Source organism: Xenopus laevis, chromosome 9_10L (genome assembly GCF_017654675.1).
Source record: "Xenopus laevis strain J_2021 chromosome 9_10L, Xenopus_laevis_v10.1, whole genome shotgun sequence".
Classification (NCBI taxonomy): domain Eukaryota; kingdom Metazoa; phylum Chordata; class Amphibia; order Anura; family Pipidae; genus Xenopus; species Xenopus laevis.
Window position 1 is genome coordinate 31,667,140 of NC_054387.1, and position 72,089 is coordinate 31,739,228.

The window sequence follows — 72,089 nt, forward strand, 5'->3', positions numbered from 1 at the left end:
TGATCAGATGGAGGGGACCTGGACCACTCAGGAGAATCTGGTTGGTGTGGTCCTTATGTTGACAAGATAAGTTTAGTTCTCCTTTAACATGTCTGTTTGCTTAGCCTCGTCTACTCTTTTGTCACCTTTTGTTCAAAGGAGTCACAATATTGAGTAACAGAAATCACCCAACAATTCTTAATGTACTTTAATGATCATTAAAAGTGAGGTTCCTTTTGTTTGATTTGGTTATATAGGTATAGGTTATATGGCAGTTCCCACTCTTACTAAGAGCATCAAATATATAGTGAGCAAAGGCCTTGGAATGCAATAAAACACTTTAGTCTTTATTATATATTCTGAAGATTTTTAATAGAATTGAGCCTGCTTAGTACAAAACTATAAATATGAATTAATAATTTTTCTTCAAGTAAAAATACAATACAGATATTAAAAACTGAAATATACACATATATACAAGGAAGCCTGTAAATATTTTCCACGCTGCCCGGCCTGCTTTGTCAGTCTGTGAAGCCTGATGCTGGGGAGGAAACCATCTGCAACACAGAAATGAGATTTATATGATGATAAGTGAGGGGTTTTACCCATAAGGAGTCAGTAATCCCTTGATTATACCTACCTGTCAGCTGCTTTGATATATATCCCCAGCCACCGAGTGCTGCTATGAAAGACCTGTGCATAGAGAACAATATTTATAACAATAAATCCCTTCCCATAGAGGCTTTTTCTTGGATAATGGGAAACTGCACACAGCTCCTGTATGTTAGATACAGCTTTGAAATGGGGAGAGATTAGTGCAGCTGTATAAACATATCAGATTGGCACTCACTGCTGCATTTTATATATGGCTCACAAGAAAGGGAGCGTTTATGCAGAGTATGCTGCAAGTAGTGGAAAATAAATCATATTTTTGCAAGTATTTGATAAGGCTGTATCTAAGACTTCACACTGGCATAAAGGGACAGGCCAGTCCCCAAATTATAAAACAAAGGGGTAGGAAGCCTTACTAGTTAATCAGAGCTGGTACGTGAAGAACAGGATAAGAATTTACCTGTGTGTATGCTGTGATGCCTATATTAATATGTTTGAATCGAGAATTTTAAAAATTGCCAGACATGGGCCCAAATAGGGATGCACAATACTTCATACGCACAGTGCAGTTTTTTCCCTGAATTTCGGTGTAATAGTTGGAGACCCCAAAATATACCAAATTTGCTAAACCAAACCAAAGACTGACTCACCAGTAGGGGCAAATTTGACCCGTTTCGTTTTGCCAAAAATCTGCCACCAGCGAAATGTCGCAGACGCACATTAATGTCTGTGGGCGTCAAAAAAATTTGGACGTGCGGCAATTTTTTTTACGCGTGACGCCATATAAGATTATGGGCGTCATTTCCGAGGCAAAACGAGGTGAAAAATTTGCCCATACTCACCAGTATACCAGGATAAATCCCAGTGGACCCCACCACCCTGCACTTATTGGAGAGGGATATAGCAGCTGGTGGTCTGCGGTGCATGAGTAGTCAGAGGGAGCGCACCTCCTCAAAGCAGTTGGTAATTCCCAGCCTCCCTTGCATCCATTAACCCCTTTGTGCTTTACATCTTGCATGCAATTCACCATATCATGTTGACGTGGTCTTTTGGTGCAGGTTGCAAGGAGTATGTTTAGACTAAGTGCCGTTATGAGTAGCCTTTAAATGTGCTACATTTTTTACTTTGCACTTGAGGTTCCATTCATAATCAGTCTTACATAGTGCTTCATCTGGTCCTTATTATCAAGTAGGGAAGAAAGAGAAGTAAAAGGAGTAGAAACAGTAAGGAAACAGTGTAGAGGGACATTGCTTGTGGGTGAACTGGACTCACTTGTAAAGGTCCTCTTTAATGTTCAAGGAGAAAATAAAAAGTACATTAAAAAAAAAAAGAGCACTTATTATACTCCACACCATCTCTATGTCCATGTGAATGACCCATGGCTGCAGTGAGAAAGGACCTATCCAAACTTAGTGAACCTGTCGAGATGCTCTGAGATTTTGGAAATGGTGGCAGAGGTACTTGCACATCTTCCACTGCGTGATTAAAGCTCATCCCAATTTATTCTTCTAGGCCTAAGAAGTTCAGTTACTGCAAACGAGCTGCCAACTGGAAAATGTCACCCCTCCCTGGGAATTATATTTATAGTACAGGTGAAATGGGTTGGAGCAGGTGAAAGTATCAGAAACTTCCCTACAAAAGAGAACTGGAATGATACTGTACCCCTGAACAAAATATCTGCCACCCCCAGAGCCGAACAAAAAACAGCACCCAATGCAAGCACCCTTCGTCACACGCCTCCCAACACCCCCTCCCCTTTCCCTCTTGCCACTTCTCTTTTGGCCCAAAGGGCTTCTTTCTGATAACAGTTATGTTGTCAATATCGATTGCACCAGTGCAGCTGCTTCTTGTACTGTGCACCGATCAGTGTGCTCCTGCATTATGTGGTGTGCACTACTGAGCAAATTTATATTAAGATCTGTGGTTGGGTTATACTAAATTACCCCTAGAGATCTGTGCTCAGAAACACACAGAGGGGCAGATAGAGGGTTAGAATTAAGAAACACATTAAGGCCAAAAGCATGAAATATAGTAGTGATTAGCTCTTTAATGTATTACTATTATAACAGTTTGGAGAATTTAAAACATTTGTTTCCAGCAGGGGCAGTCTGCCAGCCTCCATATGATTTGGCCTCCAGGACCTATGTTGAGAAATACACACCTTGACATCACCCCTGTGGTAACTCAAAGCAGCCAATCAGATGCACAGCTTCAGTTAGGTATTTCAGCCGCACTGAGTGCTTCTCTCTGACTAATAAAGACTTAAAGATGTTTATATCATTCCCATTTATCATCCACCACAACTTGCTTAAAAGCTGTAGCATTCAAAGTGCCAAAGTAGCCAGTTCTGCTGTAACAAATTGTTTTTTTACTAGCAATTCCCTGCTATGTATGTAATGTTTAGACTCTGCTCCACGTTTGTTCTGAGCCTTGGAAGAATAAATCTCTGGAACATGTGCAGTGAAGGCTGAATTTCAATCACGTTACATGGCCGGCCAAAGTATATGGCCCATTATTAGTACATAATGCTCAAAAGGACTTCACCCTGTGCCTGTGTTTGCTGAAGTGGTTCGCAGATTAGGTCTCCTAAACAGTACATATAAATACACAGAAATTCCAGATCCAAATGATAGTTTTTGGGGTTTTTTTTATTTTTTTTTTAAGATGACGGATTGAGTTGTCCTAGAAAAATGAAGAACATCAGTGTAGCCAAACTGAATTAAAACCATTGTGTTACTCTACTGCCATCCAGTGACTATTATACGAGATTACAAAATTAATTAACAGCTATGCTCTGAATAAAGCTTGTACAGTATATTGTAATTAGTAGAAGAATCCATAGTATAATGCACAAAATTCATAGTTCTAACCTTTGCATCAGAGCATATGTTGCAAAGCATTTATAATTCAATCTATAACATTAAATGAATATAAAAAAAAAAATTTAAGGGCAGCACGCATAAAGCTTTATCAAATTTTAATCATAAATAGCAACCAGTAAGGCTTTTGATTTCATCACTCCCATTGGCTGATTTAATCCAATTATAATGGGTTACTACGGAAAGCAAAACTATAACTTTTAGGAAATTCCAGAATAACCTACTGCTTTTTTTTGTTTGTTTGTTTATCGTCTCATTTACTAACAGCTGCTAAACTGAACCAGCGCAGTTACAGATAGCAAATAATCAGATGCATGCTATTTATTTACTAATTGGGAGGATACTGTTCATAACTAATTGCTGGCAGGATGGTGTGGGTTAAGAGCACAGGTGCAATTTAATATTATATTAGAAAATGCTCCTATGTACTCCTCTGCCTATGTTTTGTACAAAGAAATGTACATTTAGTCATATGAGAAGGTGCTACCATACGGATTGCTTCATTGATATTAAATAGAATATTGCCACCTATTTGTTAAAATAAATTGTGTTTGCTGACATGAAGGCTTTACCCTGGGTTGGACTGGCCTTCCAGAGCACAAGTGGGTCACCTGTTGGCCCCAAACCACGGTCAATTACCATCAGCACTTTCTTATTCCCACCTCTATAACACCTGTATCATTTGGCCCTGTTTCGATACTATTGTTGTGAGAGAGCGCCATTGATGCCTTGTGGTCCCTAAAATGCTTTGTAGCAAGCAAATTTGATGGTAACTCTTACACATATTTATATACAGGCAAACATGCATGGGAAGACAGCCCTCATACTCCGTTTCAAGGGATAAAACACTGTTTTATTAACAAGTTATCTTTTGTCTTTGTGTTCTTCTTTTTTATAGACTTTAATGTATCCTTATTAATGATGAAAGGCCAATAACAGTCCTAAAAGTGTCATCCTTCTATAATGTCAACCCAAATTAATGTAGTATATAATCACCTGCATGATCAGCTTTTCTGCACCCTGGACTGTCAAAATCTCCCCCATCTTTTCAGCACTTACTATTTTACTAACTATGCTGTGGTCACTCAAGGGAACAGAAAGAAAGAAATACAAGCTGACAAACACAATTTTTCCCTGAAAAATTTAGAAAATATTAATGTTCAATTGATTGTTTTTGGTCAAATTGGCCTTTTCTGTTTATTATTAAAACCATGTTAAAATAAATCTGCACAAAGCTGTGTTGGAGGCATTCCTTTGAGAGGGGGGGGGGTAATGTTTTTAGTAGATATAAGTCATGACCGATCACTTTACAAAATTACCCCTTACCCACAAATCCCCAGGTCTTAAGCAATATCTTTATCATTCCAAGATGCAAGGTTTGTACTCACTACGACACTACATTACTTTTCGGAAGGGGTTAGTTCTGAGTATTTGTATCTACATTTTGGATTTTCCTAAATTGGTTTTTGGACTGGATCATGTGACCCTACTTTATTAATAATACATGCAAAAGAGATACAAAGAGGCCCCTGTTAGTATTAGTTGCCTACTTATGCAAATTTAGATCTTTTTGTTCTTCTGTGTTAATTGTGGTTTGTTGGCTTGGATACTTTAGAAAAGTACAGTGACATGTTAGTATAGTGTTATACACTCAATTGTACAGTATTATAGCAGGCTGGATAAAAACATGGTTCTAGATTTGTTTCAAAAGTTGGGATGGTTCCCCTTTAAATTAACTTTTAGTATGTTATTTTTTTTAAGTTTTTTGATTTACCTTCTTCTGACCCCTTCCAGCTTTCAAATGGGTGTCACTAACCCCATCTAAAAACAAATGCTCTGTAAGTCTACAAATTTATTATTGCTACTTTTTATTACTCATCATTTATTCAGGTCCTATTCATATTCTAGTCTCTTATTCAAATCAATGTTTGGTTGCTAGGGTTATTTGGACCAGATTGCTGGCATTGCAAACTCAAAAACCACAAATAAAAGAAAAAATGAAACCCAGTTGTAAATTGTGTCAGAATGTCACCATCATACTAAAAGTTAACTTAAATATGAACAACCCCTTTAATTAAATCTGGTCTACGGTATAGATGAACTTGCAGAAACATTCATAGACACACAGCAGATTCTCACACTCGGTTGAATGAGCACATGGCTATCCATGTGAGCAGTAATGCCACGTCAAGGCTTCAACCATTCAAACACCTTTCATACCAGGTCTTAGTTTTCTTCAGGTAGTTGCTACAACAGTCAGGTAATGGGGTTGGGGTTTAACTGTGTATATACCCCAACTTTGATGGAGTATGAAAACCATCATTACGCCCTTAGCTCTTTCATTTCTCCATTCTCTCACACATTCACACACCATTCACTGCATACCTAATATTCATATAATTAAAACAGCTGATGGAATCTTATAAACTCCTATAGAATACTATACTTTTTTTAACACCTGTTGAAGGAAAGTTAGTCTCTAATCCTAAATTCTAACAAAACCAATGCGAGCTTATGTTATCAAAACAACAAATGGAAACTTTTAAATGAACATCTCATATTATTGTAAAGATCCTAAATTTATGGTAAACTTAACTACAGTAGCTTAAGCTATAGCCAGGCTATTGCAGCGCATGGCTTCTGGACATGTGGAGGCCTCCACATGCTAGGACAGATGCCCACATTTGATGGCCTTAGCTGTTTTGTTGTCAAGTGAGTATGGTTTAGCCCTCTGCATACTCCTGCCAGATGGGATTCAGGAATGAGAACCCTGGAGGGATGTTGATGTTATTGTATCCAATGTTATCCTATAGCTCCAAAGATAACGAGAGCTCTTCAGCTTCAGGATGCATCGAGGTTCTCAGATAATGGCTACAAAAAAAGCCCTTGTTTTATCACAAAATAATAGAATGCCAAACATGTTTTAAATGAAATATCTGCAGTGATTATTCCCAAAGAATATATTTTTTTCAGATTTTGCAGTAGGTCAAATTTTTTAATACATTTTATGAAAAACACGAATGTGCCACTGTATGTTGGTTTAAGGTAGTTGTGTTCTATTGTATCAAGGTTTTTATCTTGAGGGAAGACATTAGTGTAACAAATTTTATGCACCTTGGTGTAGAAATTGAAGAAGCAACTAATGGGTCAATATATGATGTATTGTCTAAGCGTGACTGGATTGGGGGCTTTAACATCTGCCTTTTCAGCTCCATCCAGTCTTTAGATGCAAAGAAAGGGTGTTTCCTGCTATTCCCATTGGTGCCAAGTCATTGCTGTTGATTTTTCTTCAAGAGCTTAAGAAAGGGAAAAAAAGTTATTTGTGCTGCAATTAACTGACATAAGTAAATATAATATCCTACCCCTTGGATTGGAGAATTCAAATATACAGCTATCCTAATCCTGTTGTGGTTCAACTTCATAAACATGTCTAGTTCCTTGATCTATTTCTCATACCTAACTCTAAGAGACCAACTGGATTTTATATGGCCATTACCTTAGCCAAGAGGCCACACATTTGTATGTACAATATAATTATATAATACTTATTCCCACCTTTTGCAGTATATGCCTAAGTGTTCCACTAAGCCACTCAGGGTAATCGGGCTTCTCACTGACAGTTGACTCCTGTACCATTGTTCGGACATGACCGTTGTAGAATGGAGATCTGCCTGTGGCCATTCGGTATATAATAATATCAAGTGACCACCAGTCTGCAGCTGCGTTGTACTCATCCATTAGCATGACCTTGGGGGAAAACAGAATAGTTAATAACCAAACAGGAATTTCCTGTTATATACCTAATTATCCAATTTGTTTTTATAAAATGTATATCAGTTTACCTAATTAAAGTAACATTACTCCACATTTTACCATCCACACAATATTATTGTGTTTTCTAATTTAAATAAGCAGCATAAAGTATAAAATTATTCGCACCCCATGTTTTGGCTTATTCTCATAGAAAATTGATGCGCAATTAATCACGTCAAGTTAAAACATATAATAAATAAATCATAAGGTATGAACACGCCTATTTGAATGAGTACTGTAGACCACAAACATTTGCTGAGAACCTAATCAAGAAGATACATATTTTTTAGTGTATGGATACAAGACGACTTGAAATGTCATGAATATAAAACTGACGGCAAGTAAGCATGAAAAAAATAATTCGCAGCAGTTATTTGATTTAATTAGTTCCATCAAAGGCATAATTGATGCGCATTAACAGACAAACTTCCAACAGAGGAAGCTCTTAAAGCATGAATTGATAAATAAAATATAAAACATGAACATGCATTGAATGAAGTCTGTAGACCACATCCTCTGCGTAAACTTTCTAAAAGAGAGCCATGCTTTTTTTAGCTTTGATTAAAGTACCTTGCAAATGTCTAATAAAATTGAATATCTGGTCATGGCTCGACTGAAAAGCGAATTTTCCAGAAGTTTAGTAAGGTTCCCTCCACGCTGCTACTGCCAGTAAGGCTAGGAGCATTAAAGAAAACATTAAACAGAGGAGCTGAAATGCATGTAAGTTTGTAACAAAAAATAACCTCGTTGTAGTCAGTTGAGACTTCAATTCTAAGACCTGTTTTATGTTAGTTCTTAAATTAATGAATATGGCTTCAACGCTTTCATAGCTAGTCGTAGCATCTCAGACTAAGTGCAGTATTAAACATAATAAGCTGAAATATGAGCACTGAACACAATGGATATCACATGTTTATTCATTACAGCAGACATTTGTTAATGGATATGGCATACAGATGTACAAAATCAAGTTGCAGTCCTTATTCTTTAAAGCTGCTGTATAAATAGACTTTAGGGATCATTTATATTACTTTCCCAGGGTGCAAATGCTAGAGCACTTGTGCACTGAGAGTGCTGCAGTCTACATCTCACATTAAGCAGACTTACCGCAATATGGAAACAGCAGAATGTGTGCAAAGTGCAACAAAATGGCCAATTGCAGTCTTTTTGCACTGTCCCTATTCTTCCTTAATTTTTGAGATGATTTGTAAAGTGTTCCTTTGAAATAAATTGAGCAAAGTTTTGCTGAAACACTACCTTAATGAAGACTGGCAACCCTGACACCATCTTGTAACTTTGACTGGAATGCTGCGTAGGCGCGGCAAAGGTAAGGGCTTCCTTCAGAAATCCTTAGAGCATGATGTTCCTCCACGATCTCCGGCCTTGTCTGCATTATTTTAATTGCTACAAGTTGATTGCTTTTGGTGAATAAATCCAACAACACCTGAGAAAACAGAGTAAGTATTACTGAGCCTGTTGTAGTGACAGTAGTACAATAAAATGCAGGTGCTCAATGGTTTAATACATTGCACATTCTTTTTTAAATTCTAGGTGTGGGATCTCTTACCCAGAATGCTCTAAAATACAAAAAGGCCATCTCCCATAAAGTACATTTTTAAACAAATAATTCCTGTATATAAAGCAGCATCTTTTACAGTACTTGATCCTAATTAAGCTGCATTAATATATATATCATATATAAATTAAAAATATACGGTAGATTATATATATATATATATATTTTAAATCTGCCTTAAAAAAAATCTGACATACAAAAATTGTGTAAATATACATTAAATATAAAATAGTAATAGTGATAGCTCTAGTTTTATAAATCAGGACAAGCTTGTAGTGTTTTCTAGTCCATACCTGTGGTGGACTTAAAAGGATGCACTTTCTATCAATCTATTAGTAAAAAATATGGCGATAATACTGGCCCCTAATTCATAGATTAAAAAATTGATATTTCTCATATACAGTATTTAAATTATCATAACCCTCAGTTCTATTGAAAACTACCCTAAAGTAGATTTGTTTACAACTGAAATATCCCATTAACCATTATTAATATTGTCCCCTTTTTCTATACATTCTCTAGTGCCATGAGATCTTAAACTAGGTACTGACATTACCCACCATATTCAAGATTAGGCCATACTTATTATTGCTATACTTATTCAAGTGCTGTAGACATGCTTGTTATTTGCAAGAACTCACAACCCCGTCCATAAAGACATAACCTTGCAGATATCTACACTATTGGGGTTATTTTACGATTGACTATGTAAATGCGACTATGAAAATGTTGCTGCAAAAACGACTTTTATCAGGCAAAAACCCAGGCTTTATCGGATTATCAAGTGCAGATCACAATGTCAAGAAGCAACTTCAGGGACATCTGCCATTGACTTCTACATGACCTCGACAGGTTTGAGATGGAGTATTTTCGTATTTTAAGCAGCTTTGGAATGCAGTATAATAAATCTCTAATGAAGTGTTCCTCTTTAAAAACTAGATCAGATAAATATGAGGTATAATAAATGGCCCCTATAGCAACCATTTAGTCGAATTGTAATTTCAACAAGATACCTATATTCTGTACATTTGTGTCATCGTTTTAAGTGAACAGTTTAAAATCACTGACACAGTATAAGAAGAGCAACTGCAAAAGAACACAAATTAGATTCTCATTCACATATTGCATAATTATTTTGGTCACTGATTGATTTAATGCATGCAAATATGTTTGCCAGTTTCTCATAAAATCACTTATTTGCCAATAGCATTATCATATCTAGCTAAAATTGACAGGCTATGACAAGCAAAAAGCAACTCCTCCAGCACCAGTCAAACGTATGAGAATTCTAAAAGTGTGTTGAACTCACTAGTATTCTTGAGCCTATTGCATATGGACCAAGAGCTTAAATAACATGCATTTTGTCTGAATGTTTATAGACCATTACTTTTGTCAATCCAAGAGATCTGTATTTGTGATAAGCCTTCTGTATAGCGAAGTACCTGTATTTCTATGAAAAGAAAAGAAATAATGTCTTTGTAGTATCCATTCACCCTTCAGAGACTTACACCAGAGCTGCTTTAAGGGTGTTCACCTTAAATTAACTTTTAGTATGATATTCTTAGAACAATTATCAATTGGTTTTCATTTTTTATTATTTTTTGGTTTTTAAGTGATTTAGCTTTTTATTCAGCAGGTCTCCAGTTTATAATTTCAACAATCTGGTTGCTAGGCTTCACATTACACAGTGATTTGAATAAGAGACTGGAATGTGAATAGGAGAGGGCCTGAATAGAAAGATGAGTAATAAAAAGTATCAATAATATATTTAGCCTTAAATAGCATGTTTTTTTAGATGGGGCCAGTGATCCCATTTGAAAGATGGAAAGAGTCAGAAAGGAGGTAAATAATCCAAAAAACTAGAAAATAAACAATGAAGACCAATTGACAATAACAATAAAGTTTGTAGCCTTAAAGAGCATTTGTTTTTTAAATGGGATCAGTGACCCTTTTTGAAAGCTGGAAAGTCAGAAGAAGGGAAATCATTTAAAAACTATAGAAAAGAAAACATAAAAAGCTACTAACATGCTAAAATTAATTTAATTGTTAAAAAGGACATCACTGTGTCAGTCCTTTCACCTGCAGCAACTGTAAAACCCCTACTATAAAGGTATTTCTTTAATTAAAGATTTTTTTTTATTGTGGCCGAGGAATGGAGATGGGAGATATCCCTATGCCAATTTATTGGGTTTAGCCCGATAAACTGAAAAATTTGGTGTTTTCGGCAAAAAAAATTGTGCGATTTGGATTTACTCTCAAGTATTTTCCCAATCCGATTATTTTGAATTATTTTAATGGTAAATAAGCGAAAATCATGGGTGGGGGAAAAAAAAATTGGATTTTGGTAACTAAGCCCCTTAAACTGTTAAATCTATAATATTGCAGTTCTATAATATTGCTGTGCTACTAGCCAATAAATTAAATATATAACATATAGGGAAGACAAACTCCTACCAAAAGATTTCTGTGTAATTAAAGGTAGATGAAATGTTTATACAACCAAAATGCTCTGAGCATTGCTTGCAACAGTACTAAAATGTTTTAAAACTACTTATGAACTTGCCACTTGACTATAAGAATTTGAGTTATGTATGCAAATGAATTTTAAAAAGTACTGTTAGCACATATAGCCATTAGCACATATAACTTATTGTGTCACTTTTTAAAAGCAAATATCTAATTGGTTGCTGTAGGTAACTGGACATAGAGAACATTTGTATAGGATGCAAAGAAAGAAATTGTTCAATTGGATGATAAACCTGTCATTAATCTATGCTGGGTTAATTGCCTCACAGAGGAGGATCCCTGGTCAGCAATCTACTAACAGAAACCCCTGTAGAACATTTTAAAATTAATTTTACTTGAGATACTTTACAATTAGAACTCTCTTATATAATTGGTAGCTGACCATAAACTGCTTCTCATTACCTATCACATTGTCATAGTGCAAAGCACAAGGTACACTGTTTTCACTTTGACAGTTGCAGAACATAGGCCATTGTTACATGAATGCACATAACATGTAAAACACATGTGCTTGATTAGCATAAGTTACCTTTGAAGCAACACTGCACTAGTGATACATACACAATAAAAAGTGTAGTCATATGTTTGCAATGATTGGAATTCATTGACCCTTACATGTAACATTTTTTGGCTAAGTGAACACTGCAGCATCGCCATAGAAATATGTTAGAGCAAATTTTTGATGTTTCTAAGTGCTTTTCCAGATGTTATTGGAAAGGGCGCCAATGGATGTTAGATATGGCACACCTTGGTGCTGACAAAACAATATATATATATATATATATATATATATATATATATATTATATATATATATATATATATATATATATATATATATATATGTTAGAGCAAATGCACTTAGATGTTTTGAAGTTCTTTTCCAGATGTTATTGGAAAGGGTGCCAATAGATCTTAAAATGGCACCCCTTAGTGACGAGAATGAAGCACAGTGTAAACAATGGGATGTGTTGTTTGGGAGTCAATCCCGTCAGTGTCGGACTGGCCCACCGGGATACCAGGAAAACTCCCAGTGGGCCAAGGTGTCAGTGGGCCCTCCTGCTTCTAACCTTTTGGCCTATTTCATAGTCATTCTCTATTTCTTTATGGAAATAAAGAGGCGTAATAATGGAAGAATATAGTATGTAGAGAAAAGAGACTCTGAGAATAAAGAGGTTGAATGCAGAGAGGAGGGATAATAGATTGGAAAGGGGGCCATCAACCTAAGGTTTTCTGGTGGGCCCCTGGTATCCCAGTCCAACACTGAGTCCCGTTGCTGGGTAACGGACAAAGTGATACCTGAAGCATCAATAGGGCAAAGTTTGTTACCAGGAGAAAATAGGCAAAGAGGCTGGTGTCAGTTGGAAAATGACACAGACTGGAGCTAGAACTGTGTCCCCTTCCATGCTCCCTTTCCCTCCGATGTTGAGGAGCTTCAGGGGGTGGAGGGGGAGCAGCAGGTGGACCAGGGAATTCACCCTCAGCAGCGACCCCCTGGTCGGTGAGGCTGGGCTGCCACCAGGTCCTGGAATCCACGATGGATGGTCATCTGGGTCTCCCGAATCTCAGCATGGATTTGGGCCATCTACCGCCTCATCCAGAGTTCCTGGCGGCGCTGCTGATGGAGCATAGGCTGCATGGCAGCCACCATTGCGACGACGAGCCCCAGTTGTGCCACAGGTTGATCACCCAGTCACCGTTCTTCCTCCTGTGGTGGTCCCCCAATGGCTGCAGCACTGGCAGCAGCACCATCTACAACAAAAATCAAATATAAATATATATATATATTTAGTTGGCATGTGCACAACCCATAAACAAACAAAAGTTTACAAAAGGTTCCAAGTTAGATTGGGGTTGGTGTTTATGTTTGGGGGGGGGGCTTAAACACAACATTAGAGTGGAAATTTCAAACCAGTCTCTAGCTTTGAAAACATGTTTGTTTTTGTTTTTTAGAAAAAAAAAAAAAAAAAAAGGATTGTTTAAAAGGACATGTAAACCCTCCCCACAAAAATGTAATCAGTGAACGGCCTCTTTTAAAGCTTCAGATAACTGGCACTGGTTTTTAAAAGGTTAACAGTAAAGGCTGCAGTATCCCCTTAATCACTAAAAGGTGAACCACCCCTTTAATGCAGTTTCCAAACATTTGTGGTATAGTGGGGGAATGGTTAATAAAGAAATGGTTGCCATTTTGTCAATGTTACAGCTGCACTTAATAACTAGTAATAAACAGAGAAAAGCACAAGAAACTCCTCTAATGCAAACCAGGAGGAATATTTTACCAAAGAAGTGAAATTCTAAAGGGGAAATTAGACATTTATCTAAATGATGGGAATATGGAAAAAAAAGGAGTCAGATATTTGTTTCGATAAAAGTCTACTTACTTCTCCAGTCTGTGTCCAGTCCTTCACAGCCCTCTTTGCCCATAATGTCCAGAAGCCGGCGCTCATAGGGTTCCAGTCTGAGTGGAGGGACACGCCCTCCGCCGGTCTTCTGGGCTTTAGCTCTCCTGGTAACTAGCTTTGCCCTTAGCCAACGCTGAAGCGTTTGTACACAGTGGGGCGATCCCTGTGTAAAGTGCCTACAGTGTCCGTTACCTGCTGTCAGAGTTGTTGGCGTCTGGCAGCACTGATGCAATGGGACCGACTCCCAAACAGCACATCCCATCGCGCTACCACCTTGTCAACCAGTGCTACATTCTAGTCACTGAAAAATCTTCGAGCCATTTTGGTGGTGCGGCCCGCCTTTCCGCTGTCATCCGCCTCTCTGAGGCAGTTTGTGCTGCCGCTGCCTCCTCCTCGCTGCTGGGCAGCCTCCGTGGCCTCCGTGGTGCGTGACACGCTGCGTGCCCCAGATGGTGAGCGAGACACGAAGCGTGGGCTGGGGGACTCCCTGTGTGGGCTGGGGAACACCCTCCTTACACTACGATCCTGCCCTACGCTCCACTCTCCTTCTATGGGACCCCCCTGCCCTACTCTCCTCCCCTCTACGGGACCCCACTGCCCTACGATTCCCGCCCCCTCTCCACGGGACCCCCCTGCCCTACTCTCACCCCCACTACGTGACCCCCTGCCCTAGTCTCACCCCCAATACGGGACCCCCCCTGCCCTACTCTCCCCCACACTTTGGGACTCCCCACTCTCCTCTTCCTCCTCCCAGGAACTCCTCCCAGTGACTCCCCAGCCCGTGTCCTCCTCTCTCCCCCCTCCTGCGACGACTAAGATCCCACATAGTGTGGGATCTAGCCGCCGTTGGCACCTCCACAGGGCTGGAGAGACGTCCCCCCTCCTCCTCAATCCTCCTACTTCCAGACATTTGCAGCCAAAATTAGCAACTTGTCTCAGACACCTCCTCCACCTGTGCAGTCTAAATAGCAAGTGCGCAATCAGGCCGAAAATGCACCTAAAATGGCCACTGGAGGGCTTCCTGTGTGAAAAAAATTTCAGAAAGGAAGTGGGGTATAAAACTTTGAATCGATCGATTCGAATACAAGTGGGTCAAGGTTCACTTAAATCCTCTTCGACTATACGGTACGACCAAAACCTTTGAATTGTAGACGCTATTAAATAGTTTGATCATACGATTCTACTTCGATCGGAAACGGCCGCTTTCGCATGAAAAAATACTTTGACTATAGAAGTATTCAATTTCGATGGTCGAATTTCAACGTTTTTTTTCCACTTCGAACTTCGACCCTTGATAAATCTGCCCCTTAATGTAGATTAATATTTTGAAAAGACATTTTTAGTGTCAGTATCAGACTAGGCCTGTCAAAGCTTTCTGTGTAATCAAAGGTAGAGGAGATGTTTATACAGAGCATTGATTGTAACCGTATTAGTATTTTCTAAAGCTTCTGATGAACTTGACTCTTGATATATTTGGAGCTTAACTGTGTTTGTAACGGTAATGGAACCCTATGAATTCTTCTTAGCTGGGTGTTTCACTACCCTTGCACTTGACTGAATTGCACTTTAGAAGTTGTTGCATTATACAGTAGGCAGTAAGAACAGCGCAGGGGGCACTCTGCACCTTTGATTCTTTATCTGGAGTGAGCTGAAGAGTCTTTAGCGCTGCTACACTGCTGCCCTGGTGCAGGGTAAATTACCCTAATGTGTCTCTATAGGTAAAGACTATTGCATTTAATGAACAATAGATCCAAAATGTAACTGTATGCTAACAATATTCCCTCTTTTCATGTTTACTTTGATCCTGGTTGAGACTTGACCATATGCATATTGTTTCCCTGGCTGACTTTTCCCTTAAAAGCCACAGTTAAAGGGAAACAAAACTATTTAAGGGAAACAAACCCTCCAAAAATTAAATGTGCTTTTATTTATGCAGATCACCTCCGCAATGCCATGTCTGGTTTTACTTTTCTGGAGAAGATCCCTCTGCCTGGCAAGCAAGGACCATGGATTTCTTTTTAACCTATGGTTATACATTTGCTCCCATGGGCAGGTGCTGGTATTATGTAACAAACTCCCTCTGGTCCTGTATAAAAAAAAATTAACATGATGCAATATGCTCATTCGGTTACACTGCCGTTTACGAGAGAACATAATTCTAACATGCACCTAACTTTTATGACATTTAACTTTTATGACATTTGCCAAATGTTGTTAACATACTAAATCAATACCATATGCTAACATTTAGCAACCAGCAGTTGTAAATGCTCATTGACAATGCAAAGGGGTAAAAATCATATGCAAACCACCATGTTTTCTACTATTTGCACCCAGCCCCATACCTATCACCCATAGACGCAGGTGAATAAATGCTTTTAGATGAAGATGCAGAAATATCTCCTATTTATATAGTTCCTTGTATTCATTAAATAATTTACAGACGCCCTCATTATATATGTTATCTGACAGCATGTGGTATGAACACCCACATTTTGTATCAAATCCCTCAGCAAGTAATGTACTCAAAACCTTAACACAATGGTTAGCCTCGCCAGAGCATAGTGCTTGTGTGTTCAATTGACAAGCAAGATAAGGGGCACCCATGTGGCACCCTTACTTGCCATTCATGAATACAGCCTTGTTCAATCCAGACAGTGCTGTATATTCATTGAAAAAGAGCTGCAGAACTAGGGTGCAAAAACCAGTGTGCACTAGGTGACAAACTCCAAAGCCCTTTTTTGCATTTTGCACTATGCACTCTAAATTAATCCTAGAAATTAGTCCTGTAAAGTGTGATTGGCGCACCACCCAAAGACGCAACACCTGCATATGGCATTGATTTAGTACGGTTGCTTAGCAATTTTATGGTCATTCATCTGCACATTTAATAGTGTATTCCATTGAAAAAAAAAAAAATAATTTCTGATATAGCATGAGACCAGGGAGTTGAAATTAATCCATTGACATTTTGTATACTTGAAGCACATTTGCTAGGTCAGTCGGACAGGAGGAAGGTGCAGAATATGGCCCCACGTGCTATAGTCAATGAACACTCACACCTCATTCCTACTAATCTCAATGAAAGCTCCACTGGGTAATAAAGCATCAGATATGTGTGAAATTAGAGTTGTCACTAGGCTTGGGCGAATTTGACCCGTTTAGTTTTGTCAAAAATGTGCCGCCGGCGAAATTACGCCAATGCCCCCTAAAGTCTATGGTGGCAATTTTTTTTTTTTTTTTTTTTTTTTACGCACATCATTTTTTTTGATGCGCAATGCCATATAAGTCTATGGGCCGTCATTTTCATGGCGAAACAAGGCGAAAAAATTCACCCATCCCTACCAATTTTGGAAACAATACTACTTTGTCCATATTAATAACATTGGCATCAAGTATAATTTTTACCAGCCAGGTCAGTGAAATATCAGCGAGGTGACTGGTATGGAGAAATGGCGACCAAAACTGCACTTCATATTCTAGGTGGCGCCTTACCAGTGCTTTGTAAAGGGGAAAAATGACTCTCCTGTCCTGCTAATCTATAACCCTTTTAATATCTTTCTGAATGCACTGCATCTCCTATGTATTTGCCTAATGTAGTACCATTAAGGATATAATTGGCTTGCATTTATTTCAATCCCAAATGCATAACTTTACATCTATCAATGTTAAATCTCATCTGTCTGTCCAGAACCACCTACAAGTATGTCACACCCTGGATGGATTCAGTTGTATGTGCATAGTTGTCAGCCATTGACAGACACAGATACATTGCTGATTAAATATATGTGGGCCACAAAACAGAACCTTGCAGCACACCACTTGAAAAAAAATTTACTCATGCATTTTGGTGAAGTGTGGTGTATTGGACTGGGTTTTCTTTTTACAGCTTAAGTGATAGCTTGTTTAAAAAGGAGTAGACACTGGTAAATTCCATCACATGTCTATGTGGTTTTCTCTTAATACTGTATATGTAGACATGTTAATTCACTCCTGATAAAACTGACCATAAAATATGTGAAGGTGATAAGGACCTTAGCTTGTAAGCTCCGCTAGGGCAGAGATTGATGTTAAATCTCTGTAAAGCATTGAAGATATTTATTTTAAAAACGAGACTGAATATATGGGTGATAAAAAAAATTAATATTAACAATATAAATCTTGCCTTCCAATCATTGATGTCCAGGGTTTCTGCTTCCTCCGCTCACACTTCTAGTGTCCAGGTCCCAGTGCAAGGTCATGGAGGTGAAAGGAGGCTGCAGGTATTACAATCAGAAGATTATGGCTCTGCCTGACCCTCTCGAAAGCCCCCATTATACCCTGACCCTACTTAAATTCTGCCCAAGCCCTGCTGACGATCCTGCTTCTTTACTTCTGTGGATGCTTTTTAATAGAACAGTTAGTTATTATTTTGGACTAAATTACCGACTGCAGGTGACAGGCCTCTTACTGCAGGTGACAGGGTGAGGTGGTTAAATCAGAGTGGCCCATGAAAAGTACAAGCTGAGTTGACATAGTTCGAAAGCAGCAAACTCTTGTGGTGTTCCCTCTTCGCCTCTAGATAAGTCCTATCATTTCTTTCCAAGGAAGTCTGCATAAGGCAATACTGAATCAGTTTTATATACTTGACCACACTTCATTTTATCTATGAACGGTAGCATCCATTTTGCAATGGTGTTTTACTTAAATAAATTCAAAAGCTATAATAAAACTAATAAACAAATTGAACTCATGCGATAGCACTTATACACACAAAAACTTCATATCATAGCACTTCATGCATGCACACTCATAAATGCTTCTATGGTGTGTTTAGGAAATGTATGAGTTGAAGACAAATTGCATGTCATGAATTGCAGGGGTGCCATACTGTGTCTGTCATGAAATACACTAAAGTATGGGAATCTGAGATAATTATCAAGCTTACAGAAGTTGACTAAGATTGTGTATTTTAATTAACTCAGGATGGTACAGAAAATATGTGATGTTAAATTTGATCTCTACAAATGATTGTTGGAGATGTGCTGAAGGTGTTGGCACTCTAACGCACATTTGAGACCAAGACTTTTGGCAACATGTATCAAATATTTGTACAAAGATAATTGGGTGCCAGGTGAAACTAGATCCCCAGTTAATAATGCTTTTCTATAAACTTGAACCCGACCCTACTAAACGGGAACTTTTACTTCAATTAGTATCGGTCGCCAAATCCACCATAGAAAATAGTATAAAATAGCTAACGATACTTGTAATATGGAGGAGATAACAGCATCAATACACAATAATTATCTTGAATATGTAGCTACCTGGCTATCCTGGAGGGAATATATTTGGAAAACTCCTGGGTCATTTAACAGCCTATAGAAGACTGAACTACAAGTTTAACACATTCTGACATGTAATCGCAAATATTGGCTAAAAACACCTAGGGGCAGATTTATCAGGGGTTGAAGAGAAAATTAGACTTTGACCATTCACCATCTAAAACCTACCGAATCACTGTTTTAGCCTATGGGGAACTCCTAGAACCCATTTGGAGTCAATTGGTGAACTTTGAAAAATGTTTTTTTTTTTTTTTAGAAAAAACTTTCAATCGCATTTGATCGAATACAATGTGACTTTGATTCGTACTAATCTAATTTGAACAAAAAACGGCCTATTCACCCTGAAAAAAAACATTGATTTTTTAAATAAATTTTGGTTGGTCTTTTTTTATTCGAATTTCAAAGTCTTTTTTTATTCGAAATTCGACCCTTGATAAATCAGCCCCCTAATTTATATTTTGGTTAGTTCTTTACATTTATTTTTTTTTTCAACCTCATTCTTCTGTTTTCAAGTACTCTGTTTTTCCTCACAGTGCTACTTTTACTGTTATCTTGTCCTCACAACACCTGATGACTGTAAACTGAACTATAGTACTGGATTATATACCGGATAATTGTACATAGAAATGTGAAATGCTTTGTGGGATTTAACACTGTGTAATATTGGTTAGTACAAGAAAAAAGAAATACAGGGGTGCCGCACACTGTTCTTGTCATGAAATACCTGGGTGCCACCTGCTGTTACTATCATAAAATACAGGGGTGCCCGGGCCCTGGTGGCCTCTCCACAAATCCGGGCCTGAGGGTGCCATACACTGTTCCTATAATGAGTCCTCAAACATTTCCAGTGCACATTGTGCTGCATTGGCAGTAGACGAGAATGCCTGCTGACAGTGGCTTAACTACCATACAGCAGACCCAACAACCACATGGGCGGTTAGTGGACAGGGATGGCTGGATTGCAGAGACTGCGGTATGGCAGTCCCACTCACTAGTTGTCCTCACAACACCTGATGACTGTAATCTTTATCTAGTTTAGCGGGCCAAAGCTCGGAGCTCTAACAAAATGTGTCTTACTCCATGCGCTACTAGGCCACGCCCCAAATAGGCTTTTTTATTATTATGGTTCTTTCTGTATTTAGTTATTTATTCCTCAATATCGCTATGTTCCCCTAGATTCAGCGGTTCTCTGAGCCTAGTGCACCGAAACAGTGCAAGAGCAGAGAAGCAGTCTGTCACCCTTTTATTGGGAATGGGGTTAGCCCTGGGCACTCTCAGCTGGAGGTCTGACACTGCCAATAGTTATTAAGCCAATTTTTGGATGCAGTCTGTAAAGGGGGGTGCCCATATATGCCCATATACTTAGGGGCATATTTATTATGCTGTGTTAAACGACTTTTGCAAAAAAAAATAAAAAAACCTGAAATAAATGGTTTATCAAGGTGTGTTTTATTTTATGCCACATGTTTGCCAGATTTGTCATGGCATAAGTCACTAAGAAAAAATGTGTAAGAAAATGTATGCAATTTTTTTACATAGCGAAGCCTGGTGATGTATGCTGAATTATCCCTCAGTTTTTTTACACCACATACTAAATCTGCCCCATAATGATGACCTGCCCGTGTATGGCCAGATTGAGTGGGCAAATAGCACAATAGTTTTGTTGTTTGCAAATAAACATGTTCATACATTACTAAGAAAGGCTTGAATACATTTGAGTACGTTTATATAATGTGTATATACCATGTTTTTTTTGTAAATAATTCCCCTTTAATACAGTAGCACTGGGTTTTTGCTTTGAAGGTGAAGAAGATTGTGCAAAGCCCTCTCCCTGCCGTGTTATCATCATCACCTACGTGTCACGTGACAGGCACCGTTCACAATCTCTGAGCCTAATAGCACCTGTGGCTGTTTGCCCATATCCTGTTGCACTAAGCCCCTCCCCTAAGCCCTGCCCTTTCTCCTGACACAGGTACGGCTGAGTGCTCTGCCTTTAGCAAGGAAAACCTTTAGGTCTCGTGTGGAGATTACATGGGAACGGCAAAACACAGAAACTAGTTTATTCCTAGAATTTGGATTCACGTTTATTCACATTTAAATATCTGTCTGCTGAATGCTTCCTGGATAGGAGGAAATCGCTGGTTGCCGGTCATGGCTTTTGGGAAGAGTTCCAAGGATCCGTTTAGCACTCCTGTGGGACACTTAATTGGTACGTAACAGGGAGCTGTTTCATCCTGTTTAGTTTCGGTGTACGTCAGTCCTCCACTCTTACATACTTGGCTTCACAGATCAGTCTGTCTATATAGTATATATATGTGTTACAAATGTTTATATATTTATATCTTGTCTACTTAAGGGCATACCACCTTCCCTGAAGAGCTCATTGTATAATCGCACAGTGATTTTAGAGTCTATAAAGGTTAAAGGGCATATAATCCCAAAAAATTTTGACTATTGAATGAAATTCTTTGTAAATGCAATTATTACTTAAAGTAGCACCTGTTTTTCCTTGCTATTCTCTGTTCCCTGCTGGTTCTGATAATTGGAACAGAAACCAAATCTCCTTCAGTTAAGTCCAGTGACTTGACATGCTTTTTCACCGGTCTATTAATTAGCTGTCTTCTGCTGCATTGTTTCAATGGTCAGAACCAGCAGTGTTAGGGAATAGCAAGGAACAGACAGATGTTGCTTCCAATAGCAATTACGTTTACAAATTAACTTCAAAAATTAGAAAACATATGTGGCTTTGCGAACCCCTTTAATGATCATTTATATAATTCCAATAAATACATTTTGCTGCTCTGTTTCAGTTTGAAAAGAAAAAAAGGACATGGGAGGTACAGGGAGAGGTGGATAATAGATAAGCAAAGCGGCCCTATGGAATAAAACAGATGTGGGACTGTAGTTCCCCTTTAATGTGTGATACAATTTAAACCTGCATATTCAACAATTTGTCAGAATGCTTTCCTTGAACTTAATTCATGAAAGGAGGCAACCCATGAACAGGTGTGCTGGCTCTGGAGGAAGCATTTTTTTTTTTTCTTTGCACAGCCGATTTTTCCAGTTTTTCATTACATTGAACAGTTCCTTTAAGCAGCATTGTGGAATAATGGATTAATAAGTGACTATAAAAAGCTTTCTTCTTTAACTTTTGTTTCTTAGATATATTGCACAGAGCTGGATAACATTTATGGCATGTGAAAGTCCAACCGTTGCAGTGGTAGTTAGGGTAAACAATGGGTGATAAAAGGAACCTACGCCACAGGGCACCTTTGTGTACAGTAAACTTTAAAGGAAACCTGTCACTTTTTCACATGTAGTGGATTAGTTATGAAACAGATAATTGGAATGATATACCTTAATTATTTTCTTCATTAAGTTAAGTAATGTAGGAGTTTAGACACAGTAGAAATGCGCGCGAGACTTCAGCAGACCCGACTTTGTCAAAGTCGGCACGCAAAGCTTCATGGGAAAAGGTATGGGAGGTTGTACTGTCGCTGCACAGCAGGGGTGTGAGTACGGAAGCTCCTCCATCGGAAGTTAAGTTCGTGAATGTGCGCATATCCAGAAGTGACTGGGTAAAGTACAGAGAACTTATGTGAATCTGCGCACCGGTCTCTCTCTCCCCCCTTCAGAACTACGTTTCCCAGCATTCTAAGCTCCCGGGGGCTTGCTGTGTGGGAGTGAGGTAACAGCAGGGCACGAGTGGGTGCGCTACAGCTTCAGTTTTGCGCTTCACTGTTGCTTATTGGGGTTTTTCAACAACTCCACTTAGTGTTCTACTTATGTACCCTGTCCCTGCCTGGGATGAGCACAAGTATAGCGTGTGTGCGCGCGCGCTGATCCACTGACACTCAGCACTTGTTCCTGCTGCTGCAAGGGAGATTCTGCCACTGATTTTTTTTAGGTTTTTTTTATCTTACAGGTTTTTCTTTGTGCTGGCTCAGCGTTTCTGCTGGCCAGCGGGGGCGCGTCACGCCGCAAAAGAGGCGGGGCCATGATATAAAAGGGGTGGGCCGCGTCGTGAATGGGCGGGGCCTGAACATAAAAGGGGCGGAGCTGGAACATAAAAGGGGCGGAGCTAAATTGCGCAAGGGCAAGATGAGGAAAGAATGGTAAGTACACATCAGCATCACCCTAGGCACCTACTTCCTATTACTGGGGCCCTCTAGAACTGCAGCAGTTTGTGTGTCTGTGTTCAAAATTAGCTGCAGTCTTGTCCAAGTTTGTTGTCAGCCAAAATAACCCTTAATTTAAAAAACAAACAAAGTATTAAATGGCATAAGAAATAGCCTGATTTAACTACTGTGAAAGCCCCTGAGTTATTCCAATAGGAATATAAACATGTAGCTCCACCAGAGATTAAATATTTAGTTATAACCCCACTGATTTGGATATCAACCCACTACCCAGCTATAATAAAACAAAGTATAACTATGCACAGTCCCCATCAAACAGGAATTTTGCTTCCCAATCAGGCTCATTTAGTAATTTTGGAGCAAAAACACAATAATGCATAAAGCCATGTATTCAGCAATTGTAATGAATTGAAAGAACTGAAGCATAGGGGTACCTAGAGGAAAGGCGCAGAAAAATGCCCCACACTTCGGAAGGGACTGTGACTGTGGGATAGCAGGTATAGTAGGGAGAAATGTGCCTATGACGCAGTGCAGCGCTGATGCAGCCCATACGTGGGGGGTGGTTGGGGGCCCAGTTTTAAATTTCCGTACCAGGGCCCTTAGGGGTGTAGTTACGCCACTGGATTCTGCAGTGAATTCATTGCAACCCCCCACCTCTCTCTCTCTCTATATATATATATATATATATATAAATATATACACACTGTCCTATCTCTCTCTATATATAAACTGTCCTATCTCTCTCTCTATATATATATATATATATATATATATATATATATATATATATATATACACACACTGTCCTATCTCTCTCTCTCTCTCTCTCTATATATATATATATATATATATATATATATATATATATACTGTCCTATCTTTCTCTTTCTCTCTCTCTCTATATATACATTGTCCTCTCTCTCGCTCCCTCTCTCTCTCTCTCTATATATATATATACCCACTGCCCCATCACTCTCTCTCTCCCTCTTACAAATGAGTAAACAGAAATTCTCTCATATGCAAAACATACATACATATATGTTTTTCATACATACATAAATATATGGTTTTCTGGGGTGAACTTACTTTTTTCTATTTTTGCCCCCCACAAAACTAGGTAAATGTGTTGATTTTGCAGTATCTGCCATTACAGAACTGATAGCTCTACATTTTAGGACCATCAAACTGTTCAGTGGTCCCCAGGCTTTCATATTTCAGAAACAAGACATTTAGAAATAAAGGTGGACTTAGTAACACTGTGTGAATCCCAGCCGCACATTTGTTTATATGAGACACTGAGACGCATAAGTATTGATGGTGCTGCTTCCGTTCGAATTTCCACCTTAAATAACATGTTTACATCTTAGTGTCTCATACAAACAAATGTGCGGCTGGGATTCACACAGTGTGTGAAACAATGTTATAGTTTATGAAGTGTGTGTGAGTATCTGTCTGTGGCCCGGCTGTTTGTGTATTTTACCGCATATGGCCCATGGCAAAAAAAAGTTTGGACACCCCTGACATAGACCGTTCCAAATCGGCTGTGTTCCCGTACATAAAATAAATGATGTTTCTGGTATATGTGATTGTTCGTTATGAAACATGATTTTTTCTATTTTATTAGACACTTAGAAGCCTATATTTGTTTACAGAAGTAGAAATTCTTGCATATTTTGAAAGTTCAGGTTGTCCTGAAAAAAACAATATATTGTTTTCCTTGGTAAACTAAAAGACCACCCCAGGTAAGGCCCTTAGAGTGCAAAACATCTAAAAACTGCTGGCAGTAGATGTTCGCATCTAGGGCAAAACATCTGGCAGGGAAAGGGTTAAGCATGCATGAGATTTGGCAGTTTGGCTCTGCCTACACACCAAACAGAGGGGTCCTGATTCAAGATGGCAGCACCTATGAAACACTTTTTACATGTAGGATATTTTCTAATCCATTTTAGATATAAACAAAAACAGTTGACTAAAGGGTTTAACTAAGGAGGGAAAGATATATATTACTCATATCTCAAGGTGACAGGTCCTCTTTAAGGCTTTTGCAGTGGCACATACATTTTGGCAAGTCACAGATGTACAGATAGGATAGGTTAGTTTGTTGCTGATTAGATCTTAACAGTGGAGCAAACTTAAATATTAATATTTTACTGAGCACTTTTGCAATTTAGTTTTCTGAACTCTGCATTTGAGATATTAGTTTTAGACTGCTAGTATGCCTGATGCTCTGCATTGCGCTGGCTTCCATAGGGTTAATTGAGTGTGCATTAATTGACCTTGGAATGCTATGAGCGCCATACAAATGCTATGAGCGCCATACAAAACCAGCACTGTTCCTCACTAAAGTATTGCAGATATGTTAATGCATTATCTGTTACTATGCAATCCTATGCAAGTTCCGCTACAGTTTAGTACTGGTATATATAGGATTTATTATGCAGAATGCTAGGAACCTATGGTTTTCTGTAGTTTCTATCACCATACCTTAAGTAGTTTAGCCAGCACTATGGATTCATGCAGCTTAATTACAGTTGAGTAGAAGGCCGTTTTTTATTATTAGAGAAAAATTAAATAATTTTTATATACAGGTATTTAGAATTATTTGCTTATTATGGACTCTATGTGAGGCTGCTATCCAGTAATTCAGAGCTTTCTGGATAACCGGTCTCAGTATAAGGGATCCCATACCTGTAACTGATTAGCCGAATAATGCCAAGAGCTTTGTCTGAATATGGAAAATTTGGGGATACAAGGTACTGTAGATCACAATGTTGACAATAGGCCAAGACAGGGACAGTAGCTAATTGTCCAGCCAGTGTTGGGCTGGATCAATATGAGACCACCAGGGAACTGGATGTCTAGAGTTTCTGTCTGTCACATGGGACCAGTCCCATCCCCAGAAGCTCTCCAACTATCTCTCTAATATGAAACACATTGTTCAGGTAGGCTTCAAATACCCCTTTCTATCTTATATTACATTATTACAAAAAGGGGTTTGAGCAGTTCTGGTTGCAAAGGGTGACCTATGGTTTTCCTCATACATTATCATTCTGTACATATGTGTACACTGTACCTTTTACACCGTCTTTGTAGAACAAGTAAACCGCCGTACACAAATTCTGAACTATAGTCAAGGATGTGTGGAGTCCTGATGCAATAAATCTGGTGAGCGGATATTCCCACGTTACGTGGTAGATCGAATGTTTCTTTTTTCCTGTTAACAAATGATTCATGCTGCTCTATTGCTCATTACAGTTGCATTGTAATTATATATATATATATATATATATATATATATATATATATATATATATATATATATATATATATATATATATATATATATATATATATATATATATATATATATATATATATATATATATTTTCATGGTGCATCATCACGTGAGATTTTGTCATCTCCCTTGTGTTCTGTTGTGTCTAAGTTCAGCTCTCCCAAGTTAGGGAAGCAACACAAGCCTAAAGAGTTCTCCTAAAACACACCTTGTTTTATAGGCCAGTAAAATCCTTCATGGATTGTTTTATGGCACTACTTGATATTTGGCATTTTGTGGCACATCTGTCCTAACAGGGCTGTTGTCTTGTATGGAAAACTGTTTTCTGTTCCTCTTCTAATCCACTGAGGCCACAGAGACTTTTAAGTTCTTTTTTATAATGTTTACATTATTTTGCCTTTTACTTCTGACTCTTTCCAGCTTTGAAATGGGGGTCACTGACCCTATCCAAAAAATAAATGTTCTGTAAGGCTACAAAGGTATTGTTATTGCTACTTTGTATTACTCAGCTATCTATTCAGGCTCACTCTTATTCGTATTCCAGTCTCTTATTCAAATCTTTGCATGGTAGTTAAATTTAGACACTAGCAACTAGATTGCTGAAACTGCAAACCAGAGAGCTGCTGAATAAAAAGCTAAATGACAAAAAAAAAATACAAATAATAAAAAACGAAAAACTAATTGCAGTGTTTCAGAATATTGCTCTCTACATCATACTAAAAGTTTTAGTTTCAGGGATGAACAAACCCTTTTAATATCTAATTTCTCTGTTCTGTAAGTACAGGGAACTTTTCTATATTCTTAAAGTAATTAAAGCAAGACCTTAAGGACTCCAATATTAGCTGTCTGTTTTTTTTTTTTCCTTTAAAAGATGATTTTTTTTAATAATGAATTTAAATGAGAATAGCCATGAAAACACTATGTAACTGGAATTGTCCAGAGGGTTTTGACTTTTCGTGGTTTAAAAAGACGGTCTGAAGGAACAGAAGGTGATATTCATTTGTCCCCGGTGGGAGTTACACCCTACGGATAGGTTGAAGAGTTGGCAGTAGTGCTGCTATCTTTTCTTTTTGGAAACTCTGTAGAAGTGACCAAAAAGTGTCCTGTGCAGTGAAATACACTCAGGCATTCACATTTCATGTACATGCCTTCACCTGCAAATTAAAAAAGAATGTTAGTGTAGGAATTTGGACATATTACTGGCCTGCTGTTTCTGCTGCTATCCGATTACACACACATTAAAATTAAAACCACAGTATACCATAACGTTTCTGATGATGCAAATGCACACACAAATGATTTCTGACCAACATATAAAACAGCATTGTTTCCTTTAATGAATGCTTAATATATTAGCACTGAGTTTGTTGCCATCCCAAATGATATACTGACAATGGAACCGGTTGGATTAGTTCTACCCTAAGCTCACTGGCAGGTTGGCAGTTGTTCTGTTATAAACAAAAGACCTTCAATGTGGGGCTTTCATTACATATTCACATTTACTGTTTAACCCTAAATACTGCAGCGTATTTACTGTATCTACTTCATAATATATCCAGTGTTTTAGGTTAGTTTCTTTTCATTCTTCTCACTCTCCAAATTGAGCAGCTCATATTTTTGAGCTCATTTATGATCACTAGCTGCAATGCTAGGCACAAGAATTGCGGCCATTAAAATGCTATATACAGCACAACACAGAGCTGTATATACTCGTGGCTCATAATGCCCATGTGTAGATTTCAGCCATTTTGGTGCATTAGTTGTAAGGAATAGTACAAATAGTCTCTGCACTCAACATCTGCCTTAGCTTGGAGATACATACAGGGCACCTTTGTGTACCATAAATGTACACTCCCATGTGCTGTCCTTACAGGTACAATTTGTACCCAACTTCAATACCATTTGCAAACCAGAGCAAATCTTTGGCACTTTGCCATGCAGTGCACAATTTTTGCTGACTGCACTAGTAATAATTTTACTTAGATTCTAGGAGATAATGTTAAAGGAGAACTAAACCCTAAAAATGCATATGACCAACATTACCATATTTTATATACTGCACTTATTGCACCAGCCTCAAGTTTCAGCTTCTCAATAGCCGCAATGATCCAGGACTTTAAACTTGTCACAGGGAGTCACCATCACCATTATCCAGTAGAAAATGAGGTTGTCCTGTAATATAAGTTGATGCTACAAGGACTGTTTATTAAATTCTGATGCTAGTTGCACTGGTTTCTGTTCTGCCACATAGTAATTATCTGTATTAATTACTAATCAGCCTTATATTGTGACTTTTATATTCTTAGGGGGTTGAGAATTTATATTCTTAGGGGGCTGAGAAGTTTGAAATCCGACCAACTCCGATTGCCCGAATAGACCGTATTTATGAAGAAAAATGCTCAAAATATAGGGTCGGCAAACTTCTGAGCTTTCCCGGAAACTCAGAATTGTTAAGAGTTTTGTGCAAAAAGATTTTATCGGAGTTATCAGAGTTTTTTGCGCAGAAACCACAAACTCATCGGATATCGGTACGAACCATCAGCGTAGACACGGACCTTCCCCATTGACTTATACAGGACCTCGAGAGCTTTTAGATGCCGGGGTTTCAGAGTTTTAAGACCATCGGACTTTAATAAATCTCAAAAAATTGGTATTTTTTTTTCTCCAAAAACCACAAATTATCCGAGGTTCGGTTATTCAGACCTTGATAAATAACCCCCAATGTGTACTGTATATTTTGAGTAGGACCTTAAGCGCAGTAACTGAGCATGTGCAGTGAATCAGCAGAAAAGAAGATGGGGAGCTACTTGGGCATCTTTGGAGACACAGATCTTTATTGCTAAAGGGCTTTGGTTGCCTTGGGCTGGTATAGAAGCCCAAAACATAATGGACAACATTTCTAGCCAACTTCTTGAGTTAAGCTTTCGGTCTCCTTTAAAGAGCCCTTTTGTCTCCCAATATCTCTGGGTAAAGTATACCATTAAAGGAATATTGAAAGATTGACCTACAAGTTCAAGGGGCTGTAGACCTGAAAATAAGTGGGGTGGTATTGCCCAGTATTTGTAATCATGCCAGTATCTTTTTAAGGTGCAACATTTAAAGTGTATTAAATTAAACATTTTCCAGGAGCCTCACAATACCTTTTTAAGTACATAGGACTTTCTTGTGCAGCATAGGGCAGTAAGATATACAGATTTTTACAATAGAATTACATAGAGTACAGTGTTAATAAAGTGCAGTGAGTTCAATATAATACATTGTTGCAACATATAGTAGTAAGTGCAGTGAGTACAGATATATGTTAGACCAGTGAGTTCATGAGAATAGATAGTTCATGGTGGTTGTTCCTCTACTATCCGCTGGACTCGTTTGCAGTTAATCTAACTGCTTTTGGAAAGAACCTATAAAATAGTCTTTTACACTTGCAGGCCTTCTTTAGCTACGTGCAACCGTCAAAATTTATTAGAGGTTTGCCAGAGGTTCCGGTTACACATTTTTACTAGAAAGCAGAGAATTTGCCAATTTGCTCTAGCAGGTAATACATTATACAACCACATAAATTAATATGCAGCAAATCTATTGTCCCACTGATATTATGTGCTGCCCCAGGGCACAATAAAGCAGTGTTTTTTTGATTAAAATAGTCCACTTCTTTATTAAATCATTGTGTATATATTTCCCTCGTCAAAAAAGGTGTACATTGGATTGGCAGAAACACTAGTATAAGTGACTGGGGAGCTATTTTAAGTATTACAAGCTTGTTCTAGTGGTTGGTATTGACAGTTACAAAAGCATTTACTTTAGCTAACTAGAAAGCCTATATGTTAGAAAGATTGCATTTTGAGTGTTGCTGGTAAGATCAAATAACTATTCATGGGCAATTCATCACATTTTGTGTGCAAAACCTGCCTTTTGGACAACATCCTTGCTGTACTTATTTAAACATCAAGGTTATCATTGTTGAAATATAACTACATGGCTTCTGTTGCGGCCCTGTTTAGTTACAATAATTCAGATATGAGTATGGTCGTCCCTTCTCCATAAATGTAATTTTTTAAATGTTTTTATTCGGTCTATAAGTTCATCCGAAGTATTTTGTGCAATTTTATCAGGGATAAAAACCAGGGACATTTCTTAGAACAAAAATTTAGAAGCTTAGTGAAAATCTGTTTCTGTCCCTGGATAGTAAGGTTTGTTAGAAGCTAGACAACTTAAAAATATGAAATAATATAGTGGGCAGAAATTGCCTCTAGTGGTAACTGAACTATTCATTTTCTCATTTATAGCATTAATGTTACAATGTGGTTTTAAAAATGAGCTATAGCAACAGCTGGAAATTAATCAATAGTTAAACAAAATCAAATCATTGAAAATGCCCAATATTCATATAAATGAGTTCACATGTGCTGACAATCACCTGACTCTTTTTTTAGCACACAAACAAGTTCTCTTTTTCCCTACCCATTCCAAGTCCTAATTTACATATGCAAATAAGGATCTACATTCGGTTCTGTATTTGACCAAATTTTTCATGAAGGATTTTTGATTCCTGTTATCCCAAAATAGTGGATTTGGTTAATCCTTAATAAATTATAATAAACCATGGAATTAACGGGGTTCGTCATGCAACGTATTGCCTGGCAATAGATCAATTACTTTGTACTGCAATAAAAACCCGGACTTTAGACCATAAAACTTGTTTTGATAGGCTGGATGAGCATTGGCAGTAAAGTCAAATGAATATGGATTTTTTTTGATGACCATTAACCTTGGGCTTGGTACAGAAACAGCTCAAATAATAATAGTATTATTAGCAGACTAGAAATGCACGTACGTGTTGGTGTCAGTTTCACGTAAACTTGTTGTTTTATATAAAAAAATTTTTAATGTTATTCCATTTAAGTGAAATTATATTAATTTAGAAAACAAAACATCATTTGCATGATTTTTCTTGCTGATTTAAGACTCACATTTGGACTTCTTTAATATCAGTCTGATTTTTAATAGATCAATACTCTGTATTTGTGTAAACTGATGTACGCACAGTTGAAAAGGAAGGCATCAGAGGAAAAAGGTGGCCATATACTGGCCATAACTATTCTGTTTTAAACTGATCAGCCAACAAGTTGAGTTGAAAGACACTTCATGAGTGGCCACATGGCATGACCACCTGCTTATTGTTTTTGGTTTGGTACAAATATATCAGATGGCATCATCTATCATGTACAGGTGTGGACTAGGACTCAAAACAGACCCAGACATTTCAGGTACACAGAGGCCCAACCAGTCTCCCACCAGCCCACTCCAGTGACTGTCTATGTCATCTTACACCAGCCCCGCTAGCATTTGCCAGAACTCTCAGATTCCCAGTCCGGGCCTGATCATGTACAGTAAATTGTAAAAAGCAATTTTACCAGTGGTGTAAATACATCTTTCTGCATAGAATTGCATATTCTAATTTGGTTTGAAACATGGTGATAGTAAAACACTACTACTCCCTGTTATACTTCCATAATGGTTGCTCGTCTTTTGTTCAAATACTTCAATTTACAAGACAAAAAGCACTCAAGGGCAGAGACACACAGGAGATTTAATCGCCTGGTGATGAATCGCTTCTTCTTCGGGGCAACTAAATCTCCCTGAACTGCCTCCCGTCGGCTAGAATCTTAAATCGCCAGCGGGATGGCACTCGGATCGATTTGTTTAACAAAGTCGCCTGAAGTTTCCTCGTGAGGCAACTTTGGAAGACAAAGTGCTCCGATTGCCATCCCAGATTAACGGCGCAACTTCATTTTTGGCTCGTCTGATCGTGCCGAAAACGTCTGTGTAGTCCTATCCTAAGGTTCTAAACATACGATACAACAGCCTCTGATAACTAAAATATCTTAGTGATGTCATGAGTTTTAATCGGTGCGCAGGCTAATTGCCACACGGCTGATTCATTCTGCGGGCAACACCATAGTTGCGTGTCTGCACCAGAAGCCACTGTCTGTCCAGGTGCAGCCACACAGAGAGGATTTCAGTGCAGACATACATGCATGCATTTTGGTGCCAAAATGAGATCCATGTGTCTGCACCTGGCTCAATGTACTGGTTCCGAGTGCAGACACAAAGGTAGGAGATAAGGGAGGAGGGACTGTTTCTCAGCATGTGTATAAGCAACAGAATTGTATTAAAACACTCAATCTGTGGCTTCATTACTTTAAATGACCATAAAACTCATCTGTGAATTTTAATATTATATGACTTAATAAGAAAAGGGTGAAATATGAGAAATGAAGCCAAGGAAAAGCAGAACATATTGGAAAGGGTTTCTAAGTTCTCTAATTTCACTTCTCTTACAGATTTCATAGGGTTTCGTAGAACTATGTATGCACCCAATATGTATAGATTAAAATAGGGGTTGTGTTGAAAGCGTTACTACCTGCTTTGCATTTGTTATCCTAAAATTTAATGTGAGTGGTATGAATAGAAGTGCCTGTTATATAATTATTCGTTGTCTTGAGCCTAGCAAGAATTACAAGGGCATACAGCCTCTTTTTGAAGTATTTATTTAAGAAACAGAGGCATTTTATATGCTTATTTTCAGGAACAATAGATGTTTAATTGGTTGCTATTTCAGTAGAATGTTTACTGAAATGTGAAACAAATCTTTAAAAATTGAACCATCTTTAATGGCCTTTTACTTTCTCTCTATCAGTATGTGACAGTATTTTATAGACTCACAGCATAGAATCATTAGAAGGCCATTGGAAATGTGTATGGGCAAAGGAAAGTTATTTAAATGATGCTGTTTGGTGACTGCTTATTTTCTGTACTTATTGCTGTAAATATTAAAGTACTGTGCTCTGCAGCGATCATGGCATTTAACTAGGAACAATAGGCCCATGTCAAAGTGACTTTATTTTTCTAACTACTTTAGGGCTTTATGTAAATCACTTGTGCTCTCTTTGCATTAGCATCTAGTTATTATAGCTAGTAAGAACTGGTGTCAGGCAGGGCAAGGCTAAAGTCTATGCAAATATTTGTTTAACAGGGAAAATCCAGATACAGTGGAGGAAACTTTCTCTCCAGGCATGTGTACTGCAGAACCAGAATTCCTTCCCTCTGTAGTGTGTTTGAGCTATGGGAGCCTGTTGGTTGGAAAATCGAATGTGCATGTATTTGTAACATGATCTACAGTATTTGTCAGCCAATGATCACTTACCAGCTGCCTACTGACTTCAGGCTTAGTAAAAATAAAAACACTGTGGGAGGAGTCATTCAAGGTATGAGTTTAAATAATGTGACTTGCCAACAGTATTATTTGTTAACAATATTATTAATGCTAGCTTAAACCACTGACAAAGAAAAGCCAGGGTTTGACACATTGTGGGAAGCTGTTGTAGTGTATGACCAGCATCTGTAGCAATGGTTTGCTTCACTACCAATTTTGCTTAGCAGCGGGCTTGATTTTGCCAAATCTATTCCATATCTGTGGGTTTCCTATCAGTAAGAGGTTTGTAGGAGCCATAGATCAAGCTCATTTTATTTTGTGTGTAGTGCCAAACCGTCAGTTATGATAAAATGTAATGCATTATTCATATTTTGGGATCTTCTCTACAAGATGTAATACAGATTTGCACACAGAAATTCAGACACATTTACAAAGCATATGAAAAAAATATAGGAACTATTTACTATGGAAAGGGGAGCAAGTGCAGAAGCACCCCTTAGAGACCATAAGGCCCAGATTTGTGGCGAGGCCACAAAGGCCCGGGCCTAGGATGGCCGCCCACCCACATCCCTAAGGAGCACTGGGGACTCAAAGCTCCTCAGTACTCGCGTGCTTGAGAGCGCATGCATGGGAGGGTGCGTGCGCTATGGAGCCGGCACTTGGATCATGTATCCTCGAGAGGATGGGGCGTGCGTGCAAGATGCAAACCACGCTGGGACTATGTGGCCTTGGAGCTCCGCGTCACAAATTCAGCCCTGGAGACCATAGAGAAAGCTCCCTTCTATTTCAAATGCAAATTGTGCAAACAGGGGCAACCTCTGCCCTAGCCACATGTAACCACAAGGCTTACTCGTCTTTTGTCACCTGGTCCTACCCATCTCCCCTCCAGGGTATTTTTTCTTTATCCAAATTCTCACGTGTTTAAAAATGAATAACTACAGATAGCAAAAGTTTTATTTAGATATTAAAATGGAATACTATGCCATCAGATGCTAATACAGTATTAATATGGGCCTACATTTAGCATGGGCCTAACCACTGTGTTCAGGGCTTATTGTTTGGATCCACATGGACCTGTGATCAGTATATTCAGTGAGTGGTCTCTGCTGAACAGGAAGTAGATTAAAACAATACTGACATCTTTTTGAAAATAGGAAACTTTGCAGCTAACTACCAAATTTTATTTTGTGTTTTTCCTTTCCTTATTTCATGCGTTTTATTTCATGTGTTCTTGTTTTTTTTAAACCCTGCCAAGGTTGATGGTATTTATGTAAATGTTCAGGTAGTTTATTTCCTGGCTTATTATTTCAATATTTATTTATCTACTACATTTCTTTATCTGAGAAATGTGTGTAAATAGCTTTCGCCTGGTTCAAGTTCATTCTATAAGCTCCATGCCAAATAGTTCTGTGAGTAAATATGAATAGCTTTTGCCTGGTTCAAGTTCATTCTATAAGCTCCATGCCAAATAGTTCTGTGTGTTTGAAAAAGAGTATGTACGCCAATTATACATGTTATAGATTTGCTCATTAGTACTAATATGTTCTGTCTAGAAAAGAAAGTTATTATATTTCATCTACTATTGAGTCTTCTTAGCGAGATCTGGTTATTTCAGACGACAGCCAGGGTCGGACTGGGCCAGCGGGACACCTGAAAAAAAACCCAGTGGGCGCGCCGGCCCAGACCTGGTTCCCCAGCTGCCACAGAAAAGAAAGTTTGTGGTGCGCGTTGATGAAGGCTGCCCAGAAAAGAAGGTTAGCGGCACGGCGTGTCTTCTGTGCAGGGCTCTGGAGTTCAGGAAGGGGCCCTGTGACAGCAAGCCCCAGTGGGCCCCAGGCCTACAATCTGACCCTGGAGACAGCAGGGCATTTTTCATCCTGACTACTCATTGGCAGCCAGATTGGCCTTAGACCCAACCATTTGATTGAACCTGTTTATCTTGCAGCCGAAGATCTCCCCACACAATCATTTGGAAAGAAAAGAAAATAGATTTACTAAATTTTGAAAGAAAATAAACCCTTCCTTTTGCTTGAAACAAAATCGAAATAAACATAGATTTGAAATTAAATGGCAATCAGGTCTTTCTCACCCATTTCTGCAACTTGTGCCCAAATGCTCATTATTTAATACCATGCACTAACATTTCCACCAGTTACTCTTACAATGGAAGTCTTTGAAAGAATTGTTTTTTTTTTCCACCAATTGCTATTAAATGATCCCGATCCCTTATAACGTTTACACAAGTAATGTAAGTATTTATTTACAGACCAACGCTACTATACAATTACATTTTTATGTTTATTTGTGTATGCATTTTCCCAGACATTCACACAGTTGGAACTCTACAAAAGGAAGACTGGGGTCAGTTTATGAATATATGTGATGCAATTAATTCAACAGCGGATGGGTAAGTCATTTACAGTGCTTTGTATATTTTTATAATTAGTCACTTTTTAGTGCTTCACATTTGTCCACTTAAAGAAACCTGCTGAAATTGAAAAAACTGCAAAAAAGGAAAATGATCCCAAATATACTGGATATTGTACATATCTGTAGTGTTTAGTTACCACGTTTTTTTTTTATTTCTAAGAAAAATGTACTTGTATTATGAGCCCCATACCGATAATGTGATGAATTGTTTGCCTGAGAGAAAATTTGTTAGTTTGTGCTTTATCTTATCTAACAGATTCCAGTGCCAGTCAAGGATCTTGATTACAGCAGCAGGAATGTTCCGCTATTAGTGGATATGTTAGTATTAAGCTATAGTAAAAGCTATATGGAAAAATATGTTTCTTTAATTGTACAGCCACAAAGCAAAAAATAAAGGCAGGTATTAGTTGACTGTTTTGGCATTCGCTGGGAGCATCACAGAATTCTTAGAAGTTCCATTTCACACTGGAGTTTATCTTCAGTTTTCCCTCAGTTACAGCCATTGCTGACTAACATATTTGTTAAACTGATCACAATTATGCTGTGTTTGAAGAAACAAAAGAGCTTTATACTTTAGTCTTTATACTTCTAACTTGGCCATTCGTATTAAAAAAGGCTTGAACAGGGCATGTGATTGTGAGTTAAAGGAGAAGGAAAGTCGTTTCACACTTGGGGGTGCCAAATGTTGGGCACTCACAAGTGAATGTATTTACTTACCTGAAACCCTGGGCCAGTGCTCCTATCAGCAGAAAACTGCACCGGCCCAGGGTTATTCCAGCAAACACCACCGAGTGCTTCTCTATTCCAGCTTCTACTTTCTTCAAATTTCCCAGGGCAGACGCATGCACTGTAGAATGAATTAGCCGGCTTTTTAGTTAAAGTTTGGCCTTTCACTCTAATGCGAATGCGCAGCCGCAAGAAGAAGCCTGGACAGATCACTCCGTGGTGCTCACTGGAATAACCCTGGGCCGGTGCAGTTTTCTGCTGATAGGAGCACCAGCCCAGGGTTTCAGGTAAGTAAATACATTCACTTGGGGGTGCTTAACATTTGGCACCCCCAAGTGTGAAACGACTTTGCTTCTCCTAGGCATAAATAGATTATCCTCATAATATACCCTTTGTGCAAGCAATAGCTTTATATATCCACTATGCTATTATCTATCTATCATGTCATATGACTTAATAGTGCTTATACACAGGCAGATTTAAAGGAAAACTATACCCCCAAAATGAATACTTAAGCAACAGATTATTATGAAAATGGTTTATTTACACGAATCCGAGTTTTACATATGAGCTGTTTTATCTTTTTATAGAGACCTGCATTATTTGGGGGCTATAGTTTTCCTTTAACCTGCAGATTTGACCGCTTCAAGTAGTAGAATTTATAGTGCGGGTTTTGGTGAATGTGCAAATTTGAAGTGTCTTTAATTTTACAGTCCATAATGTTTAATATAAGTGTATTACAAAATGCTATCCATTTTTCAGGCCAAAAGATGCAGTCAAGGCTTTCAAGAAAAGGATCTGCAGAAACTACAACCAGAAAGAAGTAAAATTTTCACTTTCGGTAAGCAGTAGGAGGAATTTGTTGTAGGCTACTATTATGCAGTAGTTGGTTTTAAACACGTGATTAATTAATAGACTGCTATAATTATGCCCCCAGTAGCAGCTGTTCTAGGAGCTAATCACTGCATCTGCTTCAAACCAAAGAAAGTATCTTAGTCTTATTTTTTAGGGAGGACAATGCTTCTTAAAATTGACATATACAGTATAGGTATGGGACCTGTTATCCAGAATGCTCGGGACCTGGGGTTTTCCGGATAATGGATCTTTCCGTAATTTAGATCTTCATACCTTAAGTCTACTAGAAAGTCACGTAAACATTAAATAAACCCAATAGACGTGTGCTGCTTCCAATAATGATTAATTATATCTTAGTTGCGATCAAGTACAAGGTACTGTTTTATTATTACAGTGAAAACTAATCATTTTTAAAAAAAAAATTATATGATTATAATGGAGTCTATGGGAGACTTCCTTTAGAAATTCGAAACTTTCTGGATAATGGATTTCCATTTACCGGATCCCATACCTGTACTAGAAAGGTGTTGGTATATCTTTTACAAGATACTTAATTTTACCTTGCCGGGGCACCCATTACGATAGCCTGCTGCTCACCTCACATTAAACATTAAATAACCAAATAGGCTGGTTTTGCTTACAATAAGGATTAACCTTATCTTAATTTAGATCAAGTACAAAGTACTGTTTAATTATTACAGTGAACAAATAAATAATTTTTTTAAAAATTTAGATTTTTTTTTTTTTTTTTGGATAAAATGGAATTTATGAGAGATGGCCTTTTTGTAATTTGGATCTTTCTGGATAATGGGTTTCCGGATAATGGATCACATACCTGTACATGTATAATACATATCCTGTTTCATTATAAATGGTGTTTGGTGATGTAATGTCTGCCACATTCACATTTCCAGGATATTAAGAGTCACTTGGAGTTCCATGGCCTAATATCCTCATATGATACAATGGGGGGTTATGTTCTTCACTCTATTTTAGCTCCTATGTTGTTCCACCCCTGACCTGAACGATTACACCTACAACCCAATCATGCCCTAAATCCTCAATCAAATAAGTTTCCTTCCTTGTATTAGTTTGGCCATTCTTCTGTGTTTAACTACACTTTGATCAACGGCCTTCATTGATGAGGCCTTTTTGGAGATTTTTTAAAATATGTACTGGAGTAGCCTTGGATTCTGTGAAATTGGAACCTTATTTTGGTGCCCAGTATGGGTTGTGATCGAGTGGACATGGGTTATATGTTATATCAGCCAATTAGGTGCACCAGTAGTATTCCTCGAGTTACTACTTTTAACATTATGTTTTGTGCAGCTGCTGGAGATGTGCATGCAGAATTGTGTCCCTAATTTCCAGTCCTTGGTGCTGAAGAAGGACTTTTCCAAGGATGTGCTTGTCAAAATGTTAAACCCAAAATACAATCTGCCAGTGAGCCTGCAAAATAAAATCCTTTATTTAATTATGGTAAGCATTTTTAATTCTTGATATTTTAACAAGCTGAAAAAACCTATAACACGTTGTAGTATAAAATACAGAAGAAATTGCCATTTATATACACTTTATACATGAGGTTTTATGTAGATAACGCGTAAAAAAAAAAAAAAAAAAAACACAATTTCCGGCCTCCAGTAACTTAAAGTTTCACAATAATTATAGTTTGGACTTGGCTGAGCATAAAAGGTTTGTATAAATCCATCAAAAAAAAAAATCAGTGGGCTTGTTGTACATTACAAAAAACTTATGCTCAGATTATAAAGCAGTGCTATTCTCCTTTTCCTATGTAGTAAGATCCCCCTTAACTGTTTGGGAATTAAATTAAAATGATATGGTCGCATCTAACCCTGTCCCTGTTATTAGAAAGGATATAATTATGCTGTAAATTTTAAAGTTAAAATTTAATGAGGAGTTATAGAGGCACATGTTAAATAATCTGTTTTATCCGCTTGTGAATATATTATTCACTGCAACATTACAAAGCAGTATATCCCGAGAAGCTGATGAGCAAAGAGGCAAAATATCCTGCCCACTTATGATAATTGATCCACCCTTTTTTTAAGTACCGTAGATGCTCTGTCATACGTTTAAAAGCAGGCTATATGATAAAGTGTTATGAGTACATGACATGTATAAGGCCACCTCTGTTGTACTTCAGTAAATCTACTTGACTTTTACAAGCCTGCCTGGAGGACTGCTCATTGAGTGTCTGCTCTTAAAGGTAAGGTTTTTTCCACTCCCCTAGCTGAAGACTCAGGGCAGTGCCTAGGCCTCCTCCTATCTGTGGTGAGTTTCTGGACTAAGTCATCTTTTTTTCTTTCATAAAAGCTTGACATGTAAAGGTCACTTGCATCTAAATTGCACCATTGTGTGCCCATTGATGCAAACCTTGGAATTACTGCCGCTCTTGAAAGTGGTGTTAGCTCCAGGGTTCCCATAGTATATAACCCGATTCTTTTGCCTGACTTTTTTCAGCCAATGCATTTAAATGCATTTGGGGTATTTGGAGTATTTTAACTATGTCATATTTTTTTTTACAAAATATTTATCTCATGTTTAATTTACACAGACATGGGCACATGGTTTAAAAGGGAAAGTAGATGCAATGGAGATACGAGAGGTGTATCTAGAGCTTATAAAAAGAGGGATCAAATTCCCGTCCTTGCAAGACAATGGAGAAATGCTGGAAACACAAGAGGTGAGTGTGAAAAAGGCTCATACCCCCTCCAGCCCTTTTAGTTATCACTAACCTGTGCTGAAAGACTGCATACACTGCTTAAACTATTTACTCCAGCCTGTTGGATCCTTGCCCTGCCCCAAACCCATGATAATAGATTCAGCAGCTATAAAGGAAGGCTGTCATGGGGACTAGAGGTAGGTAGTTCTGTTCCTGCAAAAAGCCAGAAGATGTCAAAATTGCTTTAAAAATAGTTAATTCAATTTGGGCTTTTTAACTATAAAAGAAGATTCTAATTTAAATTATTCTTTACCTTTTACCACTGCTGGCAAAATTTATTATGGGTGGAGAATCTTCTGCCATCAAATTCAGTGTTGAATTATACTGTTATTTGGATTTTATGAGAGATCTTACAGAAAATTCATAACTTGTACCTGTAATACATTTTAAAAGGAAAGAGTGATCTGTTGCATCGTGTCGAGATTGTGTGAATTATTTCTGGGGGTAAATAATTTGGCCTTAAAAAGTGACTTTGTTTTTTTTTTTCTTCCTATAAATGTATCTGTGCTTTGTATGTGGTTGACCTCTACTACAGGGAAGATCATCCAACCTCAAAGCAGAAGTTTACATGTCAGCAGTGGTATTTTAAGGCAACTTACAATTAGTCTTCATTTGTTGTGATTTCTTGTGGCATTAACATCACAATGTATTTCTGCAGGCTCCCAAACAATCAAGCCATTCCCCAGTTTCCCATCAGTCACCAGCAGATTTACACATCCTTACTCCTGAGCAGGTATGGAATAATGTGAATAATATACTCCTATTTCTTAAAGCAATTTATACTACACAGGGAAAAAGATAAAAACTGAGATAAGCCAAAAATGTTTCTGTTGTGCAGCGTTGTGTTGCCAATTTGCTGAGTAGTTTAGTTGTAGATATCCTTCTAATTATTCAACCAATAACTCCACATTGTAAATATCTGAGGTTGACCCCTTATCTTGCAGGGAAATGCTGGCAATTAAAGTGCTCTTTAAGCCAGTTTTACTCATAGTAAGACAGTGAGGGGAGGTAATCTCATACAATTCCATAAAAACTACTTTTCAGCTAAAAACAGACCTATACCGAACCAATGTCGCCCACAGTAGCACATATTTAAATGCAGACAACTAAGCAACTGAACATGACACCCTTAACATGTGAGTCCCTGCACAGAAGTAAATTACTCCTGATGATTTGGCTCAATCGCAGAAAATGCGAAGACATTTGACTATTTGGGAATTTGCTGAATAGGGCGGTGTTTAATAGGGCCGGTATACCCAATTGTGTAACATGAACTCAACTTATAGGGTTTTTGCTGAACATAATTTCTTATGCTAAGCAGGAAGTTGATGCTATCCATGTTTTGCAAGGTAGATGATAAGATATATTAATATAGCATTTCTTTTTCAATTGTAATTTGTATTGAAATTTTGTTGTAATATGAACAGCAAAGAATATTGGTCTCTGTGAACCCACATAATGTAGTCTTTTATCAAATGCATAATACAAAGGGCAGTGAGATTTGCATACTTTTAGCATTTTAATCTGTTGCTGGACAGCATGTGGTGTGTTATTGGTCCATGACAGCCGGAACTGTAGAATTAAATACATACGGCAGGCAGGCAGTTAAAGACATTTCAATTACCTTCTCTAACAAGCACTACAAGGTTCTCCTTGGTCTCTTACAGCTGATTAGAATATATATATAAACAAAAAGGAAACAAGTTCAGAGGCAATCTTTCTACAAACAGAGCATCGGGTGTAAAAGTACAGTTATGCATGACGGAAACTTTGAAATTTAGTGCAAAGTGTGCCTCCTACATAAGCTTAACGATTCGTTTACATTAAAGTATTGTTAGTTGGGATGAACCAATTCCAGGATTCAGGGGTATAACCAAAGTTCTCATATTAATATAGATGTGGGGTATAACATAAGTTTTCATGCAGAAACTGGCCAGTCAAAATGCAAACCTTCCCACATTATCACCCATTCTAACATTTACTGCTGGCCTACAGTGATTAAAGGAAAACTACTTACCCCTCGGCGCAGGTCCTGTCCACCGAGTTCACAGGCGCCATCTTCTCCCGTGCGGTCTTCTTCCTGGATTGATTGGCGGCGCATGCGCAGTAGGAGTATTTGCCGGTTCAGCTCTACTGCGCGTGTGCCGAAAGTCACAAAGTTTTCTGACTTCTTTTTTCGGAAACTTTGTGACTTTCGGCGCAGTGGAGCTGAACCGGCAAATGCTCCTACTGTGTATGCGCCGGGCAATCCAGGGTGAAGATGGCGCCTGTGAACTCCATGGACAGGACCCGCCCCGAGGTGTAAGTAGCAACATAGGGGCATTCAGGGCCGGCCTATTGGACCAATAGGGCCCCGCACCTCTGGGGGCCCCGCACCACAGGGCAGCACAGATAATATTTCCCTCAGCACATGATGCTGCCTGGCCTGCACCCAACTTTGAGAGTCCAGCCCATCCCCAAATCCATAGGTCCAGCCCACCCCCAACTCTGATAAGCCAGCCTATCCCTCAACTCCATAGGTCTAGCCTGCCCCCAACTCTCATAGGCCCAGCTTTCCTCCAACCTTGATAGGCCCTGCCTGCCCCCAATCCAACCAAGCCTGCTCCCAAGCTGAATCGGCCCAGCCTGCCCCAAACTAATTGGCCCAGTCCACTCTCCTATTTCCTCCCTCTTTCTCTTACCCTGTGTGCCCCTATTATGTGCCCCTATTTCATCCCTCTCATTCTCTTACCTTGTCTGCCCCTTTCCTTTCTATTTTGTGCCTGTATGCCCTTATTTTCCTAAATACTTGGTGTGTCAGTAGCCAGCAACACTTTGTCTAGGGGCCCCGCCAACATGGTCCCAATTGGGCCCCACATTTGATAGGATCAGCCCTGGGGGCATTTGCCCGGGGTGGGAGGAGAGAGGGGGGGGCAACACAGGGGAGGGGGAGGGATTTTAGCGCCGAAGGGGTTGACTTCTCCTTTAAGGACTAAGGTGCTAACTCAGGTTTTCCTATTATAATTGCCAGATAGGTAAGCTGTACAGTGAAATGGATATCGTGAGAATGAACGTGAAGGTAATGTCAGAGATCCTACTGGAAACTAGACTTGGAGCCGAAAAACCTGAAGACATGGACCTTTTAGAGGTAAGAAAAGAAAGAATGACCGTTTCTGATGAAAAGGAAGCAAGAATAACTTGTATATTGCTTAGGTTAACTATAATTATTAAACTTATAACCCCCTTCCTCTTAAAGGGGTTGTCACCTTTAAATTATTTTCAGTTGGTTTTCATTGTTTATTATGTAATGATTATGTAATTATATAATGTCAGCAATCCGGTTTACAACTATGCATTGATATGAATAAGAGACTGGAATATGAATAGGAGAGGCCCTGAGTGGAAAAAAAATGAAAAATGAAGGCCAATTGAAAAGTTGCTTAGAATTAGCGATTCTATAACACACTAAAAGGTAATTTAAAGGAGAACCACCCCTAACATTGTAAACTTCTCCCTTATTTGTAAGAAGAGGTCCAAATTAAAATATTTTTCTGTATTTTGAATAAAGCAGCTCACTGTGCAAGTGTTTTTATTGAACATTTGAGTGCACTAAAAACTAGAATCTAGAAAAGGTTCGCTCTAAAAATATGACACAATATTTAATGCAGTACAAATTTACAAAAATAGCTTGATATTTGCTAGGACAACTCAATTGATTTCCACATGAGCTTACGAGCTTTTACATGTTGATTCTTTACATTCATAAGTTTTTCACTTAATAAATATCTCCCTGTTTTTTTTTTTTTCTTTATTTTTTTGTTTTGCATTTCAGTAAAAATTCTAAAAAAAATCTGCCGCTTAGTATAAGAAGCCATACACATCTTTTCATTTCATATTGTTGTTTTCTGCATTCATGACTGGTGAGTGTGCTACACACTTAACTTGGGTATGAAGAGATGTTTTTGTATCCATGAGTGCTGTTATGCACTATTCAATTATTCAGTGTATGAAGAATAACATACTTGTGTGTGATAAAAAGTATACACCTGATCCTGCAGAACAATTGCTAAACCCATTACTTTTCAAACTCTCCCACATATTACAAGTCTGATTCATGCATTCTGCTTTATGACTTGAAACCCTCATTTATTTTGGTCACCCACCCGCTTTTATGTTGTAATATGTTCTTTCGTATATTTGTTAAATTCCCTGGCAGATTACATATTTTACAAGCAGGTCCATTTCATGAATTCACCACTATGAGCTTGACATCCTTTTGACCAAGATTATTTATTAACCTCCAACAGAATTCCAGACAGTTTGTCATTAGTGCTGATTACTATAAGGGATAATAAACACCCTGTTGGTTAAATACTGTGCTATTTGCAGTCACTGACTATGCAAAGGTGCAAGGCCTCAGGCCGAATGCTTTAATATAGGTCATGGAAACTCAAGGTGACTTCGTATATATACTTAAAATTAACAGTAAGTTTACACTATCATTACATGAGCTATGGTAGAGATGGCACAGAGGACTACAAGTGTGGGAAATAAAAATGCAGTCTGACACTCTTATTGACATGACCTCATTGACTGGACTGCAGAATTTAGACAGACTTTGAGCTGTCAATCAATGGGTAGTAAAGTATATGGGCACAAACCACATGCTATTTTTTTTTCTTTATAAAAACATATAAGGTATTCAGAGGATCTTGCATGTGTAAGATGTGTAAGCTGGTTATGTGTCAGAACAGAGGCCAGAGCTCATTTATAAGGCTTGAGGCAGGGTCCAATAATCCAAACCACCATGTTTTCCCACACTTTGCACTGTGATGCCACACTCAAAGACAATTTTATTCCAAGTCCCTATTGTCAAAATGCTTATTGTGACAATAGAGACTTGTAGGAAAGCGTGAAGGAGGCTTTATATGCAGAATTTCAAATGTTAAAATGCGCCCATAACAATATATGCATTACGTTTGCCATAACAAAGATTTTTTTTTTTCTTTTGCTGTTGAATAGGAACTGAATAAAACATGCCTGGAAATGCAAAAGAGGATTCTGAAGCTTCTAGAAACAGTGCAAAATGAAGATGTCATTATTGAACTGGTGCAAGTGAATGATGACTTGAATAATGTTTTTTTAAGACACGAAAGGTAAACTCATATTTTTTTATATACAGTTACATGATGATGCATTTCTATGAAATGCTGTAGACGAGAACTGCATTGCATATTCAATGCTTTGTTAAATGAGTGTTTCACCATTAAAGTTAACTTTTCGTTTCCAGCTTTTAAATGTGGGTCACTGATCTAAAAAACAAATGCTCTATGAGGCCACATATAATTCCCTTTAACAAGCAAGGGAAAGTTGTGCTCACCACTAATTTGTCTACATGTATTTTGTGGTCACAACCTCATTGCACCCCCGCCTAATGGTTTTAAAAATGCTTTATTGAATGTTTTGTGCATGTAAGGTCATTATTCATATTTCAATGTTTTAGTCTGAAAACCTTCTGGTATGAGGAAATTAAACTGGTGGAGAAAGACCATAAGCCTAAGGTTTGGCAGAATTGAAACCTTTCTAAAAGTGATAGGTTGTGGTGCAGCCCTAGAAAACAGTCAATTTTTATTAGCCTTGACATTTGTCCTGGTTTGTTCCGTTTGGGCTTCATTGAAAGATTTCCATATCGCAACTAAATCCACTTCACGTATTCTAATTTCACACATTTTCTATTAACTTAAAGCACCTAAATTTAGTTTTACTTCCTATTTAGTTATTAGGACAAGAGAAAAACCTTAGTAAGTACTGTACTTTTTGACCCAGAGTAAAAAAAATGATGTATAAACTAAAACAAAACATTTTGCAGGTTTTCTCGTGCTAAAGCCAATCAGTCGACGGAACAGAGAAGCCAGCCTGAAATAATGACCGTAAGATACAAATATTTTGTGTATATCCTGGGTGCTTGTTTAATATTTTGTGTATATCCTGGGTGCTTCCTTTATGGATACAACTTCTACACAGACAGATTCCTGAAAGAGATTCATATGAGCTATGGAAAAAGCTAAAATAAATAAGCAGAAACATTTGTAAGGTAACCCATAGATGGACTTGATGGTATAGTGTAGGGCAGAGCTGTCCAACTGGAGTCTTGCCCAGATGTGGCCCTCCAAAGGATCTTTATGGCCCCCAGTCTGCTGAAAGGCTCCATAGACTTCATTGCATGACATCATTTTACTTTAATCTGGCTTCTAACATGCTGTATGAGAAATAATTAGCCCACTACATGTAATAAGTTGGACGGTACTGGTGCAGGAGTTATGGTTTTAGTGTGTGAAGCCACAGTAAATACAAGATATGCAGGTACATTTTGGAAGAAAAGATTATTACTCTAAAACATTGTCACTTATACTACTATATATGTATTGGATATGCACTACAAACACTTATTACGTACATGTTTGAAAGCATGACCCTTTTGCTTTATTTAGATAATATATATATATATATATATATATATATATATATATATATATATATATATATAGATAGATAGATAGATAATTCCTAATTCATATCAAATTCATATCAAATACGTCAAAACACGTGTTATCGCATTAATTTCCGCCATCTCTCCTTTCAATATTTAGTGAAAATTTGGTTCCCACCAACATTTTCAGTCCTTCTCTGCCCCTTCATTTTTTTTAGGACTTTTCTGTTTTACTGTTGAATATTTAAAGGAGAAACAAACCATAAATAAAAAAAACACTACCCCCCTAGCCTACATAGACCCTTCCCCCCGCCTAACTGCCCCCTCTGAGGCTAATAAGCTTCTGAGGCTAACTCTTTACTTACCCATCAGTGCAGATTATGTCCAGCGGAGTTCACTCCATCTTCTTATCTTCGGAATGAGACTGGCAAAGCAGCGCATGAGTAGCTGGAGAAATTTTCTGCTTCATGACAACTGCAAGTGCGCCAAAACTCACGAAAATTGCAGAAGTGCTGTTCTCATTCCAAAGATTACCGAAGCGGCTGAAGATGGCGCCCATGAACTCCACTGGACAGAATCTGCACGGAGGGGTAAGTAAAGAGTTATGGGCATTCCCCGGGGGGCAGCTAGACTGGGGGGAGGGGGATAGGGTTTTTTTTATTAAGGTTTTGTTTCTCCTTTAATGCACAGACCACCAATTGATTTTAATAGTAACGCTATAGGATCCGTTATCCAGAAACCTTTTTTAAAAACAATTTCCGCTTTCTTTGTAATAATAAAACAGTGCCTTGTACTTGATCCAGACTAAGAGATAATGATTCATTATTGGAGGCAAAACAATGCTATTAGATTTATTTAATGTTTAAATGATTTTCTAGTATAATTAAGATATGAAGATCCAAATTACAGAAAGATCCGTCATTCGGCAAACCCCATGTCTCAACCATTCTGGATAACAGGTTTCCATACCTGTACATTTTTAGACAAGTTTAGGAATAGAATATGGCACAATATTTCATAATGTGCAGAACAGAGGTATGTGAACTTCATGTGATACTATGCAAAGGGTTTGGGATTAATCTGCAGATTGGTTTTGCAGGTTGATAGCAATGGTCCTACAGCGCCTTCCTCTGAACTGATAGACCTAAATGTACCATCAGTCCCTGTGCACCCTGTCCAGTCAAACGGTTTTCTTCTGCCAGCTCCTACTATGCCAATGCACACATGGCCAACACACACCTCTCCGTTGCCAGGTAAATTAAATTGTATTATATATGATCTATAACTATTATAGTGTTTTATTACAATGCCCTATTAGTGTTTTTATTGAACTATCTGGCTACACACAGCTTGGATTTCTTCATTTTCCCCATAAACGAATCCTAGTTCCTACAAAGTTTAAATTTCCAATATACATGACTTAAAACCTTTATCAATGTATTTAATGCAATTGTTTTTGAAAGCAGTATCTCTTTGTCTGTAAATATGCTCTATTATACTGGCTCTGATTCCTGGCTCTCTTTCTGGAATAATGTGGCAGAAACCAGCCGATTAACAGACCTGGAGGAGACCATATAAGTGAACCATTCGTTCTCTCCTACATAAAGCTGGATCACAGTAAACGTGAATAAAAGTCTGTCAATTAGTTCAGCCTTTATAGCAATAAAAGCTGAAATGTCATTAAATTGCAGTTAAGTTAAAACAGGTCAGCAAGTATCTTAAAACCTTGTCATCCTATTTTTTTAACTGCCCATAGTTACTGCTGTATAGTTTTCTGTTACATTAGAGATCCATTAAAGATTGGATTACAATACAAAAGCTTATTTGTAGAAATAAGATGAATAGCAGAGATATAGCAAGTATAAGGAAACTGTATTAGCAATTGCTGCCAAGAGTTTTAATAGTAGCACTATTTGAAAAACAGATAACGGTGGTATGGAGCACCAAGTTCCTTTCCTTTATCCCCAAATGGATTTACAAGGATTGCGGGAAGCAGTAGATACAAGGTGAGTGAAAGCAACTTAATGTTATATCTGACCCACAATAAGAACTGATATGCTCGTTCTCTCTCTCTCTCTCTCTCTCTCTCTCTCTCTCTCTCTCTCTCTCTCTCTCTCTCTCTGTATGTTTACCTGACCAAGGCCACGGTGAAGAGCTGTAGCTTCAGAATAGGGACTGGTGGTGTGTCTGCATATGATCTCCGCAATATTAGTCATCTGTCATTATATACCACACTGTATATAGTGCAAATCCCAAGTGGCAAGCATGTATCCCTAGGGAAACACTTCCAGCATTGTCTCTGCTGACATTCGCTGGTATGGCTGCAGGCAGAAGTCTTATCTATTATATAACTATGGTGAAAATTCAATTTTACCCTGATTTTCCGGTTTAAAATACTAACCAGATACATATTGTGCCATAGTTCTGTCTGTAAATAGTAAAATCCAATTAGAAAAATCTGCACCTCCTACAGCATGCACAACTCACTTATTGCTGTAGCTTGTGCATGTTATTATCAGAGGTCTTGCACATGCCCTACCCCTATAGTGTAACATTAATGCTGCACTGCTCATCCCCTGTCATTAACACAGTGAATATTGTATTTCAAAGTAAATCTGACATATGTGCTTATATCCATTGAATACTTAAACAATAAACACATTCCCCTGATTTTACATCTTCCCAAATTTTTAAAATGGGGATACTATTGTACTTTTAAAGCTTCTGCAGGCAGACTCTACTTCTCAATATATTTACCTCTCTTATCTTATGTCATATCAGTACATTATAAACAATGTTGTCCACATTCTTCAACGTTACTACTCAATAGTGTTTTGAAAATTAATTTGGGCATCTATATAAAAGCCATGCATTTAAGTGCTAAAGTGAAGTTTATCTAGGGATGGCATCAAAGATGGAGTAATTATTACAGATAATGATTTACTGGTTCTTACTTAATAGAGATACGTTGCAAATACAGCATCTTCTGATGTGAACCCCTTAAGAAACTATACTTTATGTCACAGACTTTTCATATGATATATTGATATTTAATTTCAACTGATTCAGTCAATTGCCCGCTTGGCCTGTACATTGCCCCAAAACATTAACATCACAAGCATTTGTTATGTCCTACTACTGCTAATTAAAATCTTTCATTCTCTTATCCACTGTGCCTAGCAATGCTGCAGAAAGCTTAGCTCTCTTCTTTACAGTAATTCTTCCCCCCGCATGTAATTCTGTGCTGTTTTCGCAAGTTCACAAACTAAATTGTCTCTGCTTTTACCACAGATTTGTACCAGGAGTCCAGTTACCAATATTACCTCCAAGAAACATATATGACAATGTAAGTGAATGCACTACTTAAAAATAAATACTGAAATGATGTCTGAAATAACTGTATATAATACATTTTGATTAGTCCCTGTTACCCAGTTGTCAGCAAGTGACTGAAAAGAAAATGTTCAATATGAAGACAAGTTTGCACAGTTAGGATTGATTATATTAAAAGAGATGCATGGGATTACTATATATAAGGTATATATACACAGTATATATTAAGGGCACAATTTCATTGTAAATTGGAGCAGATATTCTCAGAGGAGAAAACTGCATCTCTTGCAATGAAGGTTTCATGTTAATCTGCACAAAGGTTTCTATTGTTTTCAGTGCACAGTAGTAAAGGAAATCTAACCCTGAAAGGTCTGTACTGGCAGATACAGGAAACAGTAAGAAAAGGTAGGAGACAGGAGAAAGTTTTTTTTGGTCCTTATGCATTTTATATATTCAGTGGTTGATGCTATTTCTATTTTACAGTGTATGTACCATTTGAGGAAAAAGTGGTGGCTTCCTTAGAAGTCAACTAGCAGCCTAAGATTAATGGTGGTCATAATGGAGTCCATACCCCATGGTGGTTGTCAAGAAGTTAGAAGCAGCAAACCACCCCTTAATATACAGTACAAATCTGGTCAGAAACAAGGCCTAAATGGCTAAATGCAATCTGTTTTGACCACTGTGGTGCTGTCGGGAAAGACTTTAGTAGTTAGAATGCCCTTAATTGGCTGTTACAGCTTTTCAAACAAAAACATAGGAAATACTCCGCAAGGAGTATTTTTATGGGTAGGAGTCAGGACCCCTGTGATTCTCCCTGATTGCAAAAGTATACTTCAGTACATGAGAATTGTTCTTAGTCTGAGAAAATCAGTCCCCCACATTGTCTGATGGCATGCATGCAGTTGAACAGGGCATCTGATTTCCTTTCCCTCTGTAGCATTATGATGTCTAGGATATTGTACACAGCTACTTGAATTGTAATGCAAAAGCATTTGAAATGTGTTGATTAAGTATTTTTTTAAAATCAGATTATTGTATTCAATTTACATAATTTTGGTGGTAATAAATATTTTATTTTCTTCACGACTAACTGCAGGTTCCAGCAGAACCGACTCTCCTTCCGACAGTTCCTGCTCTCAGCCCGACTGTTGTCCCAATACTGAATAACCCAACATCCAAACCATTAGAAGAAAACAAATCAGGTAGATATGCTGTGTCTCAATGTGAATTTTCTCATTGAAAACCCCATGCAAAATATATAGGAACATATGAATTACCTATTGGGTTCTTGAATGCTATGCAACCCAAATATAAGTACAGTTGAATTTTAAAACTGGTTTATCACTGGTTTTCATTTTTTAATTTTTTTGATGCTCATGAATTGTAGTAAAGGGATGTCCAACCAACAGAAATCTTATGACACCAGGATTCAATCAAATAAACTTGATTCTCCACTCTTTATAAAAAGCAACTGTCTGTTTAATCAGGATCTGCAGGCTTACAATGGTTTATAGTGGTAGACATTTCAGTCGTAGTGGCTGACCTATTAGCTTTAAGAAGTGTTATGAAAGATAGTACAAGTTGTTTCAGGGACTAGTCCGATTGCCATCTTGGAATCAGGATAGAATTATGTCCCCTCTGAGGCAAATTGGAGATGCTTCAAATTGTTTTTGTTTTTTTCGCTGGATCAACTCCATCATCAGTTAGGCAGGTTATATAGGCTTAAAAGGTTGAACTTGATGGATGCATTTTTCAACCTAACTTACTATCTTACTACTATGTTACATTTTATTTAATGGCACAGGAGGTGGAATGATGACAATCCTATCCCCCATCAACCTGTACTATCGCCAGTTTTTTTTTGTGTAGTTCTCAAGACTATGCTTCCCATCATACATTGTGACTATTTTGTTTAAAGAGATGACGACAAATTTAGCCTTGTGTTATGTTATCCCTGTCACAACAAAAAAAAGTGCCTGTATAGAAGCCCCAAGCACTTACCCGTTACTACCTAGAGTACTTCCTATCCTGCACTTTACTGAAAAACTAATTGCTCGTAATTATTCTACTGATAGAATTGATTCTCACCAATAACAGATTTCTAAAACACAGATATTGTATTCTTGCACTCATATCCCTGGAAGGGGATAAAATGAGGGTGTCAAGCAGGAATTATTTTAAAGCTGACTTTACACGGGCTGTTAAATGCTGCCAACTTGGTAGATGATTGGCCTGTGTATGGGGCCTGCCAGACTGACATCTGGGTGAAAATTGGTTACATATCTATCAAGCCGGTTTGAAAAACCCATGCAGATGAGAAGCATTGATGCAGTCTCCATAGGCCCATATGTATAATCAGTTTTTTGGCCTTAGATCAGCCGATTTGGCCCAGCATGTGGGTACACAAATTGGGACCTAGATCCAATCTTTTGGCAATATGACCAAACAAGCAGAATTAGATATCTGAGTAGTCACACCGTGGGACAAAGCATACCGCCTATGCAAATAGCTTGGGTTTTATATCATTTTTATTTTAAATATATTTGATACTGGATTTCTGTATAATTGAATTTAAACTGGAGCCTCCCTTGTTTTGCTGGGATTAATTCTGTCGGCACCCATTCCATAAAGAGAAAACATTGCCTTATTTGGCTTGTTTAATAATAATTCCTTTGTATCTCTTTAATGGGGAATAAAATGTGATGTTTTTTGGTCAGGTGCAGCTGAGAACAGTTCTTCGTTGCCAAACTACTATGAACTTTTAGAATTTGATCCTTTGGTTGAAACTAATGAAACAAAGTAAGTACACTTTATTTCATTAATATAATATAACATTTAATATATATATGATTTACTGAGAGGTTTCTCACTTTTTAGGTGCCATCTTACATTTATGTAATATTGTTTTATCAACTTAATTTTAGTGTGCATAAAGTTCATACTTTTCTGCTTAATTAACCAGGTTTAGGAGATAATTATTCCTGGCTGTCGCAGTCTCTGATCACTCTTTTTTTAATTTCAGTGCCATATATGAAGAAATTGATATTTCATCATGGAGAAAAAATGCAAAGAGTGTCACTGAGTGTTAGCATCACTAGCTGTAAGTTTTGACTTTGCAATAGACTGGAATTGCAATAGACTGAAATCTAAAACCTATTTACCAGATAATTTATTGTTTTGCTTTACTAACAGCTTGAATGTGGCTGATAATTCTGTGCCAAAGTCACCATTTGCTGGGGCTTGTGATACATCAGCTAGATCAGTCTTCACCACAGATCCAGCCAAATTGTGCATCCTTTAGATATCATCAAACTGGCATAGCCAAACTACTGAGCAACTAAACTGTCACAGCATAAGTCTTGATATGCTATCCTTTCCATAACTTCAGACTACACCTGTGTAGGGCCACTATGGCTTGTAATTCTACCATACTCTGTTACATACTCCATACGCTGTTTGCTGAATTTTGTAAGGTTAACATTTACAATAGATGGCTATAAATTTTAAAAACATAGTTGGGTAATATTGCTAAGAAGACCATATAGTGAGAATTTTTTTTTTTTTTGCAGGACTAATCTTATCCTTTTTATGGAAGTTGATGTTTTTAGCCAATGATAGGAGATGGGACTGCATATCCTGAAATATTCTTCTACGCAATGATTAAAACAGCCTAATACTGAAGAAAGGCAGAGCCACTGCCATGATAAGACAGAGTTTTTATTAGGCTGCCATCCAACAGAATTAATTCATCTAATACTATTTCAGCCTTAAATTCCCAAACTGTATAATGTTTACGCTCATTGTTTTATTGCACGTTTTATTTCTTAGAATAAAATGGAAAAATATGATGCAAAGTTAAATTCATTAAGGCACAATCGGTTTTGGTAAAATAAAAAGTCTAGAAGTATATTAAATGTGCACAACTGGACCTACTATATATAGTTCTAGAGCAGTAGTCCCCAACCAGTAGCTCATGAGCTCACCAACCCCTTGGATGTTGATGACCTCAAAATGATCCCCCAACCAGTGGTTTGCTAGCAACATCTTGCTCACCAACCAACCCCTTGGATGTTGCCTCCAGTGGCCTTAAAGCAGGTGTTTTTTTTTTTTGGGGTGGTTTCAGGCTTGGAGGCAAGTTTTGGTTGCAAAAAAAACAGATGTACTGCCAAACAGAACCTTTTGTAGACTGCCAGTCCACATAGGGGCTACCAAATAGCCAATCACAGACATTACTTCGTACCCCAGAGACTTTTTTCATATTTGTGTTGCTCCCCAACTCTTTATAACAATTGAATGTTGCTCACGGGTAAAGAAAAAAAAAAGGTTGGAGACCTCTGTTCTAGAGTATTGCCCAACCAGCAACAGCAAGAAGCAAACATATTAGTCTTGCATAGGCTGGCCTAATAACCTTGCGTCGAGCCAGGGTAGTGCTATCCCAGCGGGTCTCAGGTCAATCTTTGTTCTTGGCGCCACTTTGCCTCCACATCAACTGCCTCCAAACCCATTGTCACTGTGTCGATGATAATTATTTAAAAAAGCAATAATAAAGTGAGAAGGTAGCATAGGAGGAAGTAAAATAGGAGAGGGATATTTTTACTATTGAGAGCTTATAATCATCATGTCCCCTTTTGTGTCTTTTGCTTTAGATATCCACATGTAGTACATTCTCTCAGGCACCAGACTGCTCCCTTCTTTTACCATCTGTATATAACTCTTTAACAGTTAAATATTTTTCTCTCAAGTTCCCCATTTTTATGTTTATTGCACCTCCAATTCTTATAGTATTGAGCTCAGTGTCGGACTGGCCCACCAGGATACCAGGAAAACTCCCGGTGGGCCCAGGTGTCTGTAGGCCTCTTGTTTCTAACCATTTCATGGTCATTCCCTATTTCTATTCTGGAACAAAGAGGCTAAATAATGGAATAATCGGGTATAGTATGCAGAGAAAAGAGACTAGGAGAATAAAGAGGTTGAGTGAGGAGAGGAAGTTTAATAGTTTGGAAAGTTGGCCCTCAGCCCAACGTCTTCTGGTGGGCCTCTGGCATCCCAGTCCCACACTGATTGAGCTCTTTCATCTCATCATTTCAAATTCTTCTTCATCCTTGTATGTTTTCTTTCTGTTTTTTCTTCTCTCGTCCTTAGTTATTTCCGCTCTGCTCTCCCGAACCCTCCTGTGTTCATTCTCTTCCATTTCAACTCATTTGTCCCTCGCTCTCGTCACTTATTCTTTCTATGTACTGAGAGCTCTGAGTTGTGTCTGAGCTGGCCTCTGTGCCTCTGACAGTGCAGATGGTATGGCTTATGCAGGGCTCTAAGATGTATGGCTCAGTCAAAGCACACAAAAGCAAGCACATTTGCTCAATCACAGCTTAAAGCTCTTAAAACACAATGTGCCTGTGATTTTTTTTTTTGTAACTCTCTACTGTCCTCATCCCCCAATATGTGTTGGCACTGCCCACCTCCATGGTTTCTCTCAGTTTGCCCCACAGTTTGGAATGATCTGGTCTAGGGGGTTATCTTTGATAACAGCCTAACATGGCACAAGCTTTAGGGAAGGGTGCCAGTGTACAGGATGTGGTAGGTGGCCTAAAGGAATAGGCCTTGCATACATGCAGAATGTTCTAGATCAGGGGGAGATGTGTAAAAGGGTATAAAATATAACATTGTGAGTGAAACAGTAGCTTGATAAAGGGCTGGAAGCAGGCCAAAAATGTTGCAATTGTCGAAGTTCAAAAGTCATATATTCTTAATAAAGGCTTTTTAACTTGATTCTTCAGCGGTGCTGTGTCATTTACTTGAATGTTCTAGATCAGAGGGAAATGGAGCTACAAGTATAGGGCATACATACGTAGTGGGTTAGTTTACCTTACAGGATTTTGAGGTACAAGGCAGACATATAAGGGCAGGCCACAGTAAGAAGTGTTTCAGGAGACTACAGAACTTGGGCACACATACAGAATAAAAGCAACAAAAATATGGCTCATAGACACGGCATGAGCACTGACTGCAGAATGAAGGCAGAGGCACACGCAATATTCCAAGTTCTAAAAAAACTATACGTATAGGACATGCGTTACATATTGGATATAATTCTGCTTTAACCCATGCCCATCCTATATTACATCCCTTTCATATTTTATTATCCCTTCTTCCAGGCCCGGACTGGCAATCTGTGGGTTCTGGCAAATGCCAGAGGGGCTGCTGTTAGGTCCCATAGAAAGTCATCATTTAGTGGGCTGGTGGTGGATGTTTGGGCCTCTATGTGGGCTGATTGGGCCTCTTTATACCTGAAATGACAGGGCCTATTTTAATTCTCAGTCCGGACCTGCCTTCTTCTGTCTAGTGCCAGCCTTCTGCCATCCAGCAGCCATATTATGTTAGTGAGCTATACAGACTAACACTGGCCCTATATGCTGGGCCCTCCCCGAGAGAGTGTCACTGCAAAATACTGATAACCCTAAACCCAGAACAGATACCACACTGACTGAAAACCCAATGCAATTTGTATTGCAAGGTTTCTGGCATGAGCTGGCTTTGGGGGAAGGCTCTAGTTTTTGGAGGAAGATTATTTTGCTTGATGCAGGAAGGAGGTACAGTATGCAGTTGGGATGTTTAGGTTAATTGCTTGTAGCTGTGGCATTCTTATCTATGCCAGACTTCCTTACTTGTCCTAGAAAACATCATCTTTGTGTGTCCAGGGACAGGTGGGTAATAGCAGGGAGTAATTAAGCAATAAAATTGTGGGGTTTCTGTTGTGGAACCTCTTGTTTAGTGATGTGTCATGCACACCAAGACAGCATTTTGGGTCCTCAAGATCCTTTATCAAGCCTTGGGTAGGGTCTTTAGGGCCCAAAATGTTGCATTATTTTGGGTTTTTGGGCTAAATAAGCCATTTTCTACAACTACAACTTACTTGGTGTGCTGCTAGTAATTGTTTTTAGTACATGGTTATGGCCCGTGGCAGATGTGGGCTCTCCAGTACACCACCTGCCACCACAACTTGGGTGTCTTTTAGGAGTTTGAGCTCTCCATATCCACTACCTACACACAGACCAAGAGTCGGGCTAGGAATGTACAACTCAAACTTTTGTCAGAAAGTGACTTCATTGGTTTTTGTGACTCTGCTGCCCCTTGGTTACTGTACCAATCGGGTTGTCTGATGAACTAAATCTCCCAGCATGCACCATGCACGAACGGGGATGACAGACTGGACCAACTGTTTAACATACGGTACACATATGATAGAAAGCAACAACTATATGCAGCTCGAACACCACATAGATAAAATTAAACATATCTGCCCTCCAGCAGAGAGTTGTTTACAACAGTTGCTGGTGCTTTTGACAGTACATATTGGTGTGTGATGACGGCTCATCCCACGCTGGATTGGGAAATCTGCTGAATGGGACATGAGTGCATTTTGCCAATTTATGTAATACATGGTGCCAAGTTTACTACAGGTCTAGTCCCCTATAGTAGTCAATCAGCTGGTTGCTATAGGTTATTGCACCTGGGCAATCTTTTTACCTTTTATTACATATGGCACTAATTTGCTGCTGTATTGGTAAAACTTGCATAAATTGCAGTACACTCTTTAAAGTTCTTGGAGGAGGTGCTAATGTGGCCCAATATTTAACTTTTTGCACAGACAGACTCAATCTGAATCCAAATGTTTAATGTTGTGGCACTAAAGCAGTGGACAATTGTCTGGGGCATTTGTTCAAAGACAAGTGTGCCATCTTGCTCATTATATGCGTGCGTGTGAAAACACTGCATTCAGTTGAGGTGAATAGCAACTAAAATTTGTTTGCCCATCTTTTACATCTGATTCAGTTGCTTATTTCTGGATAAACTGATCTACTATATGATGTTACTGACTGGGGGTGGGAGCCAGGTATATACTAGTTAAGTACAGTGGAGAAGAGAGTGGGGCTCTGTAATTGTACCTGCATAGGGCTGCTGTCCTTTGGGGCTGGTGAATCAACTTTGTCCCTTAATACAAATACTGAATGCATATTATTATAAATGAACTGCAATTTTTCTTAGATAATTATTATCCGTATGTGAATAACATTTATCTTCAGTTTCTACTTTAATTTTACTGTATTATTACAATTTGGTCACTGAGCAGGGAGGTGAGTGTAAGGAAGCAGCTGTTAATGTCAGTATATTTATAGATTTTTGTCTAGTGAGGATAATTATTGTAACCAAAGAAACGAGTCTTGGCCTGAGCCTTGTTGGAGGGATTAGCAGAATAGAAGAGCTGCTGATCTACATTAATGATATAACTGGAGGAGACTTATCTCTTATGGAGAGAATTAAAGGAAGGCCTTCTCCCATATACTCCATTTTAATCAAATCAATTTTTTTAATTGATTTCCTTTTTCTCTTTAATAATAAAACAGTACCTTGTACTTTATCCCAACCACGACATAATTAATCCATATTGGTGGCAAACCATTCCTATCAGGTTTATTTAATGCTTCAGTGATTTGTAGCAGACTTCAGGTATGGAGATTATGGAAAACCTCTGGACCCAAGATAATCCTTTACCTGTACCTTGTATGCCTGCAAGCCTAGGGCTATCAGAGCTGCTTAATATAGGGCTCATTTACTAAAACTAAAGGCAAGCATGGTAATAAGATGGGCAGATTTACTGGTCGCAAATTTACAACTAAGTGGCACATGAGATAAAATGTACGTAATTAAGTGCAGACTACTTGTATCTTTAATGACACCAAGGTGAAACGTAAATAGAGGATGGAGGATAAAGGGGTACATAAAAATTATTTTTACTGAACGGGAGCACTGTTCTGGTGCCAGATACCAAATTGTATTGTTATCATAATTTATACCACTAGTGGTCAGCATGATCTTGAGTATAGATAACTTCCATTATGAAAATGAAAAAGCAAGGAGGTGTTTTATGAAAATTGACTCATGCTCATGGATTATGCTTCTTAATGCAAAATATACGCAAAACATCCCTGTATATCAGATGCTTGATCATCAATGGCTTGATGCAACGTACATATTGCCAGACAATGATTTCTTGCTAAGGGACCATGGGTGATGAAGTGTTCTGTAATGTATGGGGAGTAAATGTAAGTACTGCATGGGATTTTTGGGACCTGGCCTCAAAGTATAAGCTATATGAGAGGTGTAGGTGGGATTTGCTTCAATTCAACCGCAGAAGCATTTATGTGCCTGGCTCACAGTTGGCTTTCCAGAAGACTTGCAGACCACTAAAGTACTTCTTATTCCATCTCTCCAAACTAAGTCTATATGAACCCCTTTTTGTGCCACATGCAAGTAAATGTTGTGCTTGATCTTGTGCAGTGTTTTGATTAACAGTTCTTGTGCTGCTGGTGTATTATATGGCTGCCTTGATACTTTCATCCATAAAGTGTATCTTTGATGGTGGTGTTTTGTTATTGGGAAATATCCTCCCCACAACCAAAAACTGTTAGAGGTTTTAAATAATATAAAAAATTAGCCTAGACTAGTTTATCATACTTTAAGATGTGGGAATGGAAAGCTGTGCAAGATACTACTTGGCTATGACTGCAAGGATGTCAGACACAGGGTTGCAAGTGTCCAAAGGTAGAAGTCACAATACTGCTGATCAATGCCTGTGCAGAAAGCATTTGGAACAATGGCTTTATTGTGATAAAAGCATCTGATTTTTTTAGCCAGCTCAGGCCATGAGCCAGATTTGCGATGTTCAGTGTTTAGCTTTCCTGAAGACTTGCATTAACATTAGTCTAATTTAGAACGGATGAATGGATTGACATGCCAGCCCTACAAAATTTAAATAAAAGAAAAAAAGTTGATGTAGAACTGTAATACAGCAAGCAATAGCAAAGCTTGTGTTAAATGTGTTTATTGTAGCAGAGTCACATACAGGATAGCCAGAGGTCACAGATCAATAACTGCCATAAAAATAAAACTATTTGTTGTCTGAAAATCTGATTAAATGTGATATGAATGCATCCATTACAATCTTTTTCCTTTATTTTTCAAGATTATCTTGTATCATTGGTTGGTGTATCATGTAAGCAAACAAAATGCATATTAAATGTAAAATGCAGATTAAACAGAGCAAAATTAAGGTATTTACTAGGTGTATATAAAAGACTGGATTTCAGCAAGTGGAAAACAGTTTACATTGGGTCTTATTAGACACAAGGTATAAAATCTTGGATGCGTGCTACATTTCTGTTAACCTACATCAAGATCAAGGTTACTGTAAGTTGTACGTATAACAAAGTTATGCATGGTATACAGTAGTTCAATAAATCAAAATAAATAATGTTGGTGCTGTAATGTGTCCTCAGATGCTAATGCGTCTGGTAGACATGGCACACAGTCAGCTGACGAGCACACATTCTATGATCATTTATTTTAATATTGTGGTGTTGGGGGCATATAACTACTGTTTTCATTATGTGTATAGGAAAAGCCCTATTTGGGAGATTGCCTTCATTACACCAGGTAAGGGAGCATTGAAATCAGATTTTAACAGCAGATGGATGTGCACAAGGACAAGGAGCAATGGATTTTATACCAAGCAGGACCTCTATTCCCAGTCAGTCTATCAGTAAGTTAAATTCATTTGCTCCCTCTAAAAGTAAAAAGACCCAGCTTGTGCATTTTTAGCTGAGTAGGAGCTGCCATTGTTTTATTCAGCCTGGGTAATACAGAAAGCATTATTTATTGTCATTGATTTTGCATCTGTTGTCTGTAAAGAATTAGAATTGCAATAGTAAAAGCAGTGATCAAGTGACTTTTGTTTACAAGTAACTGACCGGCAGGTTTTTTTTTGTTTAATATAACTGTTTTTTTATGTGTCTTCCATATTTTTCTGTTCCTTCTTATAGGCTCACCAACCTAATTTTGATTTTGATGCAATATTTGATAATCGGCAGAAGCTACTCAGCTTTGCAGTGCCCAGTACTGAATTCTCAATCAAATTAAATTAGATGTCGCCTTGGTGAAACTGTGTCCAGTGCTCCAGTGGTGGGGTTTGCCAGGTCGACTAAACATTTATAGTATAGCAAATAAATCCACTGGAGAGCAAGTCATACTTCTGTGTAGTGTTTATTTAAATATACATAGCACTACATGTTGCGGACCTCTTGGGTCCTTGTGTCTAGTGTCTTGTCTTGGCAAGAGTAAACATAAACTGTGGAATTTGGAAAGTCCACTACCGTGCGCCAAAAACCATTCCTGCTCCCTTTTAACCCTAGAGGGCTGGGCTTTTGAGCTTCTACTGAATAGTGTGATTACGTCTCGTTCCCTTGGGGATGTCCCTTACAAGGATACAACCCAATACTATTTATTTTATATGTATGCAATTCTGCAATTCACTTTTGTCTAATTAAATATAGGTATGGGATCCCTTATCTGGGAATCTATTATCCAGAAAGCTCTGAATTCTGGGGAGGCCGTCTCACATACTCTATTTTAATAAGAAGGCAGTGCCTAACTACTTTTAGGTAGTAGATCCAAATTACAGAAAAAAAACCAAGGTTCCAAGCATGCTGGATAATAGGTTCCATAACTATATATCCATTTTTTTCCAAAATGAAATATTTTAGGACAATTCTCACTGCTCCCTTGCTAAGTTTTCTTGCACTCCAAGTGTAGAAATAAAAAACACTAGGAAGAATGAATATGCACTTTTATTATTTAAAAGGTAAAAGCATAGCAAACTAAACTTTTTGTGTTACTTTAGAACAGAGTCTTAAGAGCCAGCTTGTATTTGCAGCCACAGAAAGCGCACTGTCGGGTAATTTTAATTTTTCAACTTTTAAGGTTTATATATTTGATGAATGTAGAACTGCTATGCGCAATGCAGCTTTACTCTCAGCACTGCTATGTAAAAAAGCTATAAAAGATGATGTACATTCATAAAATGTGATATAGCAGGCCTAAGTTAGTAGAGGACAAAGCTGAAAAATCCTCACAGGCACTACTATGGGACAGATTTATTATGTGGTGTAAAAAAATGGCAGAATAATTTGCCACATATTTCCAGGCACCGACATGTAAAAAAGGAATTTTTTTTACCAGCTTTTTCTTTGAGCAACTTTTGCCGGAACTTACTTACAGAGTCAAATCTGTAACACCTTGATAAATTTGCTATTTCATTTGCACAGCTTTTTACACCTTTTTTTTATGTATTTCCTTTTGCACAGCATAATAAATATGTCCCTAAGTGTTTACAAAAGACACAATGAATAGATGCCTCTAAATCCAAACAAGATCAAGTTTCCATGGAAGCGGGGTTCTGTGATTTTCGTACCATGTTTAGCAGATTGCATTTGCTAGCCTACTCTTTTACATGTGTTCATTTAGTTGGGCTTCAGTTGCATAAAGATCTTGCAAAAATAAGTATACACTTGATTCTACAGATCAAAAGGAAACCATTATTATCTGCTTTTGCTGCAGGGACTACGTCCACCCTATCCAACCCCTTCCTCACTTAGTTTAAATGTGAATTTATGGATTCTGGGGCTCTACTTTTCAGAATTTCTGTGCATCACCCACTATGTAAAGCAGGAGGACTTCAAGTCCTAGAATCTATGAATTCACAATGGATCCTCTGGGCCAACCATTTTATTATACACTGGGGCCTACAGAGGTCCATCCAACATGAACCACATCAGTGTGCCTATGCGGTGATTGTTCACCAGGATTTTCATACCGGATTATTATGTTATTGTGATGACCATTTACCACACACACTTTTGCCTCTTTTCCCCTTCAGCTGTTACTCAGACTCATAATACCGCCTCTCTCTCCATTCATTGGTATGGGGTTGTTAAAGGCATATTTATCAAAGTTCAACCTTTTGATAATTACACCTTTAAAAATCTCATAGAAATGAATGGAGAGAGGCGCTATTTCATGCTAGCGGACTGTGGCGATCTGCAACTTCACTCTTTGATAAATATACCCGATGGTGAGGAGAAGAACTGCTTTCTCTGGATCCTGATGTGTGAATGAAAGTAGAGAAACTAGAGATGGTAAGTGATGTGTAAATTTGACATTTTCCTTTTAAAATACCTTTATGTATTATTGTGTAATCTTACTACATTTCCCATAATTCTTTTCACTTTAAATGTACCATCACCATCATTTTTCTATATTGAAGGCACTGTTCTATTGAGAGAGACGCAAACTAGATTTTCTCTTCCCACAATAAAGCTGAATGGTGCCCATATTGAGATCTGCAAAAGGTGGGCCAAAACATTTAGCCCAGGCAATGATCGTGTACCCATGGGGCAAGAAGTGTGCATGTGATCAGGTGCTGTCATTTCCAAATGAAATTGAGGATGACTTTTTTGGCCCCAGGCCAATATGTAGCCTACCTGGCTAAAATGGGAGCGATAGTATGGCCACTTATTGTTTATTCAATCCAAAAGGCAAGCATTTTGACTGCTTCTACTCTTATGTATACTTGTAAACATCCAAATGAAGGAATATTCTTTGCATAACAATCTGCTTATATGTGTATTTGAGATCACATATTACTTTCAAATACACTTATAAAAATTCTTGTCCAGGGGCAGGTAGGCATGAACCCTACTAAAGTAGGCTGTTGTCCTGACTTGAGCAAAATTTTATTTGTCTAGTAACCTTTATTAAAAGCCAGGAAGAATTTTACATTGTTATTACCTATTACTATTAAAGGGCCACTTTACGTATAATTTCCTTTTTATAGCTCTAGGTAAGCTGTCATTGCCTCTTGGCCAAACAGGCCACAAACCTATAACCTCACATACCCATCCTGTTTGTATCAATAAATTCCCTTAATAAAATAGGTTCCCAGCAATATACAGTTTGAGGTGAATGTGTATTCCTAGAAGCCAAACCTGAAACTAAGAAGAGCGTGCAACTGTAGCAAAATGACACCAAGGACACTTTTTTAATGAATTATAGCTTTTATTAAAGAATTTTCTGTAAATAAAAATGGGGTGCAAGCCATCAACACACGGTAAAAAGATGAACTAATTTAATAAGATTAATTAGTTCTCAAGCTATATCTTTATAGTAAGTAAGTTATGTTGAAAGAATTCAATTCAAATAACCTTTTAATTATTTTTAACCTGCCTAACTGCCAGTTGATCAAGAGGAAGGCAAAAAACCCCATCTGAAGCCTCTACAATTTGCCTTAGAGGGAGAAAAAATTCCTTCCTGACTCCAAAATGGCAATCGGACTAGTCCCTGGATCAACTTGGACTATGAGCTATTCTGAGAATGCAAGGTCCAGACTCTCTACAACACTTCATTACTTTACATTACAATTTCTATTCATATACCAGTCTTTAATTTAAACCACTCCTGGTTGCTAAGGTGATGTTACCCCTAGCAACCAGATAACTGCTGAAAAGAGATACAAAGGGGTCCCTGTTAGTGTTAGTTGCCTACTGATATTACAGTATCACTGGTACACAAATTTAGATATTTTTGTTCTTCTTTGTTCATTCTTCTTCGTGCTCCTATCAGCAGAAAACTGCACCGGCCCGGGGTTATTCCAGCGAGCACCACGGAGTGATCTTCTTCTGGCTTCTTCTTTCTTCAGGCAGCTGCACATGCACATTAGAGTGAAAAGCCGAACTTTAACTAAAAAGTTGGCTTTTTCATTCTACTGCGCATGTGTCTGCCCTGGGAAATTTGAAGAAAGAAGCTGGAAGAGAAGCGATCCGTGCTGCTCGATAGAATAACCCCAGGCTGGTGCAGTTTTCTGCTGATAGGAGCACAGGCCCAGGGTCTCAGGTAAGTAAATACCTTCACTTGGGGTTGCCTAACATTTGGGGGCACCCCCAAGTGCTAAACAACTTCCCTTCTCCTTAAACAATACCTAATATTCATATAATCAAAAAAGGTAAATTAATCTTATAAACGCCTATAGAATAATATACTTTTTTTTAAAACCTGTTGAAGGAAAAATCAGTCCCTAATCCTAAATTCTAACAAAACCATCTGTAAATTACATCTGTTGAAGGAAAATCAGCCCCTAATCCTAAATTCTAACAAAACCATCTGTAAATTATGTTATACTATTTCAAATATTTATTGCATAACCACATAAATATTAAAATGTACTTACATGTAAATAAATCCTGTGGGAAATAAATGATAATCATTTTAAAAAATAAAACATTCAAGTCTTCACTAAACTCCTATAGAATACTATACCTTTTTTTTTAACACCTGTTGAAGGAAAAGTCAGTCCCTAATCTTAAATTCTAACAAAACCTGTTGAAGGAAAAGTCAGTCCCTAATCTTAAATTCTAGCAAAACCATCTGTAAATGATGTTATACTACATACACATACATATTAAAATATATACTTAAAGGGCACCTATCACAGCCAAAATCAAACACATATTAACAATCTGACCAGTACAACCTAAACATGTCTAATCAAACTACATATATAGTTGTTTTTTGTTGTTTTTTTTTTTTTAAAAAATGCAGGTTTTAAAAAAATCCCTTCACTGAGGGAGGCCATACTGTGGCTATAATATGCACTGACTACCCAGAATGCCTTGTTTTAGTAAACTCCTCCACTAGAAGTATCACAAGATTTCCCTATGCTTGCCTCAGCTAGAATTGCAGTGGAGAACTTTGACATAGTGTCTTTACTTAGTAAATGATTTTAGCTATGATTGGTGCCCTTTAAATGTAAACTAATCCTATAGGAAATAAACGATAATCATTTTATATATATAATGAATATCTATGTAATAAATAATAAAAGATTCAAGTCTTAACAAGGCCTAATATCATTAATATCATATAATCATGCTAATGGAATCATACATTTCTATAGAATACTATACTTTTTGCAATGTTGAAACCTTATGTTAAACTTATCTACAGCCAGGCTATTGCAGCACATGGCTTCTGGACATTTGATGGAATTGGCTGTTTTGTTGTCAAGTGAGTATGGTTCAGCCCACTGCATACTCCTGCCAGGTGGGATTCAGGAAGGAAAACTCTTGAAGGATGTTGATATTGCTGTATCCATTCTCTAAAGATAACGAGAGCTCTTCAGAAGATGCACCGAGGTTCTCAGATGATGGCTACAAACAAAGCACAAACTTGTTTGGACACAAAATAACAGATTATCTGCAGTGTTTATTCTTTCTTTTTTTTCTTTAATTTTGCAATAGGTCAAAGTTTTTAAAAAAACTCATGTACCGCTGTATGATGGATAAAGGTAGAAGTGTTCTATGATATTACGGTTTTTATCTTAAGGGAAGGCTGTTACAAAAATGTAATTCTAAGTGTAGCAGGAACTTACCACTTGAGGCTGGATAGGGGGCTTTAACCTCTGCCTTTCCAGCTCCACCCAGTCTACAGATGCAAAGAAAGGGTGTTTCCTGATATTGCCGTTGGTGCCAAGTCGGTGTAGTGGATTTTTCTTCAAGAGCTAAAGAAAAGAAAAAAAGTGCTGCAATTAACTGACATACCGGTAAGTAAATATAAAATCCTACCCTTAGATTGAATTAAAATATACAGCTGTCCTTGTGCTTCATAAACATGTCTAGTTCCCTCAGTTCCTTAATCTCTTTTTCATACTCAACTAGAGGAACAGCTGTTGCCCCAAAGGGTTTCCATGGCCATTAGCTCAGCCAGGAAGCCACACATTATTTGTACAATATAATTATATCATATATATTTTACAATATTCTAGTATTTATTCTATAAATAATTATCAAATACGAATTCCCACCTTTTTCAGTAGATTCCTAAGTCTTCCACTAAGCCACTCAGGGTATTTGGGCTTCTCACTGATCGTTGACTCTTTTACCATTGTTCGGACACGACCATTGTAGAATGGAGATCTGCCTGTGGCCATTCGGTATAAAATAACACCAAGCGACCACCAGTCTACAGCTGCGTTGTACTCCTCCATTAACATTACCTTGGGGGGAAAAAAGAATAGTTAATAACCAAACAGGCATTTCTTAAATGTATCCATGTTTGTGTAAATTAAATCTAATTAAACTACTTAAATGTATCCAAAAGTATATGTGTTTTCTATCTCAGAAACTGTTACTTTGCTCTGGTTTCTTACCTCTGGAGCCATATAGCCGTAGGTTCCAACAAGGCCTCTGGTTGTTCTTTCGCCGAACATGTTGTGAACAGCAAATCCAAAATCACATATTTTAATGTGTCCATGTCCGTCCAACAGGATGTTTGCTGGTTTGATGTCACTATAATAAAAGGATGAGCAAGAATTGGCAAACAAATAAATTGGCACCCCCATGTTTTGGACTTTATTTGTCCTCTGATAAGAATAACTAAATTGCTGCAAGCTTAAAGAGATACTGACACCTGAAATTTTTTTTTTTTTTACATCTATTATAATATTGGCTTTGCAAGCTACTTCTAACTTTGCCATAAAGTATTTGTATGATGCTTTTACATTACCTGTCTGATCCCCCATGTTCCTGTATGAGGGGGCTGCCATATTTGTGCAGCAGGAGTCCATTAGCATTAGAAACTGTAACTAACAGGCTGAGATGGGACAGTCAGGTTGGCAAAGTCAGAGTGTCAGAGAGTCAGGCTTAGGAACTTCAACTAACAATTATATACAAAAACAAACCTCTCAGCAAAAAATGATCAAGATGACCTATAGGTAACATTTAATTTACATTCATATGCTAAAATTCATTTTTAAGTGTCAGTATCACTTTAAGTGACCCATGTCTCAAAATGTCTTGCAACATAGGCTTTTTACCGCCTTACAAAAATAAAAGGAAACTGTCTATAAACTCATTAGAGGTGAGACTGGTTTACTAACCGATGAACAATGCCTTTCGAATGAAGGTACTGTAGACCGCAAACAATCTCTGCTGCGTAGAACCTTAATAGAAGAACATACATTTTTGTTAGTTATAGATATAAGCACACTTGCAAAATTAGTTTTTTTTATTTTGTGTTTTTTTTAAATGATTTGCCATTGTGTTCTGTCTCCAAACTAGAATTTAAATTGCTGATTACTTTGGCTCAATGACACCAGCACTGAAGAAGAATATTCATAGGAAGATTATTATTTTGTATTATTAGTAAACAATGTAGCAAATGCAACTTAAATAGAATATATAGAGTAAATAATGTAGTTTAAATAATATAAGTACACTAGTTTCACTGCACACTGCTTTGCCCCCATTTCTTTTAATGGATGTTGCACAGAGCTCAATGTGTGATTTATGTTTTACCCACGATAATGTGGTTAATATTTAATTGCATACAAAAGTATGCACTTGTTTGGGTGTAAAATCTAATTTTTAGAGTCCCATGAGTAGAAAATACCTATAATGTGAATGACTTCACTACTGTTGTATACTGTAGTTACTATAAGACTTACATAACGGCGCTTGACGAAAAGCGTCCATTTTCCATCAAAGCTTCAAGGTTTCCCCCGCTGGCATACTCCAGAACAAAGAAGGCTTTCATCTAGTTAAAAAGACATATAATAATAATAAGCTGAAATATGAGCAAAATAATGGGTATCACATAACATCTATTAATTATGGGTATGGCACAAAGATGTACAAAATTTGCAAAATCAAGTTGCAGTCCCTATACTATAAAACTGTTGCATAAATAGACTTTAGGGATCATTTAACTAAGCACTTTTGTGTCCTGGGAGTGCTGCAGTCAGCATCTCACAATGAGCAGAGACGTACAGTAATATGGAAACAGCAGAATACAGTTTAAAAAGTGCAACAAAATGGCCAATGGCGGCCTTTTTGCACTGTGCACTTTAGCCTTCTGCTAAGTAAATGATCTCTATTCTTCCTTAGTTTTTGAGATCATTTGTAAAGTGCTCCCTTGAGATAAATTTAGCAAAGTTTTGCTGAAACACTGTCCTAATAAAGACTGCCAACCCTGACACCATCTTGTACCTCTGACTGGAATGCTGCGTAGGCGTGGCAAAGAAAAGGGCTTCCTTCAGCAATCCTTAGGGCATGATGTTCCTCCATGATCTCCGGCCTTTTCTTCATGATTTTAATTGCTACAAGTTGATTGCTTTTGATGAATGAAGCCAACATCACCTGAGAATAGATTAAAGAGAGTAAGTATTATTGAGCCAGTTGTAGTGACAGTAGTAATAGAATGCAGGAGCTCAATGGTCAAATAAAAAAATACAATTAAATGTGAATCTAAAATACATAGTAACATACATAGTAAGATAGGTTGAAAAAAGACACGTCCATCAAGTTCAACCTTTTTACTTTAACCTGCCTATCCGCCAGTTGATCCAGAGGAAGGCAAAAAACGCATCTGAAGCCTCTCCAATTTGCCTCAGAGGGGGAAAAATTCCTTTGTGACTCCAAAATGGCAATCGGACTAGTCCCTGGATCAACTTGTACTATGAGCTATCTCCCATAACCCTGTATTCCTTCACTTGCTAAAAAGCTATCCAACCCCTTCCTAAAGCTATCTAATGTATCAGCCCGTACAACTGATTCAGGGAGAGAATTCCACATCTTCACAGCTCTCACTGTAAAAAAACCCTTCCCAATATTTAGGCGGAACCTCTTTTCTTCTAATCGGAATGGGTGACCTTGTGTCAGCTTGAAAGACCTACTGGTAAATAAGCATTAGAGACATTATTATATGATCCCCTTATATATTAATACATAGTTATCATATCTCCCCTTAAGCGCCTCTTCTCCAGTGTGAACATCCCCAATGTGGCCAGTCTTTACTCATAGCTAAGATTTTCCATGCCTTTTACCAGCTTAGTTGCCCTTCTCTGTACCATCTCTAATACAATAATGTCCTGTTTGAGTGATGGGGGCCAAAACTGTACGGCATATTCTAGATGGGGCCTTACCAGTGCTCTATAAAGTGTAAGAATGACCCCCTCCTCCCGTGAAGCGATGCCCCTTTTAATACAGCTCAAGACCTTATTTGCCCTTGATGCTGCTGACTGGCATTGCTTGCTACAGCCAAGTTTATCATCTACAAGGACTCCAAGGTCCTTTTCCATAATGGATTTGCCTTGTGCAGTCCCACTAAGGGTATAAGTGGCTTGGATATTTTTACATCCCAGGTGCATGACTTTACATTTATCAACATTGAATCTCATTTGCCACTTAGCTGCCCAGTTTGTCAAGATCCTGTTGCAAGGATGCCACATCCTGGATGAAATTAATTGGGCTGGATAGTTTTGTGTTATCTGCAAACACTGATACATTACTTACAATACCCTCCCCTAAGTCATTAATGAACAAGTTAAATAAAAGTTGACCCAATACAGAGCCCTGAGGGACCCCACTAAGAACCTTACTCCAAGCACAGAATGTACCATTAACAACCACCCTCTGTACACGATGGCCATCTCCCATTAAGTCAGTTATAATTCTTTAATTTTACAGTACCTTGTACTTGATTCTAACTAAGCTGCATGAATCCATATTGATGACACAACAATCCTTTAAGGTTTTTTTTATTGTTTAATGTTTTAATATGCCCCATATCTCAGAACTGTCAACGTGTCTCACACAGGGTGAACTACATTTATACTTTAGAATCATGACACAGACAGGATTATTTAATACCCCACGCTCCATAATATTGTAACAATAGATAAGCTTAGATAAAGACATATCCATCAATTTCACTTTTTATTTTTATAAATGAATATTATAAATAATATATTACTCACATTGCCAAAACTGCCTTGTCCAAGCTTCTTGAGGAGTTTATAACTCCTTATCTGCAGTGGGGCTGGTCTCCTGACTCGAGCCCGTCGCTTCTTCCTCCTGCCGCCTCCTCCTGGGGAGAAAAATTTGATTAACACCCGTACTAAAATTGTGTAAAAAATATACATCAAATATAAAAAAAATTGTATAGGTATGGGATCTTTTATCCAGAAACCAGTTATCCAGAAAGCTCTGAATTACGGAAAGGCCGTCTTCCATAGACTCCATTTTATCTACATCAAAATTTTGAAAAACGATTTCCTTGTACTTGATCCAAACCAAGATATTAATCTTTACTGGAAGCAAAACCAGCATGTTGTGTTTATTTTTGCATGATTTTCTAGTAGACTTAAGACATGAATATCAAAAGTATGGAAAAAAACATTTTCTGGAAAAACCCCAGTTCCTGAGCATTCTTGATAACAGGTCCCATACCTGTAATAGTGATGGCTTTAGTTTTATGAATCAGGACAAGCCTGTAGTGTTTTCCGTCCATACCTGTGGTGGCCATTTCCATATGGAGCATTTCTAAAAAGGGTGAGTTTTCTATTAATAGTTTTTGAGAAACTGTTTAGTAAACCCCCAAAGTAGATTTGTTCATAACCAAAATCTCCCATTCAACATTACTAATATTGTTCTTTTTCTCAATATAAAAAAACAGATACCCATCATATTCAAGATCAGGCCCAATTCTTCATATACATCAAGTGCTATATATATATGCTGGTTAAGAACTTACAACCCCATCCCTAAAGGATTCACTTATCTTAGTGCCTTTGCAAGGGTTATTAGACATTGTGTTTTGGTGTACAGACTTAGCATTTAAACTGTTCATTGGTTGCTAGGTGTTAAGTAGCATAGCAACCAGGGAGTACGATTAATAAAAGAGGGGCTGAAAAGAAAATGAGTTGAAAATAAAACATAAACAATCACAAATATGATAAACCTGAAGCCTTGCATTCTGTTTTTGGTTGCTGGGGTGAGTAGTGCTAGAAAGGCCTAGATTCGGAAGGGTAATAAAGCAAAAGCAT

The 72,089-nt window shown here is 37.9% G+C and overlaps 2 protein-coding genes across 4 annotated transcripts in view; one reads left to right on the top strand and one right to left on the bottom strand.

Annotated features, from left to right (window-relative positions):
• Positions 1–21,022: 21,022 nt before the first annotated feature.
• On the top strand, positions 21,023–54,168 carry tom1l1.L (target of myb1 like 1 membrane trafficking protein L homeolog). 3 transcript variants are annotated; one of them, XM_018234003.2, is made up of 16 exons: positions 21,023–21,319; positions 36,084–36,168; positions 37,680–37,758; positions 39,102–39,251; positions 40,351–40,479; positions 41,177–41,251; positions 43,529–43,645; positions 45,520–45,653; positions 46,367–46,427; positions 48,087–48,240; positions 48,912–48,993; positions 50,279–50,333; positions 51,417–51,522; positions 53,044–53,119; positions 53,343–53,420; positions 53,890–54,168. In XM_018234003.2, exons 1-15 carry the CDS (start codon positions 21,262–21,264, stop codon positions 53,407–53,409), a joined length of 1,428 nt encoding a protein of 475 aa, XP_018089492.1. In that variant the 5' UTR covers positions 21,023–21,261; the 3' UTR covers positions 53,410–53,420; positions 53,890–54,168.
• Positions 54,169–66,220: 12,052 nt separating this feature from the next.
• The window catches only part of LOC121397945 (protein kinase C theta type-like), a 12,136-nt gene continuing 6,267 nt past the window's right edge, over positions 66,221–72,089 (bottom strand). The window contains exons 2-9 of the mRNA XM_041576268.1: positions 71,022–71,161; positions 69,253–69,402; positions 68,712–68,800; positions 68,145–68,207; positions 67,416–67,554; positions 67,071–67,262; positions 66,639–66,767; positions 66,221–66,417 (exon numbers count right to left, since the gene is read on the bottom strand). Of these exons, the coding sequence (XP_041432202.1) occupies positions 66,286–66,417; positions 66,639–66,767; positions 67,071–67,262; positions 67,416–67,554; positions 68,145–68,207; positions 68,712–68,800; positions 69,253–69,402; positions 71,022–71,161 (1,034 nt within the window). The 3' untranslated portion in view covers positions 66,221–66,285. The remainder of the gene's footprint in view (positions 66,418–66,638; positions 66,768–67,070; positions 67,263–67,415; positions 67,555–68,144; positions 68,208–68,711; positions 68,801–69,252; positions 69,403–71,021; positions 71,162–72,089) is intronic.

Excerpts from the sequence above, each read along its gene's own strand:
- tom1l1.L (XM_018234003.2), top strand. The coding sequence starts at position 21,262 with ATGGCTTTTGGGAAGAGTTCCAAGGATCCGTTTAGCACTCCTGTGGGA. Across the intron at positions 48,241-48,911 it reads ACACACCTCTCCGTTGCCAG|ATAACGGTGGTATGGAGCAC; the intron begins GTAAATTAAATT and ends TTTGAAAAACAG. Across the intron at positions 48,994-50,278 it reads CGGGAAGCAGTAGATACAAG|ATTTGTACCAGGAGTCCAGT; the intron begins GTGAGTGAAAGC and ends CTTTTACCACAG.